At 36.2% G+C, this 72,089-nt stretch overlaps 1 protein-coding gene across 3 annotated transcripts; it reads right to left on the reverse strand.

Annotated features, from left to right (window-relative positions):
- Window positions 1-7,227: 7,227 nt before the first annotated feature.
- On the reverse strand, window positions 7,228-45,547 carry slc20a2.S (solute carrier family 20 (phosphate transporter), member 2 S homeolog). 3 transcript variants are annotated; one of them, XM_041579851.1, is made up of 11 exons: window positions 45,446-45,547; window positions 27,765-28,340; window positions 24,450-24,590; window positions 23,063-23,148; window positions 21,893-21,989; window positions 21,517-21,636; window positions 19,444-19,644; window positions 17,896-18,487; window positions 16,522-16,707; window positions 14,947-15,031; window positions 7,228-11,173 (listed from the first exon to the last, which is right to left on the reverse strand). In XM_041579851.1, exons 2-11 carry the CDS (start codon window positions 28,051-28,053, stop codon window positions 11,009-11,011), a joined length of 1,962 nt encoding a protein of 653 aa, XP_041435785.1. In that variant the 5' UTR covers window positions 28,054-28,340; window positions 45,446-45,547; the 3' UTR covers window positions 7,228-11,008. The 3 variants fall into 3 exon arrangements, with proteins under 3 accessions (XP_041435785.1, XP_018099034.1, XP_041435786.1); XM_018243545.2 differs by lacking the exon at window positions 45,446-45,547 and adding an exon at window positions 31,972-32,114; XM_041579852.1 differs by lacking the exons at window positions 7,228-11,173; window positions 14,947-15,031; window positions 45,446-45,547 and adding exons at window positions 14,106-14,517; window positions 31,972-32,114.
- Window positions 45,548-72,089: the final 26,542 nt, after the last annotated feature.

Raw genomic sequence — 72,089 nt, forward strand, 5'->3', positions numbered from 1 at the left:
GATGGCTTCCTAAAAACTCTGCATATATCTGAGACTATTACTAATGGCCTTTTTATGTGAAGAATTTGTATTTTATATTTTCCTTTAATCAGAAACGCTTCAGCAGTCATAGCAACCTCACCCACTGCTTCCACACAAACATAAAAAAGCCCTTCACATCTTTAGTCATTATTATTTTCAGTACAAACATGACTGTAGGCGATAGACCTGACATGTGATTTACAGTAAAATGAGCTCTACTCCATTTGTTGCCAGATGGGAAAGAATATACAGTATTGTGTGCTGAGACTTCAAAGCAGCTCAGTCTGTGCCGTTGTCATAGATTCTGTAAACATAAGGACAATACGATTTTTCCGGACTCCTACTAGAACACTAGCAATGGGCAGCTCACTTGAACTAAAAAAAAAGATAATGATAAGCTTACTGATATATCATTGCAGTGATGCTGGAGGTAAATATGCATTCATTTTACTTAATAAGTGTATTACAATAATTTCGGAAACAAAAGTTAAAGGACCGCTACTGCTCACCGCATACACTTATCCAGGTGCTCCGTCAAGCAGTGTCCCCACTGCTAACATTCAATAGACTCAAGACAGGCAGACGGCACTTCTGGAAAAGGTTTATTGGGGTTGCTGCTGTGAAACCTAGGTTTCACAGCAGCAACCCCAATAAACCTTTTCCAGAAGTGCCGTCTGCCTGTCTTGAGTCTATTACAATAATTTACCACAATAAACCAATAAATGAATTAATGTTAACCATCAAATAAAATACAATATGAAAGACTTTTTTACAGTTACATAGAGTAATTTAGATATATACATTTATCCTTAATAGCTAGTATATACTGGTTCCTGGTACCCTATGATTTATACTTTTTTTTTCTACATAACGTTGTAGGGAGGATGTAGAAAACCGCACTCCCCTAGAGCTATGCTGCCTGGATAATTGGCTTCAGACAGATGACTAAATGGTAGCCTAGACCATAAAGCTTTAGGGTTATGGCACACAAGGAGATTTTTCTCCCATGGCTAAATCTTTGCTACTGTGGGCACAAATCTCCTAAAAAAGACTTTCCATAGGATAACACTGAGATCATAGCAAGATCTGGCTTAAAGGGGTTGTTCGCCTTTGTGTAAACTTTTTGTATGACGTAGAGCAGGGGTCCCCAACCTTTTTTTACCCGTGAGCCACATTCAAATGTAAAAAGAGTTGGAGAGCAACACAAGCATAAAATAGTCCCTTGGGGTGCCAAATAAGGGCGGTGATTGGCTCTTTGGTTGCCCCTATGTGGACTGGCAGCCTACAAGAGGCTCTACTTGGTACTATACTTGGTAATTATGCAATTAAAACTTGCTTCCAAGCCTGGAATTCAAAAATAAGCTTCTGCTTTGAGGACACTGGGAGCAACATCCAAGGGGTTGGAGAGCAACATGTTGCTCGCGAGCTACTGGTTGGGGATCACTGATGTAGAGAGTGATATTTTGAGACAATTTGCAATTGGTTTTCATTTTTTGCTATTTTTGGTTTGAGCTATTTTAGCTTTTTATTCAACAGCCCTCTGTTTTGCAAATTCAGCCATCTGGTTGCCAGATGGCTGTCAGGTTGACAGACTGGAATATGAATAGGAGAGAGCTTGAATAAAAAGATGAGTAATAAAAAGTAGCAAAAACAATACATTTGTAACATTACAGAGCATTTGTTTTTTAGATGGGGTCAGTGACTACCTTTTGAACTGTATGTCAATGGTGTCTTATGTTATGCAATGGTATTTGTTTTTAATTGATTTTAAATAAAGTGTCCAAATTGCAAAATTATCGTATTACCTTTTGGGATATTAGCTTTTCTATACTATATTTCTATACTATATTGTTATCTTTCTCACTCATTCATCTATTGCAGGTAGCAACATTACCTTCCAGTGCCTCTTAGCCCCTCCCTACCCCCTAACTTGCATGTTATTTAAATAAGTTAGAGAATGGAGGATGCAGGTCTCATTTGGGCCTTGTACATGGCCATAATAACAGGGCTGGCCTGCGCTTGGTGATGCTTAGCTCTGCAACATGCACCAGATGTTTTTTTAACCTGGTGCACCCTGGAAAATGCAGGGCATCCTAATTATATGACACTGAAGGGTAAACAGATAGGGACTGGGTGGTTCAGTGCTATGACTATGCATTGCACTGATGATGATTCACATGGTCATGATGATTCACATGGTGTCCAAAATTTCACTTGCACTATAACTTAGTATGATGAGAAGAACACATGAAATTTTAAGCTGCAGGAAAAAGTAATATGGTGTGATGAGTTGTCTATTTCCTCTATATATATTTGCATGTTTGTTACTGGTTGCTTTACCCATAATATTAATTGTTGTATAGTAATATTTTAACAAATACAATTATACCATGTGTTCTATTGCTGAAAGAGGAATCTGAAATACATCTGAAGTTCAGTTGAAAATTAGTGACCTTTGGCATCTGGAAAGCTAAAAATAAGGGCAAAGTTCATATGGTGTAGAACAGTGTTGGAGAAGGGCCCACCAGAAGACCTGAGATTGCAGACCCTCTCTCACTACAGTTAACTATTTATAGTGATACATTATACAAGTGTTATATCAGCCTATGGTGGAAGAAAGAAAGGCAGGGGCATAACTACAGAGGAAGCAGAACCTGCGACTGCAGGGGGGCCCAGGATGAAAAGGGGGCCCCATGAGGTCCTACTTGTTGAATCATTTTAATATATATTGGTAAAACAAGATGACCTCTGGATATTTTGGGAGCCCTAAAATGATTTTGCTATGGGGCCCAGTAACATATAGTTACACCACTGAAGAAGGGGCTCATTCCAATTGTTCTAGACTGGCCCCACTAGGAGATCCTCAGGTACTCTAGCAGGCCAGAAAGATTCTTAAATTGACTTTTTTTCATTTGTAAAGAAGAGACAATAGGGATCATTTACTATTATGAAGTCAGTGTGCAAAGATCATTGAATGGGCACAGCTCAAAACACACTTTAACACCTACGTTCAGTGCTTTGGAGTGGCAGAGGACGCAAGCTGCAACAGGACCCTGTCCTTGCTGCAGTCCTTTGGCAGGTCATAAGGATAAGGCTGGAGCCTGATTCTCCACTGTCTTTGCAGTTGATTTTTTTACCCATTTATGACATTGCCCCTAGGCAAATGGGCTCTGTACATGAGCACTAAGGGTAGTACTTTTGTGTGCCTTAATGTACTGGAGCCTTTGATTCTTATCAGCACATCAAACCATCAGAAACTTTCCATACTGTAAATCCAAGCAGTTCTTAATCCATGACTTTTTGGAACAGGACAGCTGCAGATATACATTTGTGCTGCTGTTTTCACTTCCTAGGCCACCCTGAGCAGATACTGCTCCATCAAGTCCTGGATCCAGATTCTGCTGTCATTCAGAATGTCCTGCTTCCTTTCCTGCCTACGTACCCAAGGCTAGTGTTACACATTAACACACTCTTTTGACACAAGCATACATTTACAGTTACAAACATGAACACCTTTTCGGTGATCAGAAGGGCTTTGCACACTCAAAGAGCTCACACATGCACGTACCACACTATGTGGGAAGTATGCATACACACATACACAATGTTGTTGTTTTTTTTCTACATTGTGTGTGCTATAAAAAATGTTTTCTTGCAAGAGCAGCACATTCACAAATCACACTGTGAAATACCCTTTGTACGTTTGTGATTATACTGCATTTTAAGTGATTTTGTTGCATTTTTAGTCACTTTGGTGCATTTCCAGTTCTGCATATCTGTTGATCTCTTGTTTGCACCCGTAAAATGTCATTGGCCCCACACAAATATTAAATCTGTGATGTTAACTGCCAATCTCAGTAGTTGAAAAGAAAAAGGATTGTTTTGAATGCATTATTTTCAATGCATTCTGCATTGACCTTAACTATGTGTTTTTGAGTGTGAATATTTTGTGTTCCATTTTTCATTTTGGTGCCCCTACACACGACAGTTTTGTAAATCTATGCAAATTGGACATCACATTGCTCAGTAGACTCCTGGTGTTCATATTTAAGATGGTTTATGTTTTGATTAAAATATAGGCTTTAAGGAAAGTTCTTCAGCTTGGTGTAGAAAGGGTGTTGGGGAATTTGGGGGACTGTGAACTTTTTTGAAAATATATGGTGTTTTTGGGGCAGAATACTTTTTTGCAGTTTTTACATTACATAACATAACATAGGCAACAAGTATTTGAAATATAAGCCACAAATTTAGTATGCAGTAAGTATATTTTGAGTCCATAAATGGAATAGATACAGTACTACAGGACTTTGGTAAAATTCTTACTGTTATGGGTTCTTCTGACATATAACATTAATATAGGTAGCATATGCAATGTTAACCAGCAAGATTTGTATGCATCATTTCCATTTTGGGGCCTCTACATGTCATCTACCTGGATAAACCAATGTACAGGGACATCAAACTGTTCAGTTTGGCCATTGTGGAATGTAACAGTAAGGACATTTTTTGAAAATGTATAAAATCCGGTAACTTTAGGAAAACTTTACAGTTTGCAGTACAAAGGTATTTTCCCATTTTGGATTCAGCATAATGTGTACTTTCTGAAAATACACATTTTCCTGGGGTCAGGACACTTTTATCAGCTTTTACAACACAAATTACAGGCAGCACTTAGTTAAAGTACATACCATGTATTTAGGTAAACTCATATTTGCCTTTGTAGATTTTGAAGTGTGTTTAGGGTCATTGTCTTGTTGGAATATCTAACCCCAGCGTAACTTCAACTTTGATGCTTGAACATTATCCTGAAGAATTTGTTGATATTGGGTTGAATTCATCTGACCCTCAACTTTAACAAGGGCCCCAGCCCCCAAACTAGCCACACAACCCCACAGCATGATGGCACCTCCACATTAGGCAACGGTTCAGAAGGCTCCTGGCTTTCATATTTAGTAAGTTTAATGTTGGTTCCTAATGACATGTAAGAGATACAAATCTGTTGAGTGGAAGTTTTCAGATGATTTTCAGATTTTTTGCAGTCTGGTAGTTTGGAGTACTTTCATTTAGGGATCTGTACATACCACACACTTTGGTAAACCTATGCTATCAATTAGAGAGATTAGTTCATATCAGTTTTAGCCAGGCCACCCATTATTTCAACATGGGACTGAGAGTCATTAAGCACCCACAAGTTCAAAAGAAAATGAATGTTATCCCAATATTCTAAACAATCTCAGTTAAGTAATTATACAGTCATATGAAAAAGTTTGGGAACCCCCCTCAGCCTGCATAAAAATTTACTCCACTTTCAACAAAAAAAGATAACAGTGGTATGTCTTTCATTTCCCAGGAACATCTGAGTACTGGGGGGTTTTCTGAACAAAGATTTTTAGTGAAGCAGTATTCAGTTGTATGTATTAAATCAAATGTGAAAAACTGGCTATGCAAAAATGTGGGTAATTTTGCTAACTTGAATGCATGTAACTGTTTAATACTGATTACTGGCAACACCAAATTGATTGGATTAGCTTTGCTAAACCTTGAACTACATAGCCAGGTGTGTCATGATAAAAAGTATTTAAGGTGACCAATTGCAATTTATGCTTCTGTTTGACTCTCATCTGAAGAATAACAGCATGGGATCCTCAAAGCAACTCTCAAAAGTTCTGAAAACAAAGATTGTTCAGTATCGTGGTTTGGGGAAGGCTACAAAAAGCTATCTCAGAGGTTTAAACTGTCAGTTTCAACTGAAAGGAAATCAGGAAATGGAAGGCCACAGGCACAGTTGCTGTAAAACCAGGTCTGGCAGGCCAAGAAAAATACAGGAGCGGCATATGCGGAGGATTATGAGAAAGGCTACAGACAACCCAAAAGATCACCTCCAAAGACCTGCAAGAGCATCTTGCTGCAGATGGTGTATTTGTACATTGTTCTACAACTCAGCGCAATTTGTACAAAGAACATCTGTATGGCAGGGTGATGAGAAAGAAGCCCTTTCTGCACTCACGCCACAAACAATCGCTTGATCGGCCATCAAATTTAACTGAACTGGAGAGATTTTGTATGGACGAATGGTCAAAAATACCGCCATCCAGAATCCAGACACTCATCAAAGACTATAGGAGGTGTCTAGAGGCATGATTCATTTCCAAAAGGAGGCTCAACAAATATTTTTGTAATATCTTTGTTGGGGTGCCGACATTTATGCACCTGTCTAATCTTGTTATGATGCATATTGCATATTTTCCGTTAATCCAATAAACTTTATGTCACTGCTGAAATACTACTGTTTCCATAAGACATGTTATACATTAAAAGGAAGTTTTAAAAACTCCAAAGAATTAAGAGGGGTTCCCAAACTTTTTCATATGACTGTAGATCTGTAAGTTTGTAGTGGCAAAGTTATTTGAGGGCAGAGATCACGTTCAAAAATATGCTGTGAAGAATGACATCATGCATCAGCATGGCTTTATGTGACACAGATCTTGTTAAATAAACTTACTTGGATGGACTTTGGTGATGAGGTAGATATATTTACTTCTGTTTTGCAGCTTGCCACTTAGACCGTTGCTATTTAATTTAAATAGTATTCATATATTTCTGCCAGAAATTCTCAATGCCTTTTTGCATTGATTTTAGTTAGTTATCTTCCTGTAGATGTTTAGATTGTAATAACGATGGTATCTAATGCCGCTTGAGAATGCAATGATCCATGTTGTTATGAAAAACACCATCTCTCGTTGCCTTAATGTATAGTATTTGGGGCACATGCAACATTTTTTTTTACAGTGATTCTATGCAGCTTCATTCAGCAGTTGTTCAGTACCAAGTACAACTTTGACAGTTTTTATTTATGGGTAATTAATCACTGGTTTTGAGGACTTCTGAATGTATTGAACTTATTCTGTATTTGTAAAGGTCTGTCTAACCTTGATTGGTCCAAATAAGCACAAAGTTGTGTAAAACATTTATTGGTCTTGGCCACAGTCTTGCCACATGGTATATATGAGGTTTGTTAAAAATGTCAGTTCAGTCGTTTCAAGAAACGTTTGATAAATGGCGATAATTTTATGCAGCTGAGAATCCTTCAATATTCCATAGTTCAGATAAATGTCAGCTCTGTTTGGTAAAAGTTATAAAACTTAATTCAAATGCTGCATAGTAGTTTATAGTAGATTTTATAATGGAAATACATTTGAGACAGAGTCTGTTTAAACATTTTATTCTGATGGTTGTATTTTGGAAAAATGTGCTGTATTCATGTTTGCAATTCTTAATGATCTATTCATTTATAAGGGAATACATATTTGATGTCTACCAATGAAATCAATCAATTTATATTCCAGGGGCCACATATCTACAAAGTAATAGCAGTCCTTCTTGTATGCATTTATAACTATATATATATATTTATGACACACTTAAACTGACAAAGGTCAGCAATGCACTGGCTTAAAAATAATCACATGACAAAAAGTACTGGGAATGACAAGACATACAAAAATAGATTCTGTTCAGCAGGGTCCCTGCACTCATGAGCTTCATTTAACTGCCACTTACTACTGTATACACATGGCAAAAGATCCTGTGTAATTAAAACAAAAATATCATCTTATTCATTCCGCTGAAATGGATAGCAAATGTTCCCAAAACACTAGCACTATTATACAGGATTCATTCAAATAGATTAATTCAGCCCCTTAAACCAATAAACAAATCTGCTCCTGTACAATGATGACAAACTAGCTGCAAACGGCTGCACGGATGTACAGCATCTAAATACTACTTTAATGTTGCAGCTGCCACTGTGCATGTATGCTTTCTGAGACAAAAGAAAAAAAATGAGCAGCTGCAGAGCACCACTGCTCAAGGTATAGGCACAAGTGCAAGGTGCCCCAGAGAAGTAATTTGGGACTTAATTTGTGGGACTCTTAGGATCACTCATAGGTTCTGGCCTTGTTACCAAGACAGTGCAGAAAAGCAGTAGTAGTTATACTCATATGTTAAAGAAAAAAAAAAAAAAGTAATTTCAGGAGCATAGATGTGAAAAGTGCTTCACAGCCACATTCTTTTTGGACCATGCAAACAGGGCATTTGGCACTGAGGTGTAGAAATATGCTGTATAGTTTGTTCAGAAGTAGATGCACTCACATGTACACACTGACTATTGTTTGAACTTCTCATTTCTGGCTAATCCAATGCTGTGTAGTATTATAACAACATGTCTTTGTTAAACAGAATATAACATAGAATGAATGTAAAACAAAAAATATCATAAATGCTGACAGAAGATTTTATAATGAAAAAATAGCAGCATTTTAATGGTAACATGATACTAAATCCAAAACCCAAAATGGTAGACAGCCCAATAGTATAACAATGTCTGAACTTAGATTACCATTATTTTTATCTGACCTAGTCTACACTGGAGATTTTGGCTAGATATATTAACAGATTTCATGGGGAATATTTCCCTGTATATATATAAAGCTTTAATGGTCTTTACTACAGCATGACTGAATACAAGATACATGATATGTCCAAGGTTGTGTAAAATTCCCCATTTGAACATTAGACAAGCACAATTAATGATACTTTACGGAACTTGTCAACATGTTTTTGGGGTATAGAACAATATACAATTTCCCTTCCATGCCAAAGCAGCATTTTTGAGAAGCGTTTTTTAATCTGAAAAAGGAAACTTTTGAAGGTGAGGATTAAATCCCACACATATCACATGAATCAAGCAAATGAGTTTATGGCAACTAAATCACCAGTGTAGAGTAGCCCTTACATTTACTGTATGTTGTGCAGATCAGGAGAATTCAACCTGTAATAAACCCCCCCTACTCTGGGTAGACCCCCTCCCTCCAGCCTACCTGCCCCATGGGCAAATGCCCTTAATTTTTTACTCACCCAATGTGCAGTTTTTATTTTAATTACAGGTTGAATTCTCCTTTAAGCATTCGAATCATGAAACCTGTGAAATATGAATTCTATCAGTATAGTTACATACAAATATTGCAAAATGAATAGGAAAACAATTGCAGTAGTATTGCTTTTCAATTTGTAACATGTCGAAGTGTAACAAAACAGTTTTTAATGTATACAGTCCAGAGGTTAGTAACAAATGTAGATGTCTAAAAGCTAAGTACAAAACATAGAAAGCAGAGGTTAAATGCATGATCCCCACTCCCCAAATGGACATTTAAGCCTTCACAAAAGTAGCAGTCAGCACACAACATCCACAACTTGCACACAATTCAGGTTCTCTCTTTTTTAATACTATGGATGTTTATCCTCAGTGAATGCCTTAATAATAGTTTATTTTTCATACTGAGGCAGTAGAGAAAAACAAATTGCTGAGAAAATGTTTGAAATAGTTGTGTCTTCACTTTAATTTTTAAAGGGAAAGAAAAGCAAATTTTGTTCTGTCACATAAAAAAGTCTACAGATTTTTTTTTTTTAAAGTAAGCTTATAAATTTGATATAAGCTTCAAATTTGTGCAAAGCATTGTTTTTTTAAAACAATGCTGGGAGAAAACAAAGATGCTCATTAGGACAGAGACATTTTTCATTTTGTTTCTTTCCCATCCTAGTACTTCAACTGTGATAATCATCATTAGGAATTAAACTGTGATATAATCGAATGATCAACCTTTACTTCATTGTCATAGTTATAAATGATACATACAGAAATTAATAACCTACATTCAACATTATGTTCTAGATCATGGTAGTAAAAGCATGTTATAATAGACTATGTACTACTAGTCTATTAATATTTCATTTGTACATGATTTTTTAGTGTTCCTGATATGAATTGAAAAGGTTTGGATATGAGGTGTAAATGTATTTTGAAGGCCACTGCTTCACTAAAAATTTTGGCACATTGAATAGAGGATTTTAGATTTCAAACTAGTATAGCTCGATTTAGAAACAGCATACCATTGCTGTTTTTCCAGTGATTGCTAGGCCATTTATTTTATATTTGCTAACATGATGTACTCAATACTATTTAAAGCTATCCATTGTTGATAAAAAGAAGGTGCTGGTATATGTGCGTTAATGCAAAAGTTTCTCCACATGTTCTTACTTTGCATCGTTACAGCTCTAACTGGTGCCAGATTAGCCAAACTTGAAACATAAATATAATCAGACTAAATTCTCAAATATTCCCCAACAGGTAAGATATTCAATGATTCACCTATTATTACAAAATTAAATTAAACTGTATATATTTGATGTTACAAATGGCAAATATAAGAATCTTCAGGTTGTACAGTATTGCTTGGAAAATCCTTTGATATGACAAATACAAACTCCTGTCAAGCAAACGACACACTTTCTTTGGTTCATCCTATATTCTTATTCCAACGCATTAATGGGAAATGCACCAAAACATATGCTTATACATATTTACAGTTGAAATTACAGTATAATACATACAAATGTAATTATATGCTGATTTTTCAAAAGGCAATTTGTTTGTTCCAGTATCTCTATTTAGCATTCAGATCATCACAAACTTCAATACAAGTTTACAAAAAATGTATGAATGATATCTTCTGTACCTCGTTTAGAGTAGACTTGAGCTTTTATAATCCACACCATTTTCAAGATTAAAAAAAAAAATAACCCTCACAAAAATATTACATTATGTACAGCTTTTATCTAGGAAAAAAAAAAAAGTCTAGGCACATTACTCCCATCCCAAATTATAATACACTGGTAGTGTTACCTACGATACGAATATATATATTTATTTTAAATAGTAGTAATGAGCCACATCGCACCATGTCACCAATATGACATTATATACAGCAGATAGAATAGTTACACCAAGATGATGCTTTGATGAGTAAATAGGGCTTGTCTGTTCTCATTCCTCATATGCTGGGCTTCAAAGCAGACATCCCAAAGTATTGCTGTAGCGCTAGGTGTTTTACATTATGCACTAAACTTTTGTTTCTACAGTTAATAGATGTCAAACATATGGAAGAATGCCATACTGAAAGATTGCCATGACTCCTGCACTGAATAAACCAGCTACTGGGACAGTGACAAACCAGGCCAAAAAGATGTTACGGAATAAATGCCAATCAACAGCTTTACGCGAGCGAATCCACCCCACAGCAACCACGGATCCAACCTATATAAAGCAACAGTTGGGAGGGGAAAAAAAGAGGAGAAATATTTAGCAATAAACTAACAAAGCTTGTCAGACTGTAATGATTCATCTGTCATAGGAGACCACTTTCCATTTTAATGGGAAAAGGGATGTGGCTACATGTGCCAGATGCTTCAATAGTCTGTTTCATCTGATAATATTACGAGGTTAGCTATATACTTCTAATGAAGCATGGATATTGTTAAATTGTGGGATTGTTTAAATAATACTAAGTCTAAAAATTGTGTTTATTAAAACTATATGATCAGTGCCACCCATTATTATTAGCATGAAAGCTAAAGCAAATACAAATTTTACAGGTACAATTTATTCCTTAGGAGCTATTAGAAATACTGATTAGTTTAAGAAGCACTATAAGCCTGTTAATGTAATAGATGTGATTACAACATAAAAGCATATTAGAAATAATTGATGTAATTTAAGTTTTCTGTAAACTAAAGAATGCATTTTGCCTTCAAATACTACATTTACAGAAGTTAATAAAATTCTGTATGAGAAAAGCAATTATAATACTACACAATACCAGTTCAAAAAAACTAGCCTGGACACACCTTAAAAAGTTTAAATCTGATTTAGTAACTCCTCAGGGAAAAGAAAAAAGGCATAACATTTTGTGAACCTTAAACCCATCCATCATCAGCCACCCCCAAAGTTCTTCTTTCCTAAATTTGTCCTATTAAAGAAGGCTTTTAACATTTAAGGTGCTTGCAGGTGTTTTTTCTGAAGTGGTCAGTATGGTGTAGTTGGCACATAGCATATTGACCTTGATTTCCCCCCCCTTTACGGTTATTAAAGGAAAACTAAAGCTTCAACAAGCATATGGCTAGAAATAATATATTTTATATACTGAATTTACTATACCAGCCCAGAGGTTCAGTAGTCCTAAAACAGTAATTATTCATGCCATCAAAGTTAACGGTCATATCAACGATGATTAGTCTCTAGGTTAATGGAATTGGTAAGGTTTAGTCAGAGAGATCTCTGGGGCCAGAATGCAGCGAGGACACAGATACCACACCCACTGGAAGGATGAGTGTAAGCGAGGGGTTAGATGTAACATATCCACATATGTTGTCATATAAATATCTGTCATATATTGTATGTAGATATAGGGGCCTATTTATCACGATGTGTAAAACATTGGAGAAAAACCATCACTGGCTATGTTGCCCATAGCAACCAATTAGATCTTTGCTTTTGTTTCTAACTATTGTTTGGTTGATATTTTCCCCACTGTTTTACACAGCATGATAGATAATATATAACAAACAAGGGAAAGTTGTGCTCACCACTAATTTTTAAAACCATTAGGCGGGGGTGCAATGAGGCTGTGACCACAAAATACATATAGTCAAATACAAGAGTCCTCTGCACTCAACCCATTTCAATATATTTAAGAGAGAGACACATTTTGTGCATACTGCTACTGAAAAATGCCTTACCCTTTAAACAAAACAGGGATTGTTTCTCCATATATTGCAATATATTTAAGATGGCCATCTACGTCAAAGTCATCCCATATCTGGCCAGTACTATGCTTAATTTTCATCTGATTCATTAAGAATTCTATTGCTTCATTATCCATTTGTACATACGTGTGTGTGTGTGTGTGTGTGTGTGTGTGTATATATTTTCCTTAATGTTTTGTTATTTGTCTGTTATCACTGTAGATGTGTGTCAATACCTTTTGTTTTGCTTGAACTGTCTCTTTTGTTAATGAATCCTCATGACCAGTAATATATATATATATATATATATATATATATATATATATATATATATATATATATCTACATCTACATAAATAAAACCTTGGCAACACCCACATTAGCCAATCTTCTTTTCTGCTGATTTGTCTATCAGTCAATGTCAATTTTGTGCATTCTTCCTCTGAAGCCATTATGACAGGTGATATCACTTTCATTATTTTTGAGAACCCCTAAGCAGCCACGAGGACACCGACAATGTGGGTTGCCACTTGCACATAAAAGACAGCCTAACCAGATCCTAGATTGTGAAATTCAAGTTGACAACTTTGAAGACATGGATTGTTACTGTTAAAGGGCTGCTGAACTTCTGGGCTGGTACAGTAAGTTCAGTATAAAAATACAGCATTTCTAGCCACATCCTTGTTAAAGCTGTTTTCTTTTAAAGGACGTCAACCCAAAAAAAATATTTTTTTGCCTAATAAAAAAAAACACCCTAAAAAACCCTAATTCTAAGCGATTCTAATTCTAAGCAACTTTGCAATATGCATTAATTTCAAATTTTCTAAGGTTTTGATGTTATTTGTATATGTATTTCTATTGAAAGCAGTGTTTGTTTGCCCTTTCTCTTCTCTGCCCTGGTGGCTCTGTTTAACAAGTAACAACCAGGAGTTACAAAAACAGTAACACTAAAAAAATGAAAGTGTTAAAGGGGTAATCTTTATATTTTTTATAGTTTTTTTTAATAATTTGCCTTTTTCTTGTGAATTTTTGAGGCTTTCAAATGGAGATCACTGACCCCATCTGAAAAACAAATGTTCTGTAAGGCTAAAAATGTATTGTTATTGCTACTTTTTATTATTCGCCTTTCTATCCAGGCCTCTCCTGTTTATATTCCAGTCTCTCATTTAAATCAATGAATGGTTGCTAGGGTAATTTGGACCTTAGCAACCAGATGGCCGAAATTGTAAAATGGAGAGATTAAATAACTCAAAAGCCAAACATGATAAACAATTAAACCCAGTTGAAAATTGTCTCAGAATATCACTCTCTACATCATACTAAAAGTTAGCTCAAAGTTGAACAATCCATGTAATGGAATGACAATATAATGTACTGTTGCCCTGTACTGGTAAGGGTCAGGGCACACAGGCAGATTCAGTCAGATTAGTCGCCTGGCGACTTTGGGCCGACTAATCTCCCCGAACTGCTTCCCCTGCTTTCTCGTCGGCTAAAATGCAAATCGCCAGTGGGATGGCACTCTGATCAATTTGTTTTACGAAGTTGCTCGGGGTTTTATAAGGCAAATATTTATTTTGGGGTTGACTTGCCCTTAATAATCACCTTATAAGAAAGAAAAACACCAAAAGGAATGCTTTTGATAAGTATGCATTCAGAGAATTAACAATGAAATACTAATTGAAAGCAACTGCAATAATCATCATTGGGAATATTCGGTCTGCAGTACATCTAATTGTATTTTATTTCTGTGATAGCACTGCAAACCATAATACCTTGCAATGAGTGGAGTTTATGGGTATGCCCACATTAGAGGAAACTAGTACAGTAAGCGCACACATTACTTCAATGCAAAATCCACTGTGAAAGATAAAATACAGAAATAGTTTGAAGAGTGAAAGTCACACAGGAAACCAAGTGCCATGCATGCATCAAGTAAATGGCGGATGGTGAGAGAATGCAGCTTTTCAATGTCTTCAGATCAATGTAGTAGCAAGAATAGGATTAAAGTGAACCCTGCTTTCAGAAAGAAATCAGTTTGCTTTTAAAAAAAACTGCCCAGCATTACTTATAGTTCATATTTTGTATTTACATTTACAAAATAATCTTTGTATAAAAGTTTGTTGCAAAATCGCAGCAAATGATTTAGGGATATTCCTCCTGAGAACAAGATTCTTATCAGTCACTCCAAATTACATACTGCAGCCACTATACATTGATCTGAATTACAGAAAGAGAAAATGGACAGTCCTGACAATTCCGAGCTGCAGCCACATGGCAAACGCATACCTTGCAGTGTGTGGTACTGATAGGGAGTCCAATATTGGAAGCTACCACAACTGTGAACGCTGAAGCCAACTCAATAGTGAATCCACTGCAGGGGGCATAAAAAAACACTTTATAGTCATGTTCTGAATAAAAGTCACCCTGCTTTATCGTGTGTAATGTTCTTACCGTGAAATGATTCACTGATCACTGGGTGACAGGATGCTTCATGAAACAAATGTGAATGGAAAATACCTACAGTACACTGATTAATAACCATACCAAATATTATATTTTTGCATAGGAATGATGAATTTGATCAGGTAAAGCACACAATTGATTTTAAACACTAGGATTCTTATCCTAACATTCAGAAGTGTTTTAACAGACTCATTTACCAATGCATTGTAAAGAAATGCAAGTCTATGGTAGAGACTTTTATTCATTTTTCTGTGAAGTAGTGTGCTAAAAAAAGTTGTCATTCATAACATTTTATCAAAAAAGTAATGGCTCCTCAGAAAAACAGTTTATCATACAGGTATGGGATCCGTTATTCGCATTATGGAGAGGCCGTCTACCATAGACATACATTTTAATCAAATAATCCAAATTTCTAAAAATGATTTCCTTTTTTCCCTGTAATAATTAAACAGTAACTTGCACTTAATCCAGACTAAGATATAATTAATCCTTATTGGACACAAAACCATCTTATTGGGTTAATTTAACTTTTACATGATTTTCATGCTACAAAAACTTATCCCTGAGAGTATTTAGCTTCTGTAGAGAAAGAAAATGAGGTGTTCATTGGACTTAGAAATCGAGGATCAGAAAGACAGGAGGTTTGTTACTGCTTGCTGTTCTGCTATTACAGCATTGTTTACTGAGCAGTCACTGGCTGCTATGTCTATCACAACCTTTGATTGTTAAACAAAAACTTATTTTCACAGAATCGCCTAATTCAGACACTGGTGGTATTTTGACTTTTAGGCTTCAAGTAGCATAATGAAGTCCCAAAATGTATTCTACACTGATTTATAAGAATACAGATACATGAAAAGCTCAATGTTTAAAGCATAGTTCCTATTGAGGTAGCTAAAACATTAATTACAGCTCTCATTCTAATTACCCTACAGGCTGGGCTTCCTGGAGTATGTAAATTCTCCCAAGATTTCTGCCTTAAGGGTTTCTCCCCATGCAGCACTGGATTTTCAAAACCGGGCACCCAGAGGCCACTACTGTCCCCCTCCCTTCCCAGGGATCCCATGCAAGCACATCCTTTTAGTTTACATAGAGAGCACTGGGGACAGGACACGCATACAACAAGTGCTCCCAGTGCTCCATATCTAAGCAAAATTTAGGTGTGACTGGGTGGCATGCCACCCCTAAATTTGTGCCACCTTAGGCCCTGGGCCTTTGTGTCCTAACCAGAAATCTGGGCCTGCCCCCCACGGAGGGGAGCTCTATTAAAAAACCGCTGACTTAGCATAATCAATATTACTCTTTAAGTGATTATGTAGAAGCTGCCAATATCATTTATAGCTAAATTAACATATCACACAAATTAACAGGTCTGAAATCGTAGACAATTATTTTTACCTGGAGGGTGTAATTGGGGTAAGGTCTTTTCCCATGGTCTGAATTACTCTTCGACCCCATACCCAGAGGCCAGCGCAGATGCCAACTCCTCCATATAATAACAACCAGACAGGGGTAGAGGCTTCTTGCATTACTCCTCCTTGTTGATAAATCAGCCACAAAGCAACAAGTGGTCCAATTGCATTGCTGTAATGTTAAATATATTAGTTATTAATAATGCACAAGACTTTACAACTGGAACTTAGATAAGACTTAGATAAAAAGTTAATACATGACAAAATAAAAATTAATAACACGTTTTCAGTTTTAAAGATATTTGTAATTGCAACTGAAGTTAAGTATTTGTTTATAACTTTGGTTGGTTAGGTGTTTCTGTTTTAAGCCCAAATATGCCACTCTTTACTCTTCAATATTGCCACTATGTACCCCATTTCCAGTTAGTAAAAGGCTGATCCGTGCCCTTATCCTATCTTGCCACTTCGCCCAATCAGTCTTTCTTAGACCCTGCTGCCAGGGGCGATCCGCCAATGAGGCAAGCTGAGGCAGTGAGTTTGCAATAGATCTTCAGCATTTAGCTCAGATTCAAAAGCAACAGTTATGACTCATGTCCCCCCTCATGTCACTGATTGGTTACTGCCTGGTAACCAGTCAATGTAAACCAAGAGAGCTACAAAGTAGGAAGTAGTGTTCTGGCTATTATGTTAGACATCCAGTCACTCCAGCCTTTATACATTTTGGCTATTTAACTATATTAGAATTTTTTTTTTACTTTGCACAGCTATCTATTTACCTAGTTTTTGTTTTTACGCTTAACAATTCCTTTAAGACATCAGCCAAAAACATAAAACTTGGTCGCAACTTTGTCTTCAAACATGACAACAATGAAAAGCATACCTTTAAAGTTGTAATAAAATTGCTTAAAGACAATAAATAAAATCACTGGAGTTGCCATCACAAAGCCAATAAATGAATCCCACTGAAAGTATGTTGACTGAATTAAAAAAAAGCTTCTAAAACTTCCAACAATTCTGTCGGGAGGAACAGGCCAACGTTACAACAATATATTGTAAGAAGCTTGCTTAATGCTAGCCTAAGCATTTCACTCAAGTTAAGCAATTAGAAGACAATGCTACTAAATACTAGTTAAGAGCATGTAATCTTTTGACCAACAGGAAATCAGATATGACATATAATAGTTGAAATAAATTGGTCTCTAAGCTGCCATATTTGACTAAAAGCAGTCAATGTATGGTAACATGAGTGATAAAAGTAATGTTAGGTTTATGTAAGTATAGGCGTATGTAAACTTTAGGACTCAATTATCAACACACATACATAGCTTTCATGGTAAATAACATTTTGAGGAACTCATACCTAACATCATTTCCACCATGGGCAAAGGATCCAAAACAAGCTGTCAAAATCTGGAGAAAGTGAAAAAGGAGATGGACTTCTGACTTTTCCTTCTCTTCCTTGTCCTCTTCCAGTGAATCATCTTGAGGTGGATTTGGGTCAGCTAGTTCTGTAGCAAGCTTCATCTCTATACCACCTTCTTCTGCTTCAATTTCTGCTTCAGCAACTGCATTGCAATAACTGGAATAGCTGTCATAGCGTACCCGTTTTTTGGAGTAAGATACTGTATCTCCAACTAGCTTTTCACTATCTTCAGGCATGGCTACATCAGATGACTTAAAAGTTGAATGTACTGGCACACCACAAATAGCAGCAGTGTAACAAGTGTAGCTGTTGTTGCGCCTCAGTACCCGGTAGTTATTGTCAGCAGCAGGGCGGTCAACTTTTACTCTGTCGAGGTGTATATTGTGCAATAAGTCCTTGTACAACCCAGAATCCTTATGCACGGTGTGATACACATGAGCATCACTTTTCACTGTGTGGCCATCAAAATTAAATGTACCATTGGAAATAGGGGATCGAATGGACCCATTTGTCATTGAAGCAGCTCTTCCTAGACAAGCAAAAAATGAAAGAAGGTTTCTAAACACAGCAAGACTAGATTCTGCAACCATTGGAAATATATATATATATATATATATATATATATATATATATATATATATATATATATATATATATATATATATATATATATATATATATATATATATATATATATATATATATATATATATATATATATATATTCAATTGTACTAAAATAAGACAACTGGGAAAAAAGATCAATGTGATATCTACCAAACCCAATTTATTAGGTGCACATTAAACAATATAACATCCAGCAGCATAGCCCTGTAACATTTCTCCTAACCTCTGACTACCCATTATGTTGTCCGGTTGCATTTTTGATACTGGATCATTTGGGCCATATTGTGATTAAGATGCATGCACTTCATAATGGCATCGGAGCAGTCTGGAGGGTAGAATGGGTTTGGGGTCAAACAGTGTGTGAATGGGCAAGTCTGCACCATGCTTTCATTTTCACATAACTAAGTGTATGGAAGAGATGGTTATAATTGGAGCACAAAGAGGCTGGCAGAGAGGCTGTGCAACATAAAACCAGCATACACATTGGTGAAACAATCCTGTACATAACCTTCACCATTATGGCCGGTGCAGCATGCAAGAAACTGCGTTTACCCTCATTTACAGAGCAATGTTCTTTGACCAGAGAATGCCATCTTTCACAATGGAGTGGATTTAGCTTGTATGTACTACTTGAGACTTATCAAAGACTCATTATTTTTTTACTTTCTAAAAGACATTTAGACACCCTCTGTCAGTTCAACAGCCCCAGGGAAAGCATTCCCAAGCAGATCTTTATGGCAGCAGTGTTATAAGTAGAACAGATTGTATCGGTCATGATAACTTATGTTGCACAGATGTTACAATTGCTCAGATATCTAACAACAAAAACACCTCTGACTATAGCAGTAAAGGTCTTACCATATGGCACTCTAGTGTTTCCATTTGATACAGAATCAGAGGCAACAGCTACCTCAGTGGAAGAGCTTGTGAGAGGTAACACACTTTCATCATTTCCCTTTGCACCAGGCAATTCTTTAAATACAGAAGTCTCTTCATCTTGGATTTTATCAAGACTTTCCTCTGATATACCTAACATTGCTCCTTCTTTCTTCAATCGACCTGCGTAAACACCAAAATGCAAAATAAAAGATATGAGGGGAATCTAAAAATGTTACAAAACGGAAATTAAGTAATATTAAGTATGAGAAAACTAATATCATGAATTCTTTTCAACACACGTACAGCAGGGAAATATTGAACACGTCAGCAGTTTTCTCAGTAAATATGTTTCTTATGCTATTGATATGCAATCTAAACTAGATGTTGGCAATAACCCAAGTAGTTCACAAAAATAAAGAACTCAAAATAAACAAGTCCATAAATTAAGTTATGTGTAGTAAAGTGGAATGACACAGGGAATAAGTATTGAACATGTTTACTGAAATGTATTTAATACTTAGTAGAAAAGCCTGTGTTGGTAAAGACAGCTTCAAGACAACTCCTGTATGGAGAAACTAGTTGCATGCATTGCTCAGGTGTGATTTTGGCCCATTCTTCCACACAATCTTCAAATCTTTATTTTATTTCTCTGAAACCAATTGAGAGTTTCCTTGGCTGTGTGTTTGGGATCATTGTCTTGCTGAAATGTCCATCCTCATTTCATACTCAGCATCCTAGTAGATCGCAGCAGTTGCTTATCAAGAATGTTTTGGTCCATTAAGTTATTCATCCTCGCTTCAATTATATGAAGTCTACTAGTACCATATGCTGAAAAACAGCCTCACAACATGATGTTCCCACTGCCAAACTTCACTGTTAGTATAGTGTTTTTGGGATGGTGGGCAGTACCATTTCTAGTCCGAACATGGTGTTTTCAATGACATCCAAAGAGTTCAATTTTGGTCTCATCCGACCAGACTATATTCTTGCAGCATTTCATTGGCTTGTCCAAATGTTGTGCAGCAAAACTTTAATCAAGCTTCAACATGCTTTTAATTAACAGTGGATTCTATTTCCAACAATAAGGTTGCAAAGATCTTTGCATTTAACCATCTGAGATACTTCTTGTGAGATACCTTGGTAATGAGAAACCTTTTTATAGACCATCAATTAGGACTAAACAAACTGATATTAATATGCATTGAGAGAGGGCAGGATTAGTTTCTAAATATTGACAGATTCAGCAGGTGTCTTAGGTTACCAGGCCTTTTTTCACTTCCTTTTATTTATTTGTTCAATACTTATTCCCCGTGTCATTCCACTTTATTACACATAACTTAATTTATGGTCTTTTTTATTTGAGTTCTTTGTGTGTGTGGATCACTTGTTACCGGCATCTGGTGTAAATTTCGTGTCAATAGCCCCATTAGAAATGTTAGCGTGTTCAATACTTATTTTCACTGCTCTATATGATTATTGAATGTGTGATTTACATTCACAATGAACAGTTCATTTCCAAAAGCAATCAATGCAAAAAGCAATAAATATATGAAATAACATCTAATTTTAACATGCAGACATGTTCAAAAGGTTGGGCACCATTGGTAATGGTTTGAAGGCTTAGGTTAACATGCTGCCTTTGCATGAAAAAACATACACATGGAGCATCATTAAATGTGAAAATTCTTTCATTTTTTTTAAACTTGACTAGAAAATGGATAACATTTTGGGTACCCTGTCTATCTCAATTAGAGCAGCCTCAATTTCTTGTACCCAGCTACAACACTTTCCCTTCTTGCTAGAAATTTTTATCCCACTTTTCTTTACAGAACACCCGAAAGTCAAATTTTAATATGTTTTTAGTATGTTATAGAACTGTCATTTCTTAGCAATTCTTCCATGGGTCTTCATTTCTTATAGTTTTTTTTATTATTCACCTTTTTCTTCTGTGTCTTTCACTGACCCCTATCCACAAATAATATATAAGAGATTTTGTCTAGCTTCAACAGAAATCTCAAATCAGCACATAAACATACAATAACATAAACATACTTGCGATTTTCTTTTTCATCCATGGGCAAACCAAGAACCAAACTACTAGTGCAAAGATGATAGCAATGCCTATTGACAGCAGAGCAGTGCCCCACACTGGAAAGGATTGTAGTCCTAACACTATGAAAAAGGAAGGTGGGAAAAAAAGAAATATTAATGGAAAAAAAGAGCTCTGCTAAGAACTTTACAATATAATTTGTATTTAAAGTAAAACTTAATACTGCATATTTCTACATGTACTTTTGGCTACTCCAGTGTCAGTTGTGATACTTACAATGTTTAATCCTCTTGGGGAGGCCAATTAGTCATTTTTTTAAATCTATAATAGGTATGTGAATAAAACAGAATATGTATTTACATTTTAGTTGCTACTTACAAGGGGCCCCAGTAAACAATATAGAAAAAACATTAATTCCTATTGTAGCAGCATAAAACACTGGAAGTGCTTTAAGTCCATTGGGCACCGGATCCTCCTGAAAAATATTAATGCAAAGTATGATTAAAAAGTATCAAGAAATATCTGCATTTCTATAAAACAAAAAAATTACATCAGAATACATATTACTGCAATATAGAATTCCAGTTGATAAGTATTTTATGAATGAAAATACATTTATTATTTGTTTGATTTTTCTTTTTATGTTGTTCTCCAGGTAGATGTGATACAGAAAAAAGAGCAGGATAAACTTTAGATCTGACCGATTTATCTTGGCTACTGATCATAATAAAAGCATTCTTGGCAGCACCTTCAATTTATGTTTAACTTACTCCTCTTGGTTGATATATGGCATACTCTATGTCCTTCGGGGCCTCACAAAACAACATGCTGCTAAATGTATAATTGGCAGGTTTTTTGTACATATTTCATGTAGCATTAAAGGTGCTGAAACATACAAACACATTTGGGTAAATGCTTAGTAATAACTGGAAGCTGAAAATCTTTGTAAAAGGGCAAAAAAAGTTTTATTTTGAAAGCTTAAAAGTAGTTGTTCACCTTCAAACACTTTTTTTAAATTCAGTTGTTTTCAAATAGTTCACCAGAACCAGACTTTTTCCAATCACAGTTTTTCTAATATTAAAGTGTAAAGTTTCATTTTAAACCTTCTAAAGCAGTTCTGGGAGGGGGGTCGCTGACTCTTTAACTGTTCTAAATTGATACATTTAGTTGATACATTTCTTATTTTTAGCCCTGCTGAGCAGAATCCCTAAATTTCATTAAAATTAGCAGTTATAATCGATACAATTGTTGCTAATATTCCACAGATGCTGCTGAGAAATGTATCAACTAAACGTAGCAAATTATACACACGCCTAGATTACTGAACTGCCAGACTGAATTACCACAGACAAGAAAATTAAACTTTAAACTTTAATTTTGGGATAACGGTAAAAAATAAAAGATGGAAAGCAAATGAAAAGACACATTTTGGAAAAACCATACCACTACATGTTTCAGTACACTATTATTAAATACCAAGTAAGAAGTGTTTAAAAACATCTGTTACATTTGCAATATATTTAAATTGATTTTAATAAGTGGATTTACCTTATTCAAGATGAAGAACTTTATCATCAAAAACAGTGCACCAGACATCAGACCCGACAACAGGGGTGAAATGAACCAGGAGGCAACTAGACCACAAAATTTAAAATAGGGTTGTTAGGAACCACACCGTTATGCACGCCAAAGTGTTAGGGAGAAATCACTGCTCATAAATAACTTTTTTTTAAACTTGTACCACCAAGACAAATGTAGATATGGGGAAAATATTCAGATCATGACAGCATTCCCCACTTTTGCCTTTCTCCTGGAATACGTTCTAATCTCACACTTTTGATAAATCTGCGCCTAAATCTATATGAAAATTACAAAAACTGTTGGGAACTGTTAGAGACAGCCACATTGACATTACTTCTTTTGGAAGATATTAATTTGCACTAATTGTAAATATATAAGCAAATAAAATTATTCAAATTACACTAAAAGGAAGAGAAAATCCTTCAATTCTGATGAAAAATGCGTCTTATGTCTTTTCATAAACGCAAAAAGATGTTTGGGTACTAATATTTAGTTGCAAATAAGTACCATGTTGCAATGATGGAGTTGCTAGAAATTTGTATTATGTGGTATACAGACAACTTAAACCAAACTCCTATATTTTAAAAAAAAAACCATTGCAGTAAAAACGGCAAAGCAATAAAGTTACTCAACAGTTACAAAATAAACAAAAATGTGATAGAAATGTGTATAGTATGCAAATTAAAAACTATTTAACAGATCAAAGTTAAAGGAGAAACAAACCCCTTATTAAACAAAACAATACTCCCCACCCCACATAGACCCCCCCTCCTCAGCCCCAAACCTAGCTGCTACCCAGGGCAAATGCCCCTAACATTTTAATTACCCATCGGTGCAGATTAAGGGATTGGAGTTCACGGCAGCCATCTTCCAGGTCTTCAGTAATCTGAGAATGTGACAAGCGGAGCGGCGCATGGACAGTTGGAGCAATTTCCTGGTTTGCGACAACTGCACATGCACTGGAATGGACAGATATTGCCGAAGTGCACTGGAAGAAGACACGAAGACCGGGAAGATGGCTGCCGTGAACTCCGATCCCTGAATCTGCACCAAGGGGTAAGTGAAAGGTTAGGGGCATTTGCCTGGGGTGCAGCTAGGCTGGGGTGAGGAGGGAGGGGGTCTATGTGGGGTAGGGTTTTTTTAATAAGGGGTTTGGTTCTCCTTTAAGCCATGGGCATCATCATTTTAATTATTTTAAAACACTGCTACTACATACAAGTGAATCATAAAGATGCCAGATCAAAAAGTGCATACAAATTAACACTGCTCCCACCCTTATTAAGAACAGTATAGACCATATATTTTTTTTAAACATTTACACATACCCTCACTCATAAAAGATAATGTCAATTACCAATCTTGACAAGCTGCATCCACTGAACACCATGTGTACCAATTGCAACAAGTGAGAAGCCAATAGTTGCACCAACAATGCAGTGAGTGCCAGAGATTGGAAGTTTCAAGAAAGATGCAATCAGCTGCCAAACAGCAGAACCTGGAATAAAAAAAGAATATATACCATGTTTTGTTTAGTCACATTTTGTGAAAAGAGTATTTTGTGCTACCCCTTACCAACCCCCACCCCCATATATTTTTCCCCCCAGAAGTAATGAAAATTTATATATTTCAAAAATAGTACAGGTGTGAGCTAAATCAAGATAAGAAAATAATGAATATCAATTAAAGAATAATATACTAATACAGGTATGGAATCCGTTATCCAGAAATCTGGTTGTCTAGACAGCACAGAACAGGAGATCATCTTCCCATACTGCCTTTTAATCAAATAATTCCAATGTCTCTCTCGCTCTCTATAATAGGAAAACAGTACTTACTTTATTCCAACTAAGATATAACGAATCCTTATTAGAGACAGCACAATCCTATTGGGTTTAATTAATGCTTAAATGATTTTTAGTAGACTTAAGGTATGGTGATCCAAATGGTGGTACGAGCATTCTGGATAACAGGTCCCATATCTATGTAACAATATAGTAGGTTTGTTTTAAGAAAGCATGAAAGAAGTTGGAACAGCAAATAAAATGCAGGAGCATGCAGAAACCATAGTGAACAGAAGGGAAAAAGGACAGAGAGAACATAAAAAGGAAGGCAGGAAGAACAGAATGTGAGAAGATAGGGATAAGACTGAAGGGTGTGAGGAGAAGCCAAAAGAAACAGGGGGGTTATGGGTGAAAAAAAGAAAAATATGGAAAAAAATTGAAGTAGAAACCAGGAAGATCTTCACACAAACAACAAATTTTATGTCGTTAAAGAATTGCTAAGACAAGAAGAGAGTCAATGAAAATTACACCAATGTACTGAGAAAACACACATTTTTCACCAGTCTATCCTAGGAATAAACTGGGGATCAGCATAACGAAGAAACAAAGAAGTGATACTATGATCTTTCTGCTGTCATACGCTCATAATATTACCAAATGATAATGACAGCATCCTAGAGCTGAGATGTGTAAAATGATATCAAATGATATCACATAATAGGCCAGCTATTAGTCATAACCACAACCTGTGTGCTGTGTGTGCCTGTGCTCTAATTCACCAGGGTACCAAAACAGTTGGAGTTTAGTATAACCCAGGGAAGAGGTGCACTAAGGGGCAAAAGTGCATTCCCCTAAGTGCTCATTCATTCGCCAGTTGCCCCAGCAACAGTTCCTATTAGTAAAAAAAGTTAATTGAAGGCAAAAAAAAATCATAGGACTTCATAAAGCCTGAGACTATGATAGAAATGAAATATTACACAAAAAAAACTTCCAGATAATATTCAACACTGTTAGATCAACAAAAGTTGCAGCTTCTGGGGAGCAACGGTCTGCTTTTCATCTGCTGTAGGTCATCACAATGGGTCATAAGTAGGGGAAATGCTAATGAGAACAGGAAGCTATTGAAAGGCACTAGTTATAAATGGCAGCTGTTTTGTACATTGTTGTGTTGATGCATATACAGCTCAGGGACTCATGCAGATAAACATATAAATTAACTGTAACTATAACAAATGCAATACAATATTTTTCAAATAAGAATTTACAGCTTGTGCTTATGTGAAAAAGATGAATATATATGGCTCTGAGGATGTTAAGGAAGGTATTTATTAAACCTCAAATTTTTATGGTTGTGTTTTTAAAGAGGAAAAACTCAAATCTTTAGAGGAAAATTTTTCAAGATTCATTTTGCCCTGAAGCTGCTAAAAATCCAAATACGAAATTACTCCAGCTGTTGAAATCATGTATGTCAATTGCAGGTGGTTCCTTTAACAATTGGAATATGTTTATATGTGTATATGTGAATATGTTTTACCTTCAGGATTCTTAATAGTTTTGGGCTGTTTAAGATGGTTTTCGTTCAATAATCCAATAAATCTGAGTTTTCTGGATGAAAAGTCAATAAGATCAAGGTTTTGAGCAACAATTTAAAAAAGTGACACAAATTTTGTCAAATTGAGAAAAAGACTCAAATTCAGCAGCCAAAACTATTGCTTTGTGATGCTACAATTTTATGGTTATTGTTAACTTTTTATTACTTATCTTTCTATTCAGACTCTCTCCTATTCAAATCTCTCAGTTAAACCACTATATGGTAGCTAATAGTGATGTGCGGGCCAGGGTTTTCCTGACCCGCACCCGACCCGCACCCGCCCTGCTGCAGCCCGCCCGCACCAGCGCTTCTGGGGTCCTTTTATAGACCCACACCGCCCCACTGATGACGTCACAATGACAACACAAAAGGGGACGGGGCGAGCAGACGCGACACTATAAAACTGGAACCTGGCATTTGAAGGTGGAGCAGTACGAGGTCGTCCCGCGGGTATCGGGTCAGCCTGCACATCACTAGTAGCTAAGGTAATTTTCACTCTAGTACTCAATAGCTGCTAAAATTCCACACTGAAGAGCTGCTGAACAATTAAAAAACCACCAATAATAAAAAAAATAAAGACCAATAGAACATTGTCTCAAAACAATACTTTTTACATCATACTAAATATGTATTTAAAGATAAACAGTCCCTTTAAATGAGCTTACATATGCATTGTTGGTATGGTCAACAGATCTATCATATCCAATTTACACTGAAGTTATCTACATCATCTAAGGCTATCCGGATCTGATAACAGATACATTACATACACCCTTTATACAGCAAAGTAAAAAAATGGCCAAGTGATGAACACAGATCAGGTAATGCTTGATAAAGAGAGACACAGAGAGACACAGGGCAGAAGAATGGCAGATTCACAAGGACAAACATAAAAGGGGAAAATAAAGCAATGCAATATGTGCAAGGGAGTGGCAGTGACTGGGAGAAAAGAAAGCAATATTTTGCATGGATGACAATGGCTTAAGACCCCAATACAAGGTTCAAATTTGGTGTAAAACTTAGTAAAATAGGTATTAGTAAGTTAAAATGGTTACAATTGTGTTTCTGGGCTTCCAGTTGTATTAAACCATGATACTTTGAATTCAATTAAAACCATAACACTTTCAATTCAATAGCAATCATATATTGTTGCAAAATATTTTTATTGTTCATAGTTAAGAAATACTAATAGCATAAATTGTCAACAAAATACATTGTCTTTAGTTCTTGGATTAAGTTGCAAACCAAGACACAAAACCCATTTTCATTCCTGGAATGAAAAAAAAAAAACACTTACCAACCATTGCACTAACTTCTCCAGCCATGAGTAGGTCCACTGTGTTGTTGTAGAGGTTTACATCAATAATTCCCTTTCGAATAGTTTCTCCCACTTTAGCTCCAAGTAATACAGAACCAGTTGTTTCAAAAATTGAAGCCAATATGCAGGCCTGTCTTAATGTTACCACACCAGACCCCACAGCTGTGCCAAATGAATTGGCCACATCGTTTGCTCCAACTGAAAAGGCCAAGACAAAAGCAATAATAAAGCCAACAATAACCATCCACAAGTACTCATCCAGAACCATTTTGATGTATTTCTTTGGGTCACAAATAAAAAAAAATAATTATAAGGTAGTAGAAAGAGAAAATTAAATAGACTGGGCTTGACAGCCAAACATGTGCCAGGCAGAGCAGTGGAAACAATGATGAGCTCTATCTGGAAATTGCTGGTTTGTTTTAAGAGAATGAACAAACTGCTAACTGAGGATTTTCAAAGTACTGTCAATAAAGTTCCTTTGGGTATGTTCAGTCAGCTGTAAAAAATATTCCATATTTTTTCGTCCCAATGTGTAAATCTAGTGATCCGTCAGTCCTGTAAAAGAATGGAAATCAAACAAATTATTTCACATGGGAAGTAACAGCATCAAAAAACACAAAACGCAAATCAGCATAATGGATATTTTCATTAGGGTTGAGGCTAGATACTGAATGCAATTTAAGGGAAAATGTTGTAGACATACATATAAAACTGAAATATATATCCTTTTGTACCAGCACTTTTGTACACCAGCACAAAGAAGTGATAGCAGCATAAAGGCACTTATTTTTTATCCTAGGCTTTGTAAACTTGTTTTACAAAAGCCACAAATTATTCACAAATGCCTTTTTGAATCCAGAAACTCACCCATTTGATTTTACTAGAAAATCTATTGAAGTTAATGTGGTCATGCTATAGGAATGGACTTAATGAAGGATAGTCAAAGACAAAAGGGCTTTAATCTCTCTCTGCCATCTCTGATAATGCTGAATCCATGCACAACCGTAACCTATAAAATCTTGAAATATGAGGCAAAAAGGCAAAATGAAGGTATAATCACGGGGGGGGGGCAAAATGTTAGGCACTACCCATTGATTATTATCATCTACCTAATACCCCAGGATGGTGCCTGTGCTTAAAACTGCACCAGCCTGGAGTATTTTTGTAGAAGCTCCTCATCACCATCTGCTTCCACCTTGTCTTCGATCTGGACAGGCGCGTGCACAGTAGAGTCAAAAGCTGAACTGAGACTCAAAAAGCTCACTCTATTATGCGTGCATCAACCCGGGCCCAGAGATAACACAGAAAAGGAAGAAGGTTGTGGTGAACATGCTTCTCAAAAACCTATGCAGTTTTCTGCGAACAGGAGCACTGGCCCAGGGTAAAAAGTAAGCAGTTATAATCACTATTTTAACATTTTGGCACCCCCAGTGATTACACCTATACTTCTACTTAAAGACTTTAATGGTAGTCAATTCCAATATTACCCACATATTATAAAATATATGCCAAAGGATAGATTTAGAAGGAAAAGTGCAGCAGACTGGAGCAGCAGAGTTGCTGGAAATTAATAAAGTATTTTAATGGGACTAAAATTATGTTAGTTTCTATGAACGTTGCCTACACTTAAGTAGTGTTTTATGTTTTTACAGCAGCACTATGCATGTTGGCATGATAAGTGGCAAGGACATTGTTATTCTTCACCACTTTATACCACTGCCTTTAATACATGTGGCCTTAAGGTTAAAGGAAAACTATACCCCAAAATGAATACTTAAAGAGATACTGACACCAGAAATTATGCCTTTTTTTACATCTATCATAAAATTGACTTTGCATGCTACTTATAATTTTGCCATAAAGTATTTGCCCAATGCTTTTCCATTAACTATCTGACTCCCTGTGATCACCTAAGAGGGGGCTGCCATATTTGTGCAGCAGAAATCCTTAGCATTAGAAACGGACAGGCTGAGGTGGGACAGGCAGGTTGGCAAAGCAGTCAGGTTTAGGAACTTGAACTAACAATTACTTACAAAAGCTTGACCAATAGGTAACTTTTAATGTACATTCATATTATAAAAAGTAGTGTTTTAGTGTCAGTATCACTTTAAGCAACAGGTAGTTTATATCAAATTAAGTGGCATATTAAAGAATCTTACCAAACTGGTATATATATTTAAGTAAATATTGCCCTTTTACATCTCTTGCCTTGAGCCACCATTTCTTGATGGTCTTTGTGTTGCCTCAGAGATCACCTGACCAGACATACTACAACTCTAACTGTTACAGGAAGAAGGCGGAAGCAAGAGACAGAACGCTGTCTGTTAATTGGCTCGTGTGACCGAACATGTATGGATTGTTTATGTGCACGGTGAATCCTAGGATCCCAGGGGGCTGCCCTTATTTTTCAAAATGGCAATTTTCTATTTAGGATTACCCAAAGGCCCATACTACTAAAAAAGTATATTATTATGAAAAAGGTTTATTTACATGAAGCAGGGTTTTACATATCAGCTGTTTTATGCAATTTATTTTTAGAGAGACCTACACAGTTTGGGGGGTATAGTTTTCCTTTAATGTCACTCTTGTTATGTTGTCTCCATAACATTTCATTAAACTGCTAAAGTAAAAAAAGGTTGGAGTTTTAATGGATCCCTTCCTAATTTGGTTAATGGCAAATTTCATGGGCCATATTTTGCTCATGCACCATACACAGCAATTTCCAATAACCACAATAGGAAACATGTGTGCTCATTCAAAATAGCCATATCTCACCAATATTAATAATTAATAAATCAGTAAGAGTGCTTTTCTAAGTACTTTTGCAAGTAACATTGTTTAGTCTTTCAGTTTTTTTTAGAACTATTTAAGTTTTCATTAACTGCCAATATAATGAATATTGTCACAACAGCACCACCTGCTGATCCGTTCCTGTAACTGTACAATCAAAGACATATACCTACAGAAGAAAAACAGAGAAGAGTTCTGAAGTTGTCTGCTCAGAAAGGAGAAGGGAAAGGGCATATAAGGCTTCTGATCTCTTCCCTGAGCAGAGCAACATCAGAACACCTCTCTGTTTTCCTTTTGTTTTACTGTACAGTTACAGAAACTGACCAGCAAGTGGCGCTGATACAAAATGTATATTATGTTGAAGAAAAATATAATACTGAAAAAATAAACAATTAATCTAAATTGAAAAAGTGCTTAGAAAAAGGACCATATGCAATTTTACATTATATTTTTTAAGTTGATTTACCATTTAAAGGGGATATACATCCAAACAATATTTATTTTTGTAAAAAAAATATAATCTATTTCCGAGCAAATTAAATTGCTCATAAAAGTGATAGAGATTGTAACTGAAAGCCGTTTGTCTGTTGTTTGTTATTTTTTTAGCATTATGAATTACAGAACATCTATCTCACAGTCAAGATTCCAAGCTTTACTAAGCATTGCATTATTTTTGTTGTAAAAAGCAAACATTCTGCAGCACTATATATAGGTATAGACAGATTTACATACAAAACCCATTTTCCAGAAAGCTCTGAATTACAGGAAGGCCATTTTCCCATGCACTCATTTTAAGCAAATAGTTTTTAAAATGTTTTCCTTTTTCTCTGTAGTAATAAAACAGTGCCTTGTACTTGATGGCAAATATGATACAAGAATCCATATTGGCGGCAAAATGTTATTGGGTTAACTGAATGTTTAAATAGTTTTAGAAGAGGTATGGTAATCAAAATGGAAATTAAATACATTATCTAGAAAACACCAGATAACAGATCCTATACCTGTAGTAACCAGGACAGGAATGTCAGGGAAGGCAATATCAATTTCAATAGCAAATAACTAAAATCACTATTAATATATTAATAGGTATAAACTAAATATACACACTAATATATATATATATATATATATATATATATATATATATATATATATACACACACACATAATTATCTTTGTGTGAACCCCATTTTAAATTTCTCAGACTGCAACGCTTAAATAAATAATTAAAACGTAAAAACAATAAAGATGGCTTGCAACGTTATACGGGAATCACCTAGTGGTGGTGCCTAATATGGGGAGGACATATATACCAGTTGATTTGCATTCATGTAATGTAACATTAAAACAAAGATGTCCACATCAGAAACGTAACTAAAATCATTATTATTCATACCTCCCAAGAGTTGGCACGATTTTCTTAACAAGACCCGCAGTCCCGTGTCTCTGCTTAATCGTCCCACGACGCCTTGCTATCCAGAGCCTTGCTTCTGACTGACAGCTTATCCCGACGTCACAAGTCTCTTCTCGCGAGACAGTAGAGCCACAATATGTATAAAAGCGCATTTACTCGCTCCCCTCCCTTGTGGGAGTGACGAGCAAGGAGGCCGATCTAGCGCAAGTAGAACCTTCTGACAACACGCGGTGGACAAGCGTGTCCATTCACATTTTTTCGTCTCCTTGTAGCTCATACGTTTGTCAGAGAAAAACATTTTTTTCCCAGTTACGCTCTGTGTCACGAGAGCCTTAACTCCTTATATTGCCCAGAATGTAGTAATCCATTGATTTCTCTGCTCACCAGGACGTATACTTGTGCCAGTTAGTAAAAAAGTTTTTTTTTTGTCTCCGAGCAAAGCTGCAACTTGTTGCAGGGAACAAAACAAAATGACATTTTCTTTGTTGCCAACCATCCCTCGCACCTCTTCTCCTAATCTTGACAATAATGGAAGGGTTTAACGAGAACAAGGCGAATGAAGTGATATTTTTCCTGCCTTGAGCTTTTTCACATTTTAGGGACAATTACTTATTTAGCCGAAGACAATTGGTGAAAATGACCAAAGTGATTTTGAGTTTTTTTAGCTCTTTTTTTTCATAGGGCAACATTATTCATGATTTTTCACAATTCAGGGATAGAAAAGGGTCTTATTTAGGAGAAGATTGGGTGTAATTGAACAAAAATAATATTTTACTTCTTATTTACTCTGATCCTAACTCTGAGGTTTCACTGTCAGATGCTCTGTAGAAAATTCTGGTCCCCAAAAGGGCATGTGAAGAAGTTCCGTGGTGAAGTTAGACCACACCTCTGCTTACCCATAAACAGACTTAGTTATTTTGAGTTTTGGGTCAGCTTGTTATGTGAATACTAGGGCAATATTATTCACAATTTAGGGAGAAAATATGGGCTAATATAGGTGAATATAATGGGTGAAATATACCAACAGTAATCTAGGTTTCAGGCTATTTAATTCACAGTGGTGTCAGATAGTGCCAGTATTTTGTCCAAACAAGGGCCCTCACAAAGGGTTTGTTGGATTATTTACTCTGGCATAAGAGGGCCCCAGTGTTTTATGCAAAACCTAGGGCCAGATTTTTTTTTTTTTTACAACATTGTGTGTCCTGTAGAAAACAGCATCTGCTTGGGATACTTCTGTACATTGCTGGAACTAGAGGTAGGCAGAAGAGGCAAGTGCCTAGGGCGCAAAGGTGGAAGGGCGCCAGGCACGGTACCTCTTCTGTTGCCTTCCCCCTAGTTCAGACCCTTGTTTCCCCAATTTCAGCAGCAATCCCTGCTTCTTGGATCCACGCACTCTCCTGTGCTAAAGGCAACCCTATGAAACATTATCCTTATATTAATTCATGTTCTCCCAACTGAATCTCTAATTTCTTTTCAAAACTATTCACCAATTTAACCATTTGGACCCCTTTTCATCCTTATCACGATCCTTAGACCACTCATCGATGCCACACCCTTATTGTATTGCATCTATAGAATTGCATAGTTTGAGATGTGAGAAAAATAAACATCACAGAGGTGCAAATTAGCATGTAAAGGCAAAAAGAAAAGGAAGCAAAGTGAATCTTATACAGGTAGTCAGTTTTTTAGCTGACATTGAAAGGTAGCAGCAATACTACTGAGCACAGAGCAGCACTGTGGGGATATGTTACTAAGAAACCGTAAAAACACAAAATTAAAGTGATACTGACACTAAAAAACTACTTTTTCAAATATGAATGTACATTAAAAGTTACCTATACCTCATGCTGATTTGATTTGTTTTTGTAAGTAATCGTTAATTCCTAAACCTGACTTTTGCCAACCTGACTGTCCGTTTAAGTTTTTAATGCTACCAGCCTACTGCTGCACAAATATGACCGCCCCCTCATACAGGAACATGGGACATCAGACAGATAATGTAAAAGCATCCTGTGAATACTTTATGGCAAAGTATTATTATAATTGTTATAATAAGCATGCAAAGTCAATTTTATCGTAGATGTAAAAAAAGGTTCAATTTCTGGTGTCAGTATCTCTTTAAGGTAATGAAAATATAATTGACTGCTGCCTGGTAAAACTGGTGTGTTTGCTTTAGAAACACAAATATAGTTTATATAAACAAGCTGCTTTGTAGCCATGAAGGCATCCATTCAAATGAGAAAAGAAGAAGAAGGAGAAAAGGCACAGGTTGTTCACCTTCCAAACACCTTTTTCAGTTTGGGTTTTTTCAGATTGTTCCCCAGAAATAAAGACTTTCTTCAATTACATTTTTTACTGTTTTTCCAAAATCTAAGTTTAAAGTTTAATGTCCCTGTCTGGTGTTTCAGTCTGGCAGCTCAGTTATTCAGGCGCAGACTCTGAACTGTTACAATTTTGCAACATTTAGTTGATACATTTCTCAGCAGCATATCTGGAGTATATTAGCAACTATTGTATCAATTCTAACAGCTGCCTTGTAATGAAACCCAGAGATTCTGCTCAGCAGGGACAGAGATAAGAAATGTATCAATTTAAAACAGTTTTGGGGGTTGGCAACCCCCCCTCCCAGAGCTGCTTTAGAAGGTGAAAAACTACACTTTACACTTCAGTATTAGAAAAACAGTGACACATAGAAAATAGAAAGTCATTGGAAACAAGTCGTTATTTCTGGTGATCTATTGAAAAACAACTAGTTGTTTGAAGGTGAACAACCCCTTTAAACAGCAGATAACAGATAAACTCTGTAGTATACAATGGGATTGTTCAGAACTTCTCTGTCATCTACTGTGTATCCTGTGCTTGAATGGCTGCCCCCATGGCTACAAAGCAGATTGTTAATATAAAATATAGTTGTCTGAAGCAAACACACCAGTCTTACCAGTGCCACACAACACTACATTATATCGTCATTCCTTTAAAACACTTTTCGGAATCCAACAAGCCGCCTCAGGTGGCAAAAACTGCAGAAGTGCCCCTGCCAAAGACATAAATACAAAAACAACTTGTGGATATCAATATATTAGTCTAAATAACCCTTGGTTAACAGGTGGTGTTGAAGTACTACAGCAGTGATAATGCTACACATCAGAAATCCACAAAACAACTTATTTCTCTGTATATTATAATTTTGTATAACTTTGGGTAGTCAAGCTGTATAATGCAACTTATAACTCCTGTTCCCAAGAGAAGTAAGCTGCTGTTGCTGCTCATCTAAATTTAGGCAAAAGGTCATTGGTTTAAAGGAGCATCTGAATTACAGTCAGCCTTCTTTTTTTTTTTAACTGTGAAGTGGTGCTTAAACAATGGAACATAACATTAAAGAGGCATGATATGTGATGCATACAATTTAGTAATTTTGGGACAATATCAATATACAGTTAGTTTTAGTCTGTTATTAGGAAGATATGTTGGAGGAAAAGTGCAGTTTATTAACCAGTGAACATTTGTGAGATACAGAGCAAGCACCTCACATAGTCCAAATCTGTGTGTGTGTGTATATACCCACAAATATAAAGTGTCTTGCTGAAGAGCCTTGACAAACGTTGTAATTTCCACAAATAAATCCAACAATTACATTTTGCTCCATATGAAGTACTTTGATATTTGTAGGGCCTCCCTTAGCAGAAATATCAACTTTGGGGGAGGGGGAAGTCTGAATATCACATCTACTTTCTGAAAACCTTTTATCCAGAAACCTAAACTATTGTGTTGCTATTTTAAATATTCATGTTTAAACAAACATTTCTTGTTTGGGGAACCCAGCCAAACAAGGCCAGCTTTTAATGGGGTCTCTGACACTTTTTTTTTTTTCAACAAACTAACTCGTAAAGGGGTAATACACCTTTAAAGGAAAACTATACCCCCCAAACAATGTAGGTCTCTATAAAAAGATATTGCATAAACAGCTCATATGTAAAATCCTTCTTCATGTAAATAAACCATTTTCATAATAATATACTTTTCTAGTAGTATGTGCCATTGGGTAATCATAAATAGAAAATTGCCATTTTAAAAAATAAGGGCCGCCCCCTGGGATCGTAGGATTCACTGTACTCACAAACATACCAACAAACCATACATGTTAGGTCACATGAGCCAATTAACAGACAGAGTTGTGTCTTTTGCTTCCACACTTCTTCCTGTTACAGTTAGAGTTGAAGTATTTCTGGTCAGGTGATCTCTGAGGCAGCACACAGACCATCACGAAATGGTGGCTCAAGGCAAGAGATGTAAAAGGGCAATATTTACTTAAATATATACCGTATATACTCGAGTATAAGCCGAGTTTTTCAGCCCCCAAAATATGCTGAAAAACTCTACCTCGGTTTATACTCGGGTCAAGCGCAAAAACGGTCGCCGGCGCCTAAGAATAGTCGCCGGCGTCCAAGAATAGTCGCCGGCGTCCAAGAATAGTCTCCAAGAATATTCGCCGGCATCCAAAAACAAGAGGCTGCCCCTCCAGGGAGCAGAAACCCTCAATTTTTTGATTGAAACTTACCAGAAGCTGCTGCATTTCTCACCCTAGGCTAATACTCGAGTCAATAAGCTTTCCCAGTTTTTGGAGGTAAAATTAGGTACCTCGGTTTATACTCGGGACGGCTTATACTCGAGTATATACGGTATTCCAATTTGGTAAGATTCTTTAATATGCCACATAATATGATATGAACTATCTGTTGCTTAAGTGTTAGTTTTGGGGGTATAGTTTTCCTTTAAGTTGACTTTTAGTATGTTATAGAAAGGCTAATTCGTAGCAACTATTCAGTTGGTCTTAATTTTCTATAGTTTTTGAATTATTTGCCTTTTTCTTATAACTTAAGCTTTCAAATAGGTGTCACTGACCCCTTCTAAAAAAATGCTCTAGAAGGCTACAAATGTATTATTATTGCTACTTTTTATTACTCGTCTTTTTTAGGCCCTATTATATTCCTATTCTAGTCTCTTATTCAAACCTTGGTTGCTAGAGTAATTTGGACCCCAGCAACCAGATTGCTGAAATTGCAATCTAGAGAGCTTCTGAATAAAAAGCTATATAGCTCAAAAACTACAAATAATAAAATTGGAAACCAATTGAAAATTGTGTCAGAATATCACTCTCTGCATCATACTAAAAGTTAATTTAAAGGTGAACAACCCCTTTAATGCATGCCATGCCAATAGTGTGGGCCATGTAGGTATGTATTTATAAAGCGCTACAAGGATATTTAGCGCTGGACAGTCTTTCTAAAGTAGCACCCAAAAATGGCACAACTCTTCATTCCAATCAAAGAGCAATACAAACATTTAAAGGGAACCCGTCACCCAAAAAATTATTCAAAATCCTATTTTATCACATTAGTCAAGAAAAATTAACTTTAATTACACTATATACATTCTTTGAATCTTGTTTCTTTCAGTCTGGGAATTCCTAATTATAGCAAGCAGGCAGGAGACATTTTGTGGACATTGTTATTAAGGCAAGCCTTGTATCATCTCAGAATCTTGTTTGTGCACCAGAATGGGGGACCCGATGTCCATCCCTGTGCCCGGGCTACACAATTAAATGGTTAACACGGGGGAATGTTGGGAGAGCAGTGACATCTAGGAAGTGTTGAATGGAAAGTGAAAGTAATCGTCTGCGCTGCCTCTATGTCTAAGGCATATTTAAATGAGGTGAACAACAGCTATGCACGCTTTAATAAAAAATAGAAGTTGGATTTCATGTTTAATTTGAAAAGGACTTTTATTATACAGATTTTTTTGTCTGGGTGACAGGTCCACCTTAAGTAAAATTGTGCATTTTCATAAGACCTCATACATTTCCTTTAACACACACAGTGTACTCCAGTGATGTTATTATTTGTATTAAAAAGCTGCTGCTGTGTTCTTCTATCTCTTTTGTTCCTTTGTTCTGCAGAGTGTTCTTGACCTCAATTGCAACTAAAGGCAAGCATCAGTTTGAATGTATTCGTCACTTATAATTGAGAACTCACTCCATAGTTATGATAATCAGTCCACGTTTAGATTTTACCTAACAGGAAAGATTTGTACATTGCTCAAAAGAAATAGTTAATGAGTGATGAACTACTGATTGTCTAAATAAGGTTAGGTCAAACTGAACTGTTATGTTTCATTTCAAATAAACTTCTGCAGGAGTCAACAATGGGGCTGTCAGCAGGAATTAAATAATATCTTGTTTTCAAATATCAAGTTAAGAGAAATGGAATATAAATAGATACAGCCTCAAAGATACATATATAGTATTGTTAGCCTAATTTAGCACTGTAGCATTCTGCATACTTTTTAACACAACCATATTGATTCCATGCAGGTGAGTTTTGTCTTTTGATGTTAGAACAGAGGCTGGATTTGGTTGTGTCTCCAAAATAATAGGCCACATCTCTCCGTCATTCTTAAAGCACAAATTTTGTAATGAGTTTCAAGCAAAAAGGACACTTACTGAATTTACCATCACTTTTTAACTAACATGGTATGTTCTGCACATTCACTATTACAATGTTTACTTGTGCCCTTCTGCCTTAGAGCAGGATATATATTAGATAGAAGGCACCATTTAGTACAATAATATACAGAAACCATACTGCACTCTTCCATTGTATCTTCTTTGTATTCAATACCTTTCCATGTTTTATCATTTTATTCTAGCGTACATTCCCCTTTTTCTTTTTCCTACAGTCTTTTCCATACACTCTTCCCATTCTGCATCCATGTAAGGAAAAAGCTTATATTTTGCAACATAATGGCGTTAAAAATATAAAATAATCAGGCCATGCACTGAAGTAGCATTCCTCATTTTCTGTATAAATATGTTTCACATTTGAGAGAAACGTGGAAAATGCACAAAACAAACTACATACATAAGCTGATAACCACCTATAGGTACTTGCACAAATATTGAACTAACATAGCCAACATTGTCACCAACCTTTTTACAAACCATTTATAAAGGAGGCATGTTAGTAGCGCTAAATAAATAAAGTTTCTGATGGATAATGGTATAAAAATAGTTTTCAATGTACAAGAAAGATCTATCACATAATCTAAAAACAAAAAAATTCCACACAGGTATGTTTCTTGGCCTGCGTATGAGTGTGGGGGTTGGAAAAAAGACACAAAGCACAATGTTTTTTTGCCCAGAATACAATTTGTCTTCTGCTCAACCTGAAAAGACCAGCATGTGAGTTCCCTTAAACACCTTACCTTATCTAAATTGGCTCCAGCAGCACATTGTAAAATCTGTACTTAATGCCTGCCTGAAAAAGGACTTGTTTTAATAACAATTACTTTCCGCTATCACATAAAATCACTGACTAGCAGTTCAGATCAACACCCCAAATACATTTGTGGTCCAAGCAAGTGCTTTTGAATTCAATAGGGATTGAAATAAAATAGGGAACACTTAGGAAGAGATTTTTCAAGGGTCAAATTGAAAATTCGAATTTGGAGTTTAAATTCGATTTGAGTCTTTAAAAGAAGATCGAATTTCAATTTATCATGTACTGAGCAAATTTGAACAAAGAATTATCCGTCAACTTATTCCATAGCTTCAAAAACTTTTTCAACATATTACAAGTGGAAAATCTTTGCCTACTGAAATGAATGACGCCAACATAACAATAATCCTGAAACCAATAGAGATGTCCAAAACCCTAAAAATTATAGGCCAATATCATTACTTAAATTGGATATTAAGATACTAGCCACCATATTAGCAAACAGATTAAATAGAGTCTTAATGACAACTATTCATAAAGATCAGATAGGCTTTATCCCTACTCGACAAGCACCAGATAACATTAGGAAGGCCCTGAATATCTAGCATACGCTAATAAAAATAAAATTCCAACTTTCCTATTAGCGATAGATATTGAAAAAGCCTTCGATACGCTTAGCTGGAATTACCTGTTCTCTCTCATAGAAGAAGTTGGGCTACGAGCTACCCTGATCAACACGTTAAAAGCATACTATCACTTCCCACAAGCGCGTCTGAATCTCCCTTCTACCCAAAATGTAGGTACTATGAAGATACAAAGGGGTACACGTCAGGGCTGCCCACTCTCCCCAGCTCTGTTCGCATTAGCTATGGAACCTTTAGCAAGAGCACTTAGGGATAATACAGATATTAAGGGCCTCTCTATTAGAGGTAAAGAATATAAGCTTTCATTGTTTGCTGATGATTTACTTATGCATGTGACTAACCCTCTTATATGCTTACCCAACTTGATAAATGTTTTGTCAAGTTTTGCAAGATTATCTGGCTTGAAAATTAATCCGGAAAAGTCGGAAATGTTACCCTGCAATTTACCTAAGCCATTGATTAAATTGATTGAACTGAACTTTGGGTTTTCTATTAGAAATTAATATTTACAATACCTTGGAGTAAAAGTAACAGCCTCCCTCTCCACACTATATAAGACTAAGTATCCACCATTAATGCAGCTTTTAGCACAAAAACTCTTAGGGGCCCATTTACTAGGGGTCAAAGCGAATTTTCAAATTCAAAAACCTCGAATTTCGAAATAATTTTTGGGTACTTCGACCATCAAATAGGCCAAAATTCGATTCAAATTGAAAAAACTTCACAAATTCGACCATTCGAAAATCAAAGTACTGTCTCTTTAAAAAACTTTGACTTCAACACTTCGCCACCTTAAACCTGCCGAATTGTTGTCTAGCCTATGCTGGAACCTCCTATAACCCATTTGAGCGATTGGTAATGTTTTAAGAAGGCGAAGGATTTTTTGTAAAATCGTATGATTAAATCGAACATATCGAATGATTCGAAGGATTTCACTGTGCGATTGAACGATTTTAATTTTAAGGAATAAACCTTCAACTTCGATTATCGTACTACACCTATTCGATGGTCGAATTTCGAAGTTTTTTCACTTTGAAATTCGATCCTTGATAAATCTGCACTTAATATGGGACAAACACCGAATCTCATGGATTAGCAGAATACATTGTGTAAAAATCGTGCTACTACCAAAGATTTTGTACTTGTTCAGAACTTTACCTATCTCTATACCAATTTCGGACATCTGTAAGATGCAATCAGCCATCAGCAACTTCATATAGAAAAATAAAAAACCACGGATACCGAATGCAAGTAATGTATTTCCATAAAACAAATGGACGGCTTTCGTGCCCAATTTAGCTAACTACTATAGAGCTGCTAGAATTGGCAAGTGGGCTCCGACACATGCAGCGGCAGAAGCTCCTTTGTTGGTTCAAATTGAAAATGACCTGCTATATCCCTATCTCACTAACCAAGTTCTATGGCTTTCAAAAATTCCCTTACAAAACTTTACAGATTTGTCTCCAATCACAATAGAGATGTTGCATCTTTGGCAAAGAAACCGTAAGAAGTATCAATTGGCCTCGTTCCCTTCTCTCCTAAGCCCAGTGATAAATAACCCAGGGACATCTAAAAGAGCATTCGCCTGGTGACTGGGCAAAGGAGTGAGTACATTGGACACATTGGTTCAGCAGGGCAAACCACTTACTTTACACCATATGGTTCAAAAATTCGAACCTCCACAACAAGAACTCTTTAGAGCTTCGCAACTTATCCACTATATTAACAAACAAGCCAAAAAATGCACCAACAACTCTTTCACGGAATCTATTTGCCGACATGCAGAACTGGCACCTGTTATACTGAGCTTGACCTATAAATTGCTAAATCGCTCACCGTTAGAGAACTTTAAATATAAATATATGCTTCAATGGGAACAAGATCTTCAAACTACACTCAACAAAACAGTGGTCACAATGCAGTCTAACAGCAAATATAGGAAGCACGTGTATCAAACAGAGAAACATCAATCAAACTATTGCATAGAACTTACCTAGTACCATGGAGACTACATAAGATTTTTCCATCTTGTGACCCATACTGTTTTAGAGGTTGCCAAGAGAATGGATCAATGCTTCATACATGGTGGAATTGCAGAAAAGTCTCTAAATTTTGGGATTATGTAAAACAACTAATATCCAAAATATTGCATACTGATTTCCCTAAAGACCCAACTATTATGCTTCTAGGTAAAAAACCTAATAGATTTTCCAACTCAGCTCACAGATTGTCCCAGCATATCTTTACGACCGCAAGACACAACTGGAAAAAGGCTACCATTCCTTTGTCTATGCTTAAAGCAAAAATTATAGATATAGCAGCCAATGAGAAAATGACATATATGCTACAAAGTGATATGGAAGCTCATGACAAAATCTGCTGAATTGCTGTTTTAGCCTATGGGGGGGCATCGTACAATAAATTTGGAGTTGTTTGGTGAACTTTTGAAAATCGATTTTTTTTTGTTGCAAAAGCTCAAATCAAATTCAATCAAATTTTTTTAAATAAATTTCGATTAGTTGTTTTTTACCAAATTTTGAGTTTATGGGATTTTTTAGAAACTCCCATGAACTCAAAATTCAACTCTTGATAAATCTGCCCCTTGGGGATGTTTTGTCAACTGCCATTGAAGCTGTTATGCTTTTAACCTTACAGCTTGGCCTCAGAGTCAAGAGCTTATTTGCCTGTATATGTGGCTTTTGGGAGGTCCTGCTCGATTGATTTCTGGGCAATAATTGGATAAAGATCCACTTGTTTGGAAGCCTCACCAAACAAGGGGATCTTAGCGTGCATGGCCATCTTAAATTACAATGGTTTCTACAGAGATTTTTATCCATCTGGAATCATCCTGCCTGGCACCAAATGCTGGACTTTACACAAATTAAAAACTGAATATCTATGTATTATCTCCTGTCCAACCAGACATACCAGGAGGCACATTTATTAAAGGTCGAATTTCGATTTCATGTCATTTTTTTAACTCTACTAAATTCGAATATATTTGAATATCTAAAACTCGCATAAATTTTACAGACTCGAAAACTTGAATTGAATTCGAATCGAATTTGACTAAACTCGAATCGAGTTTTTTCTCTGAAAAAAACTTGAATGTCAGTAAGGCTAGTAACATGTCCAAATTGATGCCTGCGTATCTCCCATTGACTTATACATGAAATCAGCAGGTTTTAGGTGGCGAATAGTTAAATCTCGAAATTCGAATTAATACTTGGATTGAGTTTGGATAATTCACAATTTGAATGAGAGTTTTGAACATAAAAAAAATTATAATTTTTAATTCGACCCTTAATATATCTGCCACTTAGTCACAATAGACAGCAGCCAAAAGGCTTAGATTAGAAATAATCAGAATAAGTTAGAGCTTTAGAACTATTGGTGACTACAGGTATTGGATCTGGAAACCCATTAACCAGAAAGCTCAGAATTATGAAAAGTCTGTCTCCCATAGATTCCATTTTGTCCAAATTTTTAAAAATGTGTTTTCCCTTTAATAATAAAACAGCACTTTGTACTTGAGCCAAACTAAGATATAATTAATCCTTATTGGAAGCAAAACCAGCCTGTTGAGTTTATTTAATGCTTACATGATTTTTTAGTAGACTTAAAGAATGAAGATCCAAATTACAGAAAGATTTGTTATCCAGAAAGCCCCCAGTTTCTGAGCATTTTGGATAACATATCCCATTCCAGTATTAGTAATTTATGTTTTATCTGAACACTAATTTCATAAATATGATGAGAATGGTATGCTGTGGTACTTGATGTGTGCCACATGAAAATTATACATGAGCCCCTTTCAACTGTAAAATAATTATGAAGGCAACTCCTGGAGGCTATTTTAGTTTCAGCTACTTATAAAGCAAATTAAAAATGCAATGGGAGACGAAAAGAAACATGCTCTCTATGTATATTAGGAATGTTTAAAGGGATACTGTCATGGGAAAAAAGATTTTTTTCAAAATGAATCAGTTAATAGTGCTGCTCCAGCAGAATTCTGCACTGAAATCCATTTCTCAAAAGAGCAAACAGATTTTTTTATATTCAATTTTGAAATCTGACATGGGGCTAGACATTTTGTCAATTTCCCAGCTGCCCCAAGTCATGTGACTTGTGCTCTGATAAACTTCAATCACTCTTTACTGCTGTACTGCAAGTTGGAGTGATATCACCCCCTCCCTTTCCCCCCCAGCAGCCAAACAAAAGATCAATGGGAAGGTAACCAGATAACAGCTCCCTAACACAAGATAACAGCTGCCTGGTAGATCTAAGAACAGCACTCAATAGTAAAAACCCATGTCCCACTGAGACACATTCAGTTACATTGAGAAGGAAAAACAGCAGCCTGCCAGAAAGCATTTCTCTCCTAAAGTGCAGGCACAAGTCACATGACCAGGGGCAGCTGGGAAATTGACAAAATGTCTAGCCCCATGTCAGATTTCAAAATTGAATATAAAAAAATCTGTTTTCTCTTTTGAGAAATGAATTTCAGTGCAGAATTCTGCTGGAGCAGCACTATTAACTGATTCATTTTGAAAAAAATCTTTTTTCCCATGACAGTATCCCTTTAAGCTGGATAAGAGGTGCTTAAGGGAGGATATGATAACTATGCACAAATATAAATAAGGGGAACATAAAATAAACTTTTTGATGCTTTATTCACCAGTAGGTTCTTACAGCTGACTAGAGGGGATACGTAGATGAAAGGAGTTTACATCTTAATATTTAAAAAACATTTTTACAGTTTAAAGCTGTGAAGTTGTGGAATTCCTTTCCGGAAATGGGTGTACTGGCAGATTAATTTGATAGCATCAAAAAAAGGGTTTGATATCCTTTTTGTAAAGTGAGACTATACAGTGTTAATGAGCTTTTAGCACAATGTTAACTAGTTCAATTAGATGGAAAGGTTGAACTCAATGGGTTTCTTTTTTTATCAATCGAAATTGCCATGTTACTGTGTATTTGTATAGCATGTTTAATAAATGTCAGTAAAATACATCTACTCCTATGCCACAAACAGAAGTCATATCTAAATGTATAAAATTGTCTAATGCCGTGCAAACTAAACAATTTCAGCTACAGCTAGAAGTACAACACCCAAAGATCTGCAATGTGCCCATAATAAAAATGTATTCAAAATTGAATTTTAATAGCACGGATGGTCCGTCATTAAGTGGTCTTATTGGATCCAAGGATAGTTGTATCCAAGCTCATGGAAAGGCTTTAAAACTATTATTTGATCTGACATACAAGTTCAGTCTAACTGTCATGTATTTTATCACTTTATTTTAAATGAGTGTTTTATCCACTCATTTATAAGAAGAATTATATATAATCCTTAGAAAAAGTATTTTATTATGCATTTTTACATCCAATGCCAAATGTTCGATTCCCATAATAAAAATAGAAATCCTAAATGCTAAAACGCTAGTCAAACAACTTATATAGTATGAAACATGCGACAATAAAAACTGAAAAAAATATAATAATTTTTCTGTATGAGAAAAATAAAGAGAATGATACCTTCAGAAACTGAAATTGATGATTTGCTTTTTTTATATGAAGATTAGTCCTTCAGCACTCGAAGTCACACATTACTTCTTCAGCTGCTGCACTATTTCCATGCAAAGGCATTCAAGCAGAGTACCATAAATAACATATTCACACGGGGAGGGGGGGAGGGATCCTAAGGAATATCGCTATGACAGCTACCTATCCAAATCTTCTCTCCCCCCCCCCCCCTGGGAGTAGAAAAATAGTTTCTGTTCCACACCCTTTGCTGTCAGTCAAAGTATAATCATTTCTAGAGGCCTTCAAACAGAAAACAGTGGTTAGTTGCTACAACATATAAGATTTGGAATAATCACCAATTATTATGGCTTGGTAACATACTACAGCTATAGGATCTATTATTCAACATCTCGTTATTCAGAAAGCTCAGAATTATGGTAAGGCCAGCTACCATAGAGTCAATTAATTAAAATGTTTAAAATAATTTCCTTTTTTCTGTAGTAATAATCCAGTACCTTGTTAATAATAGATCCTATACATGTAAATATATTTATAAAAGAAACATTTACTGTATGTAAAATAAATGCTTATAACCACCTATTGTCCTCTTTTAACCCATAACCCCATTCAAAAAGATACGTTTATTCTTTTGGCAAAACAAGCCTTACAAAATAATTTTAAAAAATCACACTAATTTCAAAAATGGTTTTTCAACAAATAAAAATTTGCCAAAAAATAACATAATTCTAAGCAACTTACTAATATACATGCATTAGTGGAAAAATTAAAATTTTTAGAGGGGAAAAAAGCCAACAATTTTTCGAGATTTATTATTCTCTAAAAATTTGAATCCGAAAATACGCCAGCTAAAACCTGTCGAAGTCATGTAAAAGTCAATGGGAGATAGTCCCTTTAACAACTGGAATATGTTTTTTGCCTTCATGATTGTCGAAAGTTTCGGTCTGTTTGGTGCTGGTTTTTCATTTGATAATCCAATGAATTTGAGTTTTTCTTTCGTTAACCAGAATAATTAGAGTTTTCGGGAGACAAATTGAAAAAGTTGCATGATTCAAATTGTTGCATGATTTATTCTTAATTTTTCCAGCACAGACAATTTTCTATCCAAATTGTTAGTAAATTAAGCCAGATCATGGATAGGAGTTTGGTCGAATTTTTATTATAAAAATAATGGGGAAAAAATCTAGTTTTTATAAATTGCCTCCTTAAAGTTACAGTAGAACCCCCCCTTTTACATTTTTCAGGGGACCAGAAAAAAATATGTAAAATCTGGGAATATGTAAAATCAAGGAAACTTTTTCTTCAGGTACTAAGATATAACCACAGGAGTTAGTTTTACTTTGAAATGCAATATTTACTGTGTTAATAACAATGGATAAGCATTGTAGTATTAATGTTACATTTTGAGAGACATCAAGGCCTCTCTGTCAGTCACATAAGTGATTGGTGCAGGACTGTATGAGGGCAGATTAATTTGAAGTTACTATTTACAGACAGAACCTGAAACCTCTTTATTTCACTAATAATACAGTCACAGAGGACAAACAGCAACTTTTGGGAACATCAGGACAATATTTTTATGTAAAATTTGGAAAACCATTACTTAAAATTAGGGAAATGCTCCCATTAAAATGCATTATAAATTGGTGGGACCATAAATAAAACATGTAAAATACTGGGAAACTTAAAATCAGGGTATTTAAAAATGAGGTTTCACTGTATTTGTAAAAAAAAACAATTGTTATTTGCAGTTTGAGCCATCAGGGCAGAGAATAGAAAGGAACAAACAAACTCTGTTTCAATAACAATAAACATACAAATAATTTAAACCATAGATGTATATTGCAAAATTGCTTAGAATCATGTTTTCTTTTATTGGGCAAAAAATTTTTTTTTTTTGGTTGACATTGCCTATAACTCTGCACCTATCTGGTAATTGTAAGAGTACCTGGTGGTCTAGTGGGGCAGCGGGAACGCCCGCCGAGTACACATCGGAGGCACCTGCCACCTGATCCATGTCTGCGCCGCTCCTGACTGCACTACTTCCAGTTTCACACAGGCTGGGGTATTCTCGATTCTCGTTGCCCAATGTAAAGGTCCTTCCTGAGTTCCTGGGTGTATTCTAGTTGTATATTCTGGGTTTGATCCTTGCCTGACCCTGACCTGTCTGTCTGTCTGCTGCCTGAAACTGACCCCTGCCTGGTTTTAACTATTCTTTGGATTCCGATCTTGTACCTTGCCACCATTTTGGTTTTGTCCCTGGCCTGTGACCCTGACCTTGCTTCTGCTATCTGACTTTGTACCGCATTGCCCGTCTGGTATTGACCCTGCCTGTTCAAGCCTCGCTGACTGCTCCCATGTCCTATCTGCTTATGTCTGCTTCCTGTGCTTGCCCGGAACTCTCTGCCTGGTTCTCCCACAAAAAGACCTGGCAGCATCTGAGTAGCAGACAGCTCCACCCGAAGCCAAAGGAGGCTGCTATAGGCAGAAGAGTGGACCGTGACGAGAACCTTGGAATTAGTTCTTGGTTTGGGACACCTTACATTACATATGTTATATATGTATATTTATATTACATATATACAAATATCCAATTGAAATGTATAATAATGTATGAAATATGAATAGTTATATTTAGACAGTACTTCTTTACTTTATGTTGCTATTTAAAGTGTTATTAATATTATATGATAGGACTGGACAAGGATTAAATCTGAAATTGCAGTGGGTGACTATTGAGGCATGTGCACTCTGTAACTCTGTGCAGTTGGATTCAGATACTGTTGTTTTGTTTGGAGCCGAGTAGATGTCATACTTGATTTGTCATACAAGAATGATTCAATACAACTTTCCACAAGACAGCGACAATATTGTTTTTATTCGATTTTGAAAGCATTGGAACTTTGTTGCCACTTTACCCCTGAAGATAGAATTATGTGGTAAATAACACATACTTGCAAAAGACTTTGAAAATGGTTATGGGCCATTTAATTTCCTATGTTAAGGAAATGTGGGCTGAAGCTACAGAATGTATCCCTGCATCTGTGAAAGCAACCTTACAGAGGTATGGCACCTTAGCACAACTGGAGGTATTTGGAGGATGTATTGTAGTGTCATTTATTGTTTTATTTTTACCATTCAGTCCACACCTAACACTCTTCACCTTTCAATTCCAGCTGCACAGAAAATGGGACATAATATGTAATGTTGTCTGATATGAATCACCAGCATGGCCCATGGTTATTTTTTCTGATGTGATATCCATAAACTCATGCATAATAAATTATGAAATCTTATTATGCTGAGTTTTATGAATCAAGTAATAAAAAGAAAATATGTTGTAAATATATCGAAGCAATCTACTAAACTAAGAAAACGTATTAAAAACAACATGTGAACATGTGGTTTTCTTATTAAATTAAATTTTCCGAACGTATTCAGGCCTCAAATATAATTATCAAAATGTATTACTCATAAGAATGTTTTGTTTGGCACAAAAGGTCAGGTAAAGGAATACAGATGACTACAGCTCCCTCTATTGCTACTTACAAAAAAGTAAGCTTAAAGTGATACTGACACTAAAAAAATTATTTTCAAAATATTAATGTACATTAAAAGTTACCTATAGGTCATGCTGATCATTTTTCACTTATCATTCTGCTTTTGTAAGTAATTGTTACTTGAAATTCCTAAACCTGACTGTTTTGCCAACCTGACTGTCCCTTCTCAGCCTGTCAGAGTTTCTAATGCTAATGGACTACTGTTGTACAAATATGGCAGCCCCCTCATTCAGGAACATGGGGGTAAGAAAGGTAATGTAAAAGCATCAGGTAAATACTTTTATGGCAAAACTATAAATAACATTCAAAGGCAATGTTATTATAGATATAAAAAAAGATTATTTTCTGGTGTCAGTATCTCTTTAAGAGCATAGAGCACTTGAAATACCCTGATTTAAGTAACATAGAAATGAAGGGTCAGACCAGAACTATCCCTCGCAGACTAAGGCTAGATAACATAGTGTTCTCATGCTCATGATATGCGACAGTTGCCAGAAAAAGAACATGGAGGCTTTTACAGGCAACAATTGTGTAAGGATTTTCACTTGCCATTTTTTTGGTTATTTAAAAGTGATGCAAAGTACCCAAACCAGACCATGAGACACTCTCAAGTAAGGAAGAACTTACTACTGTTTGGTTGTAAAAACTAAGAATGTTTAGTAACTATAATTTTCATGTAAGGGAAATGGCAAAGGCATTAAAGTTAAAGGTTCAGTATAAATTTATATTTAATTTTCTTTTATATTCTTTTCACCATACTGAAGATCCATATAATAATACGGAAAATAACATTTGTTTGGATATGTACAATGTTTAAAATTGAACTTGCTTTGGTTTTTAGTGTCCAATTTGCTAGTTTTTGCTGGTAATGTAATATGTTTTGTTAGCACAAAAAACATTTGCAAAGACCATTGCGAATGTCTGCGACCATGATTGATCAATTACAGACAATGACCTCAATCACTTTTTGGGGTTAGTCTTAGCCTCAGCCGCAATACACTATTCATTTCTTTTCTTTGCCTTCCAGATTTCTGTTTTACAACATTCATTAAATGTTTATTTTCATTAAATGAGCTTCTGTCCCAACAGACTTAGTTTTTAAATGCCCCTTTCTTCTTTCCTAATAATTTCTTTACTACTATTTTAAGCCACACAGGGTGATTCTTAGTGCTTCTACGTTTACTCCTTAATTGAGAACAGTGAGGACAAGGACAAGGAAGTAGCTCCTCTGCACTTAACTCAGTATCTACAGTATGTTTAAAGAAACTTTTAGAGATAGTAGAGTAATAATGAAATACTTTACACTTAGTACATAATAAAAAAGAAAAACTCATTTGTTTCATTAAAAATTTAGGTACATTTTCAGTACAAGAAATAATCATTTTGCCCCGAGCTGAACAAATGTGTACTGTATAGAGGTGCTCATTTAAATATAGCATACCGCAATATAATAGTGTGCTTAATTCAGAAGGTTTAAATAATCTAGTATGCAGTCAATCAAGCTTCAGTAGGGCTGCAGGGCCCACATTTGCACAGATGAACTGTTTAAAATACAACAATTTTCATATAGTAGAGATAAACAAGGGCCCAGAACTCATTCATAGCTCTCTAGCCGTAAACTATAGGCTGAAAGTCTTTCATAAAATGTATTCATATTATTTATTAGTAAGTTTATTTGCAAGTGATGGACAAACAGACAAATATACAATATTTTCAGTCTATGTTATTACTAGCCTTTTAAGAGAAAGCAGATTTGTCCCAGCTGACCTTCCATCTGGGCAAGGTTCCATATTTCAACATCACAGCCAGCAGACTCTAAAAATATTATATGCTTTCTTATATCATTAGCACATGTTCTTCTAGGGGGTCATAGAAGAGTAAGTCTGAGAGGTAGTGTGGAAAATTTCCCTGAGCTCATCTGTCAAACAAGAGGACACCCGCAATGTAGCAAGTGAGTTACCGATGCAGACACATATTTACATCTACATTGGAAAATCACACACAAGTGTCAGCTGGGTAAATGTTTATAAACATTTCGAGGAACCTGTAGGAACAACATGCAAAAAGAATGCTGGAAAAGGGGTTGTTCACCTTTAAATTAAATTTTAGTATGATATAGAGAATTTGCAATTGGTTTTCATTTTTTACTATTTGTGGTTTTTGAAGTATTTATATTTTTATTCATCAATTTGTAGCGTTTTATTTCAGCAATCTGGTTACTAGGGTACAAATTACCCTAGCAACTACGTAGTGAGCAACTATGCACTGATTTGAATAAGAGACTGGAATATGAATAGGTGGAAACTGGAAAGAGTTAGAAGAAGAAGGTAAAAAATAAAGCCCAATTGAAAAGTTGCTTAGAAACAGCCATTCTATAACATACTAAAAGTTAATGTGAAGGTGATCCACCCTTTAAGCAAACTGCAGGACTCCCTTGTGTCAGTGCTCTTTGTTTTTGGCAACTTGTACTTGCTCAAGTCATTTCACTATTTAGTACAGTGCCACCAACTATAGGCTGAAATCCTTTCATAATATTTATTCACTATAGAGATATATATATATATATATATATATATATATATATATATATATATATATATATATATATATATATATATATATATATACATATCTATATACATATATTCAAAAAGGGATCCCTTTTTCAGCCTCAAAACTATAGGCCAGTTATTCAGACGTCAGTGGTAAAATTAGCAATTAGCAGTCTCTCAGCACCATGCCAGACCTCAATCAATCCTGAAAAATTAAGTAAAGAGGTTTGGCAATCACAGAGCTAAGCTCGCTAAGTACCCTGGGTGAATACTATCTGGCCCTTTGTTTATCTTAACATGTTCTAATCTCTTTTGAATTTCTTCATGTGTGAACCATGCATCATTAGTTGTATTACTAGAATTGGGACTATTAATAAGGAAACCTTCATTAGCTGGTTCCTCATTTGTGTAGACAGATGAAAAATAGTTCAGAATCTGAGCTTTTTTTTGTTCTCATAAACCAAATGACACCCTTCTGATAAAAAAGGTCCCACCCCTTCCTGCTTCATTTTTTTTTACCATTAACATATTTAAAAAATAATTTGGGATTCTTTTTACTGCTTGCTGCAATATCCCTTTCCATATAGATCTTAGCTTGCCTGATAGCTTTTTTGCATGATTTATTGGCCTCCTTGTACTTTATAAATGATTCAGCTGTCCCAGCTAACTTGACAGCCATAAAACCACATATTTTCTTACCCACCTCAACACCAACACTTCTATTGAACCAAAAAGTTTTTGCTTTGCAACAACGCTCCTTGCTTACAAGGGAATATACTGACATATATATTTATTAAGCAGCATTTTAAAGACTTCCCATTTTTATTCTGTGTTTAACCCTGTAAAAAGCATTTCCAACTTAATATGTGGGAAAAGTTGTCAAAGTTTGCATGTCTGAAATTTAGGGGCAGATTCATTAAGGGTCGAATTTCGAAGTTAAAAATACTTCGAAATTCGACCCTCGAATTGAAATCCTTCGACTTCGATATTCGAACGATTAAATCCTTCGAATCGAACGATTCGAAGGATTTTAATCCAACGATCGAAGGAAAATCCTTCGATCAAAAAAAGGTTAGCAAACCTATGGGGACCTTCCCCATATGCTAACATTGACTTCGGTAGGTTTTATCTGCCGAAGTAGGGGGTCGAAGTTTTTTTTAAAGGGAAAGTACTTCGACTATCGAATGGTCGAATAGTCGAACGATTTTTCGTTCGATTCGTTCGATTTCGTTCGTATTCGAACGAATTTAACCAATTCGATGGTCGAAGTACCCAAAAAATACTTCGAAATTCGAATTTTTTTCATTCGAATCCTTCACTCGAGCTTAGTGAATCGGCCCCTTAGTGTTTTAGGTACTCCCTTGAAATGCCTCTCCAAGAGAATCTCTGTAAAGGGCTTACCGGTACTCTCGCTGGTGTCCCTTCAGGGCACATGCACACACTGCCGAATCAGTCCCCGCAAACCCAGAAGAAGTGGAGTGGGCAGTGTTGGACTGGGATGCCAGGGGCCCACCAGAAAACCATAGGCTGAGGGCCCACTTTCCATACTATTATTCCTCCTCTCCTCACTTAACCTCCGTATTCTTTTAGTCTCTTTTCTCTACATACTATAATCTATTCTTTCATTATTAAGCCTCTTTTTCCCTTAAAGAAATTGTCAATGACCAGGAAATAGGCCAAATGGTTAGAAGCAAGAGGCCCACTGACACCTGGGCCCAATGGGAGTTTTCCTGGTATCCTGGTGGGCCAGTCCGACACTGGGAGTGGGTATAGGCACAAGGGCCCACAACGTACGTCATGAAGCACATTGATGGGCATGCAGAGGAGCACTATGTAAATCTGCTTTGAAGTGAGTAAGTAAGTTTTACATTTGTGATCTTGGATTTTGGCCCTGCCTGTTTGACATACTCTTCTTGAATTCCTCCCTGTACCTTGCCTATTGATTACTGCTGCCAATCTTTGCCTGTTACTGGACTTTGCTTGTTAAACCCTTGCTATATCTGAACTTGCTGTTGCTGACCTCTACCTGTTACTGAACTTTGCTTGCTAAACCCTTGCTGTATCTGAACCTGCTGTTGCCGACCTCTGCCTGTTACTGGACTTTGCTTTTGCTAAACTCTTGGCTATGTCTGAACCTGCTGTTGCCGACCCCTGCCCGATTCTGGATTCCGTTTGTTCATCCTCCAACTTATTCTGAGCCTGTCGATTGCCATCTGCTGTCTGTTTGGAATACCCTACATCTGTCGTCAATCCAGATTTCTGCCTGGGTACGACTGCTTCTGTGTCAGGTGGATCATCCTGTCGAGACTCAGGCTCTCATACCTTATCTTCACTGGCTCCCTTTTGTTCCAATCCAAAGGGACGTCAGTGGGAAGCTGTAAGAGTAAGTTCAGTATTATTAGTTATTACAAGAACCAAAAAAGAGTCATTCCTAGTAGGTTCTTGAACGAGCTGGAATAAAAAGTCGTCATTCAGCATATTTACAAACCTACCCAGGGCGATTCTACACCCTCACCAGTGCCAGCTATGGTTATTTCTTTAGTGCTTTACATACAAACACACTCCTCCACCCTTTTTAATCCCTCTGCCCCTCCTAAAAAGGATTTAACCATTTAAATTCACAGTCCAGTCACATGTTTCATTCTACCATGTCTCAGTAATACTATATCATGATTTTTAGAGTATGCAATTAATTCTAGGTCTCTTATTTTTTATAAATATATATATATATATATATATATATATATATATATATATGTATATATATATATATATGTATATATATATATATATATATATATATATATATATATATATATATATATATATATATGAGTTTGCTGTGTATACTAATAGCACTACATTACTTTGTAGAAGACAGTTTTATAGATCCATTATTGTGTAAGCGCTATGAATTATGTTGCACTTTATAAATATATATATATATAAAGTATATTATATTTATTATATATAATAAATATATTCTATATTTTTTTGTACTAGATTACAACATACATCCTGTTCTTCCATTCTTTAACCCTTTGCCTGTTAAATACGTACACCACACGTTCTGGCAGGCAAGGGCTCAGACTGCCAAACACGTACTTTGTACATTGTTTGGCACTTCTGGGTTTCTTTTGTGATGTGCGGCTTGCAATCCAGGGAAAAAGCCACAGATCACTTGGCAACCCCCTAGGCAACGAGCGCTGGGTCCTCGGACGCCTGCTGGCCCCACCGATCACCCCCCACATGACCCCAAGCAGCGCCAATGTCAGCTGACACGTGGCTGCTTGTCGGGTATATAATCCTGCCCCCCCCAGCACCGCCCCTTTTTCTCTGCTGGTGCTGATCTGCCTGGGAGCCTTCCTGCTGCGGTTCTCCAGTGGTGCTTGAGAGAGAGAGAGAAACTTTGCCTGTCCCAGGTACAAAATGGGACTGCTTTTTTCAAAATGGGAATGCTTTTTTCACTTTTTCAATCTTTCCCCCACTTACTGTTGTACACCCATATACCCACACATATACACACACATATACACACAGACATAATACAAAAAGGAGAAAAAGAAATGACCCATCTCATTGCACCTTCCCATCCATATGTTGTAAAGACTCGAGTGAAGTGAATCTTAAAACTTAACTTTTAATTGAGCAATAAAAACTATGTCTAGATAGCAATATTAAAACACTGGTTCGATAGGGGGCTGATAGACTGATAAGCCAGGGGTAGGAAGGGTGAAATCACCTGGGAGTGACGGTTGGTTGGAACAAATCAATAAATAATGTCGATTGTTTGACCATTGATCGTACTCCCCCTTCAGGGGTTGGTCATCAGACGATCCGTGGGGTAGAGAATTTGCTACCAATATCTTGATATTTCTGGTTACCTTATAACCGCTTGGATTCTAGGTCTTTATACCACAATTATTCAGCAGGTTAACCGCACACCTGAAGGGAGGGATCCTGAGGTGGGAGAAGGGGTGGCCTGCTGGGGGTTAAAACTTGGCGGACTTTATAGGTATACAGTACGATCAATGGTCAAACAATCGACATTATTTATTGATTTGTTCCAACCAACCGTCACTCCCAGGTGATTTTACCCTTCCTACCCCTGGCTTATCAGTCTATCAGCCCCCTATCGAACCAGTGTTTTAATATTGCTATCTAGACATAGTTTTTATTGCTCAATTAAAAGTTAAGTTTTAAGATTCACTTCACTCGAGTCTTTACAACATATGGATGGGAAGGTGCAATGAGATGGGTCATTTCTTTTTCTCCTTTTTGTATTATTAATCATTATCTGACCCTGCACACCGTCCTTAGCGTCGGATGGATGGTGCTCCCCAACTTCTACTTTATTACACACAGACATACACACACCTTTGCAAGTGTATACACCTGTATAATATTATTTATTTGCTTATGTATCTTTAGTATAGTTTTGCTGTATTTTACTTTGTTTGATGAGAATATGTGCTTTCCAAACATATATGCTTTTCTTTTTTTACAGTTTGGGGGTCTTACGGGACATAACACACAGTCAAGGCTCTTCAGCAACTGAGTTGGCCAGCTTGAGAATTCAAATGCACGTTTTTCATTTGGGGTCCGTACATACAGCATACTTTGGTAAATCTATTCATATTGGGTATCAAACTATTCAGTAGAACTCTGACGTACATATTTAGGGTGATTCTTCTTTGTACGTAAAACATTGTGTGAGAAAAATGCTGTAAACTGCAACATTTTTAGGCGATTATCAGAAATGTTGGAAAAACCTCTATATTTAGAAAAGCTTTGCGGTTTGGTAGTTTGGTGTAGAAAGACGTCATTATCTTTGTTGGATTCATCAGTATGTGTACTTTTCAAAAATATATAGGTTTGGGGGGGTCTTTGTGCTTTTAGGAGGGTCTTGTGGCATATAATACGCAGTCAGGGTCTTTGTTCACAGAAGGCAAATTGGCAGCAGAGAAAATTCATATGCACTATTTTTATTTGGGGTCTGCACATGCACACAGTCAGGGCTCTGCTTTCAGCAAATGAGTTGGCCAGCTTGAGAATTCATATGCACGTTTTTCATTTGGGGTCCGTACATACAGCATACTTTGGTAAATCTATTCATATTGGGTATCAAACTATTCAGTATAACTCTGACGTACATATTTAGGGTGATTTTTCTTTGTACGTAAAACATTGTGTGAGATAAATGCTGTAAACTGCAACATTTTAGGCTATTTTCAGAAATGTTGGAAAAACCTCTATATTTAGAAAAGCTTTGCGGTTTGGTAGTTTGGTGTAGAAAAACGTCATTATCTTTGTTGGATTCATCAGTATGTGTACTTTTCAAAAATATATATAGGTTTGGGGGGTCTTTGTGCTGTTAGGAGGGTCTTGTGGCATATAATACGCAGTCCGGGCCTTTGTTCACAGAAGGCTAATTGGCAGCAGAGAAAATTCATATGCACTATTTTTATTTGGGGGTCTGCACATGCCACCGGCTTTTGTATATCTACAGTATGCATATTTGGCATCAGACTGTTCCGTAGACCCTTGGCATCAATATTTAAGGTGTTTTAGAATTGTATGTAAGAAATTGGGTATATAAATCTGGCAAATTATAATATTTTTAGGTGATTTTCAGAAATGTCATAAAAGCCATTGCCTTTATCGTAGCTTTGCAGTATGGTAGTTTGGAGTAGAAAAACATAATTACCTATTTTGGATTCATCAGAATGTGTAGTTTCCAAAGAAATAGGGTTTTGAGTGGTTAACATAATTTTTTGTACCTTTTATCCCACATAAAACTGACAGTGTTTATAAATTTTGGGGGGTCGTTGTGCTGTTAAGAGGGGCTTGTGGTACATAATACGCAGTTGGGCTCTTTGTTCAAAGAAGGTGAGTTGGCAATGGAGAATATTAATTTGCACTATTTTTATGTGGGGTCCGCACATGCCACGTGCTTTGGTATATCTATGCATATTGGTCATCAAACTGTTCCGTAAACCCTTGGTGTCAATATTTAGGGTGATTTACATTTGTATGTAAGAAATTGGGTGAGATAAATGTGGCCAACTGCAATATTTTTAGGAGATTTTCAGAAATGTCATAAAAACCGATGCAGTATGGTAGTTTGGAATAGAAAAACATAATTACCTATTTTGGATTCGTCAGAATGTGTACTTTCTAAAAAGATATGGTTTTGGGGGTCTTTGTGCTGTTAGGAGGGTCTTGTGGCACATAATATGCAGTTGGGGTCTTTGTTCACAGAAGACGAATCGGCAGCAGAGAAAATTCATAGGCACTATGGGGTCCGCACATGCCATCTGCTTTGGTGTATCTATGCATATTGGGCATCAAACTGTTCCATAGACCCTTGGCTTCAATATTTAGGCTGTTTTAAGCAATTGGGTGAGATAAATGTGGGCAATATTTTCAGATTTTCTGAAATTTCATAAAAACCACTGCCTTTAGCATAGCTTTGCAGTGTGGTAGATTGTAGTAGAAAGACATAATTAACCAATTTGGATTTGTCAGAATGTGTACTTTCCAAACAAATATGGTTTTGAGGGGTTAACATAATTTTTTGTACCTTTTATCCCACATAAAACTGACAGTGTTTATAAATTAGTGTAAACGTAAGCAATCAAATAAGTATACAAAAGGTAGATTCTGGGGTCTTTACATGCCATGTACTTCGATAAACCTATGGACATTGGGCATCAAACTGTTCAGTGGACCCCAGGCATTCATATTTGGGGGGATTCATCATGATACCTAATAGTATGTAGGAAATAAAATGCTGCATGGTGGAAGTTTTGAGATGATTTTTGGAAATGTAATGAAAATCGCCATATTTAGGAAAAGTTTGCGGCTTGGTGCTTTGGAGTAGAAAGACATGCATATCCAATTTGGATTCGGGGGAATGTGTACTTTCTGAAAATATATGGTTTCCTGGGGTGAACATACTTTTTTCTACCTTTACCCCCCCCCCCCCCAAACTATGTAAATGTGTTGATTTTGCAGTACCTGACATGATAGACCATATAGACCATTTTCTTTAAAGATTATAACTTACTGTATATTTACCCATTTCTGATTTGGCAGATTATACTCTTTCTAATAATGAGTAGTTTTCTAGAGAAAACCTACTGTTAGTGGAGTGTTTGGCCTTGAAATCAGATGTATGACATTTTGTGGAGCGGTGCTTTGGAAATTTGGTAGTGTACTACTTAGAGATTTTGATCTATACAAGTGAATAATCTCCATAAAACTATATATATTTGGTTTTTGTTCAAGAGACGTATACGTTTCCAAATCTGCTGTGTTCTCATACATAAAATAAATTATGTTTCTGATATATGTGATTGTACTATGTGAAACATGATTTTTTACAGAAGTGGAATTACACCAACATTCTAGCATATTTTGAAAGCTCAGGTTGTTGCTGAAAAAAACAACATATTGTTTTCCCCCCAGGAAAGGCCCTTAATCTGAAAGAGTACAAAAGTCTAAAAACTGCTTGGCAGTAGATGTTCGCATTTAGGACAAATTGGCTGGCAGGGAAAGGGTTAATAAACTTGACTATATCAGTAAAAAAAACCCTCACTTTTCTAATTTGCAGTCCATCAGTGGGAATTAATATACAGGATAAACATAGTCCTCATATCTCGCGCTGCGGCGTTGACCAGCTGCCATAAACACCATTGTGCCAGTGCTTGGGCCTAATCCACATTCTGGAGTTGACCAGTTACTATAAACGATAAAAAGCCAATATGTGTACACAAAGAAAAAGAGAAAAATTGCCAGCGCACAGTTTGCCTTTAAAAATAATTACTACAAACAATTAGGTGGTAGTACCACACTTTGGTCAAAATACTGTATGTAAGATCACATGCCACGTCAAGGCCCCTCATTCTACGTGAGTCTTACACTCTTACACAATTTAAGAGCATTCTAAGTTTGTAGTGCATTTAAAATCAAGTCCCCCAGCAACCAATGTTGAATAGTAAGACCATTGTGCACTTACCCTTAGCTCAGGAGCTCTAGTGGGAAAGCACATATAGATATATGTTAAATGGCTGGGTCTAAAAAGCTCCTTGCTTTTTCACTATAGCCCCTTAGCCCCTGAGTTAAGTGGAAGTGCACTACAAAGGAAGGTAATAATTCACAGGTGCATTGGCTGGGGCTTGACAGTTCCCTGCTTTCCCACTAGAGCTCCTGAGCTAAGGGTAAGTGAGCAATTGTCTTACTACTCAGTCACAGGGGCCTCGACATGGCATGTGAGCTTACATACAGTATTTTGGCCAAAGTGTGGTACTAAAACCTCATTTTTTGTAATAATTATTTTTAAAGGCAAACCGTGCACTGGCACTTTTTCTCTTTTTCTTTGTGTACTCATATAACATATAACTGTGATAAACAGTGATGAAAAATGTAACAGTTTATATGATCAACAACAGATGGAAATATCCTGTCTGTACAAGAATACAATTTCTTTTTTGTAATTTCCGAGGTGACTCACATGTGTATGAAAAGCTTTAGTATGCCTTGGCTCATAATGATGAATACAGTGTCAAAACAAGATCATACTTGAAGAAAAAACGGAAAAATTTAGATAAAACACATTCTTCTGCATCCACATCCATTATTGTTAACGTGCACAAACACTGAAATACTGTGCAATGACAAAATCTTTAACAAAATAAGTATACTTTATGTCCTGTCCAAAATGTGCATGCCAGCAAAATAGTGCAAGACTATATTCAATGCTCAAGTGAGCAAGTGACACTTTTAAGGATTTCTTACCTTTATGGTGCCCCTCTAACTGCCAGTCCTCACAGTCCTCACAACAAAAGTATACAAAACAAAGCACATGGAAAGGGCATGTAACACTGCAGATAAGGGAGCAAGTTAAGCCTGCATACTCCTGACTGGAAGTGAGTGGTGTGAGACACTCTGGAGAGACAGGGTTAGGATGACCATGTGAGGAAAATGACACCAATACAGTGGAGTCAGTGCTGTTGATTGTTAATACATTCTATTACATTACATTACAACACAAAGGAGTTTGCTCTGCCTGAGTCCCGCTGGGACTAAGCATGGTGACAGAGTACACAATGTTTGGTTGTGTGATACCAAACTATGCACAGCAGGGAACAGAGAAGCAGAGCTCCCTCTTCTTACATTTTAACTCCAAGCCGGGAGCAAAATTTTTATCTAGGTAAAATGCTGTCACATAATCAGTTGGTATAGTGGATTTCATAGAAATGACTGATCAGTACTCTTAACAGTTAACTCTGAAAATATCTTGTGAATATATAAATAAACCTGGGAATTGACTTATTTAAAATAAATGTTCTGAAATAAATGAGTGCTAACCTGTTAAAGTGCACATTGTATTGGGAAGAGTCACAGTTTATCTAGATTACCCTGATTAATTATACATATAAGTTTAGCACGGATCGTGTAAAACTTAATTTTGTTATAAATTTCTGAGTAGGTTTTACCATTGCTCCCATGAAAAAGGAGGTCAGGGATTTATCACACCCGTGGCTTTCCACAGTGCCCTATTTTGCTATTGTCCACCGCTGAATTTTAAGGAAAGCTATATTTATCATTAGGTGTATATTCCTATATATGTGAGGTTTCTGCCAAAGTACTGGTCAATGTATATCTTTTACAACTCTTGCATACCACACATGTACCGTTCCTAGGATTAGCAGCACCAAGACAACAAAGAATCATTCAGCTGTTTTCTTTTTTTTTCAGCTTGTGTATGCCAAGTACTATTTACATACTGCATGGCTCATTAGTATTAACAATGCACTGTAATATTTAATACCCAGCACTCATTATATGTATGAACTCATCAGAAGTGAGTCATGCAGCACAAATTTACACAGTGTTCCTGGTTATTGCTCCTTCTGCTGGTTCTTATACATACAACACCAAAAATACAATTTTGGCCCCATGCTTCTCATGAAAAGTGTATTAAAAAATTACCACCCTTCAGATATGATATGCACAATACAGATGTTCTAGTTTGTGAGTGGATGCTGGTGCCGTCTGTTACAATTCTGGTGCCATCTGTTACAATGCTGGTGCTGTGGCCCTGCCATACATATCAGCCTGTGCACTGAATAAAATTGTTCAGAACTCTAAAACTGTGGAGTGTGTGTGTGTGTAGAAGCATATAGGGGTAAATGTAATAAAATTTGCAAAGAGAGCAAACAAATTTGCATGTTGTAATATGATATTCTTCATTAAGCTTTTATTGCATTGAGAATCTTTATTGCAAACTTTAAAATTCTCAATTGCTTACTTTCACGTGAGGAGCAAAGTGTTCGCAACTGCAACATTTTTCACTTTGCAAACATTTACTCTCATTGCGAATGAATTATTAACAATTTTTGCGTTAGTGACCAATATTACATTTCCCCACTAAAGTCTTGTGTAAAAAGACTTTGGGGTAGGTTTACTAAAGGGCAAAGTGGCTGTTGCTAGCGACAATTCACCAGAAATCCCATCTGCAGGGACATCGCCAATTTACAGTAGTAGAGGACAATGCGCTAGTGAAATAGACCGCCGCTAGCATACGCTTCGCTAATCGGAAATGAACGCTAGCGAAACTTTGCTATGAAATGCTTGCACTGCTGACGTGACGATAGAGAAATTTGCCAATGTTCGGCTGCTGAGACACAACTTTGCATTGAAGTGAATTAGCGTAGTGGTAGCGAATTTGCGCCTGGTGAAGTGTCGCGAAGTGTGGTGAATCAGTTGCTGCCGAAAATTTGCCCTTTAGTGAATTAGCCCCATTATCTATAAAAAATCTGTAAAAAATGTCCCAATGATTTTAATGGGTTACGCCAAGTTTGAGAGGTGAGAACACAAATGGTAGACTGTAAATTATAGTGTCAGTCTGGCAAGCATAAAGTAAATTCAGACAAAAGGGCAACAATGCTTTACAAATATGCCAGGTATTATTATATTACTCTTTTACCCCAATATTTGGTGTAAATTATTTCACAATGCTATGTAAATAAGATGCATAGTGTAACTGCATTTATTCTAAATATTCATTGCCAATGTGATGGTACAGTTGCATTATATGCTTCCTTTTCAATAAATAAAAGTTGTAGATTGTCAGCAGATTCTGAAAACTGCTTTATGTCAATATATAATTGAAATTCTGTGGAAATTCTGTGCTTTGGAAAAAAAAGAAAAACTATTTTTACTGACAGATACTTAAATGAAAACTATACCCCCGTAATCCTAATTAGAAAATTGCCATTTTAAAAAATAAGGGTTCCTATGATTACCAGTGCACACAAACACACCATACATGTTAGGTCATAGCCAATTAATGGTTTCGTTTGGATTCTATACCAACCCAAGGCTATATCAGCCCAAGGCAATCACAGCCCTTTAGCAGTTTAGGTTTGTGCCTCCAAAGATCCTCTTTATTACTCATTCACAATACTGTATATGCTCTGTACTTTTCTGAGTTTAGGGACACACTCACAATTTACTGTATAAATAGAATACAAGTCTAGTTATTAGTAACAAGTTAGCAACACGTATAGATTCCTGACTAGACAGCATTTCAGAAACCGGCAGAATTAGCATCAGAATTTTTGAGTTTCATCTTATACTGTATGACAGACATAACTTATTTTCTGCTTGATAACTACGAACAACACTTGAGCTTAGTTCTTCAACAGCTGCTCAAAGCACACTGAGCATTTGAGTGTCACAGGCTCTTCTAACAAAATCCAAGGTGGTGTGCTTCTGTGAAAACCCTAAAGGCCTGGCATACTGACCCTTTAAATGGGTTTTCCATTTTGAGTTTGATGGTGAGAGTTGCATTCTGAGACAATATGCAATGGTTTTTTTATTATTTGTGGTTTTAAGTTATTTAGCTTTTTATTCAGCAGCTCTCCAGTTTGCACTTTCAGCAATCTGATTGCTAGGGTCCAAATTACCCTAACAACCCTGCAATGGCTTGAATAAGAGACTGAAATGTGAATAAAAGAGTGCATGAATAGAAAGATGAGAAATAAAAATTAGCAATAACAATACATTTATATCCTTACAGAGCATTTGTTTTTAGATAGGGTCAGTGACCCCCACCCCCATCTGAAAGTTGGAAAGAGACAAAAGAAGAAGACAAATAATTTGAAAACTATAAAAAAAAATTAAAAATGAAGACCAATTGAAAAGTTACTGAGAATTGGCCATTCTATAACTAATTAGCTTTAAAGGGGTTGGTCACCTTTGAATTACTTTTAGTATGACGTCACTCTCTACAATTTGCAATTGGTTTTCATTTTTTATTTATGGTTTTTCAGTTATATAGCTTTTTATTCAGCAGCTAACCAGTTCATAGTTTAATCAATCTGGTCCCTGGTGTCCAAATCGCCTAAGCAACCATTTATTGATTTAAATAAGAAACTGGAATATGAATAGGAGAGGGCCTGAATAGAAGATCAGTGATAAAAAGTAGCAATAACATTAAGTTTGTTTTTTTCAGAGACCCCATTTGAAAGCTGGAAAGAGTCAGAAGACGGCAGCAAAAAATTGTAAAAACTATTAAATTATAAATAATATTGAAAATTTGGTCAGAATTAGCCTTTCTATAACATACTAGTTTACATAATTACATAGTTAAATTGGGTTGAAAAAAGACCACAGTCCATCAAGTTCAGCCCCTCCAGCGCCCATACATACTCACTACGTATTCCAATATTTATACTAATTGTTGATTTTACCATCACAATAGCCTATGATATATAAAACCTGTCCAAGAAATCATCCAAGCCCCTCTTAAAAGTATAAGCAAAATCAGCCATGACAACATCATCCGGCAGGGCATTCCATAACCTCACTGTCCTCACTGTGAAGAACCACCTACACTGCTTCAAATAAAAATTATTTTCCTCTAGTCTAAAGGGGTGTCCTCTGGTGCAGTCATCCTTTTTTTGGGAATAATTTATACTGCTATTTCTGTATAATGCCTCTAATGTAATTATAAAGAGCAATCGTATCCCCTCACAAATGTCTTTTTTTCCAGAGAAAACAACCCCAACCATGATAATCTACCCTATTAAAGGGGTTGTTCATCTTCTTTTTCAGTTCTCTTGGTTTCAGAAATACAGACTTTTTTTCCCAACTACTATTTTCTATTTGTGACTGTTTTTCCTAATATTTAGTAATGGTTAATTTTCAAAGGGATACTGTGGCCACCCCCCCTCCCTTCCTCCAAATGAGCCCATCAGCAACCTATAAACAGGACAATGGGAAGGTAGAGATCAAAATGAAGTCACAATTCGCATGTATTTCTGAAAGTTCTCCGTAGACAGAAGCATAGTACCTAAGCAAGAAAAACCTGCTATTGTAGAACCTGGGTCATGTTGAAATACAAAGAGGAGACGAGAAACAATTGCTGCCTCAAAGTAGTTCTGTTGTGCAGAACTGGCACCTTCTCAAAGCTCAGAATCAGGCACAATCACTGAGATGGCTGCCTCCACACCAATATTACAGCTAAAAAAACATTTGTTGATTTAAGAAAAAATTGTATATTCAGTACATTCAATGCCCACACTAGTGTTGTGGGGGGCGGCACAAAACCAGATCAGAGCAATAGGTTTGGGCTGGCAAAGCCAATGGTGGGTTAAAAGTTCTTTTTGGCACCACCCTGCTCCTGACTTTCAACTCCCACTAAATCCCCCCTCCTTCTGTTGGCCTTTGCTTATTTATATACCTTGCTCACCCTGCCCTTCCTGTGATGCCAGAGAGGGGCTGGCACGGATATATAAATAAGGACTGCACACTGGGTCAGCATCCAAAACACCAACATCAGCATTTTTCTTTGTTTGTGCAACAAGTATTAAGTATTCTTAAAATAAGTCTTGTGGGGCTTGTTTCCATCCCATTTCCACTTTTTTTAAATAAACCCTTTAAACCTTTATTGGGTCATTGGTTCAGAATTGGGGGGTTATTTATTGCAACAAACACTCCCAATATACAGTTTAAAAGGTACAACCTGTCCACTTTAAAGACTAAATGGCCTATTTATCAAATATTATTTGATTATTATCAATAAGACACAGATACTTTTTAATTTGATCAAAACACTTAACCATGAGCAAAACAATGAACAATGCCATTTATTGGTTATGTGTATTAACCATTACATTTTGTGCTAGCACATGTGCTATAAAAGTTTTGTTAACATTGGTCATATTTATAAATCATCGTAGTAAAAATGTTTTTGTCTTTAAAAAAAAATATTTTGTGCCTTAATATAATAGCTTTAACTTATAGTGAAAATGTTAAAACATTAGGCAACACCCTATGTGCTTTAAAATAGTTTTAAGCAATTTAATAGGAATGAAGAAGACATAAGACATATAAATACTACAACAACTGCTGTAAAGCAGAATGTAAAAATAGAAAATGAGGAAGTAAGTGCTTCACTTGCAAAAACTGCTGCCAGAAATATAAAATATTTCAAGTGGGTGGAGAGCCTGACTTAATTAAACAATATAAATATTTTGATTGCAGGGGACTCTGAAAAACATAAAAATATTTAATATGTTCTCCTTAATCAGGGGTGTTTCCTTGCACAATTGCATTCTCTGCACTAGAAGCTTTTTGCTGCCCAATGTAACTTTTAGGCTGTTTCTCAACTCGCCTCATGGCAGCAGTGCCCCTGTCCTTAAGGTAGACAACAGAGGAGTCATGAAGAGGATCACTGCACCAGAGGCCACCTCTTCAGGAAAGGTCACCCCTTAGAGGAAAAGAACTTTTATGTGAAGCAACATAGGTGGTTCTTCACAGAGAGGACATTGAGGTTGTGGAATGCACTGCTGGGTGATGTTGTGATGGCTGATTCTGTTAATGCTTTTAAGAGTGGCTTGGATGATTTCTTAGACAGACATAATAGCAAAGGCTATTGTGATACGAAATTCTATAGTTAGTATAGATATGAGTATGCATATATATATATATATATATATATATATATATATATATATATATGTGATGCTTCTGATGAAGTAGCGTTGAAGCTACGAAACGCGTTAAGCATGGACTGCGTTTGATGCACTGTTGGTGATTTACTATCATGTAAAATATTTAATCTTCAATAAAATGGAAATTTTTTAACCTTCGACCTGGTTTGGTGCTCCGTGGATCAAAGACTTTTATATATATGTGAAGGTATGGAGGGGTGTGTGTATGGATGCTGGGTTTCATTTGGAGGGGTTGAACTTGATGGACTTTGTCTTTTTTCAACCCAATTTAACTATGTAACAATGTAACATGGCACAGCTCAAACAAGTTGCCAGATGTTGACACATGATGAGGTACTTAAATGTCCAGGGATCATATTCAAGATTGAAGTAATCAATATGGCTTTATGATATACAGAGTTTTTCCACACAAATGTACTTGGTTTTTATCATGTAAGTAGGAACTTGACAGTGCAGTTGCAGTAACATATATGAGGTTGACAAAAGACATGTCCATAAAATATAACTTTTGTCTAAGGGAAACCTGCCTAATTGTAGTTGATCCAGAGGAAGGGAAAATCTCAGCTAAAGTCTCTCCAACTTACCACTGGAGAGAAACTTCTAACTAATGTAATGTGGTCCAATGACACTATCATTGCAAACTCCAACCTGTGTCTGATATATGTCAGTTATATGGTTTGCTGGGGTGAGCTGTTTGGAGGTCTTACAACACATAAAATGAAGGCAGTGTGTTTGGTTGCAGAGAATAAATGGGCAGGCAATAAAATTTATATGAACAGGCTATTTACTTTGATAAATCTATGCTTATTGGTCATCATACTGTTCATTTGTAGGGTCTGCCCAAGCTGCTAATAGAATAGGACGTGTTCTTGCAAATCTCTGGAATTGGGCCTGAAAAAAACTGAGAAATATTGTGCTACAATAGAATCTTTATCTAAGCTTCTCTACAGCAGTGCGGTTCAACTTATTATATGTAGTTGACTAACATAATTGCAATGGTACATAACCCAAAGAAACATGCAGCCTTCGCGTTACATAGTTAAATCATAGTTAAATCGTGTTGAAAAAAGACAAAGTCCATCAAATTCAACCCCTCCGTTGATATATATATATTTATATTTAGACAGTACTCTTAACAAACTTATGTCAACTTTTGTGTTGGTAGCCTTGGGAAAATGCATCTCACTGAACTTTTCAAACCACTCTAGAAGGAACATGATCTTCATAAAAGACAATTTTCCAACTTGGGCATTTGGAATCACAATAGCCTAACAGATACAAGACCCCCTTGGAGTTAAAATGCTCTAAAGCTCTATCTGCACCCTATGGAATTATTCATTGCTATGCAATACTAGATGTCTTTGGTACCGAGAAGCGCCCAGCCATGCTCAAATGGGAAACAGATTTACAACAAACTTACAGTATTTATTGGAGGAATGTTTGGAAGTTATAAGGTGGTGGAGAGACACTGGTGTTTCACATTGTTTCATAATCACCAAATATAAGTCTTCCTGTTTCTCCAGGCAGAAGACTTGTAGGTATATTCATAGATCTAGGTGATAGAATGATAGAAAAAAACACAGCATGGAAAAAAATATACACACCACCATACTCTCAGCTCATATACAAAATAGCTGCAAAAATAAATCAAGACTTGTCAATGTGGATTTAATTTTATACCAAAACTACCAAGATTTAATCAGCTAATGATCCCCGTGTACAGAGTTGCTACCCCAAGAGAATATTTTTAAGTCATTCCGCTCAAAGTTTGTTTTCTGTTCTGTTATACATGTAAATAATTCAGCTATAGGTTTATTCTACCTGTGTGTGTTACCTGAGGTACAGTAAAGGGACACTGTATGTTGTTTGCTTATGTCTGATCCTCTGTAAACCTCTTACTTTGTATTTCAGAAATATATACGGTTTTCAGAGGTTGACATACTCTTGGCGTAAATCATGCTTAGAGGCAGTTATTTACCATCTGATCGATTGGAGTAGAAAGACGTCACACATAGACAGTGTGCCTCAAGAACACAAACAAACAGAAGTTTCTGAAAGATTTATAATACTATTTTGTAAATCAGTTTCCACTTAAGGTATATGGTAAGATTACTACCACAAATTTCACTATAGTAAAAGGTGCTTCTAGATACTAGCAATCACACGCAACTTAGTGGTAGACAGGTAGAAAGGAAAATCAGAAGGTATAACCACTGGGATCCTAGTGCCTCCAGAGGCACGATACACTCACCAGACGTGAGTCACAACAGGCAGGGTTTAAGGATCCTCCTCCGTTATTCATATATAGAGAGATAAAAACACCAGCATGTGCAGAATTACTTAAAAATGGTTTAATCAAAATTCAAAGTTACACTCACAAACAGTTTCTTTGTAGCCGCATTTAAAACTTTTCTGTGTGCGTCTCAAAAACACTAAGGCTCCTCGGCATCCCTCAGAGTTCCCTTCGCAAATGAAAAGGGTTGCTTCTGCACCGAACACACGTTGTCCTGCTTACGCGTTTCACCTCAATGGCTTCTTCCTGAGCGATGACGTTCCCTTGTTCTCTGCTGCTTTATCTCCCGTGATCTCTCAACCAAACTTTGAAAAAAAACATTTTAAATATATATTCACACATAGAATTTTTAGAGTGTTTTTTAACCATACACAAAAAGGTGTACAGTACTCCTGTACAAAGGTAAAGGAAAACTGTTTGGGATCTCTTTTTAAATTTCTCCTTTTAACACTGCTCATGGGATGCGATTTGCACACACAAAGTGTCACGTGAAAGGTTTGTGTAATAAGGCACAAATGTTGTGAATATCACTAAGGATGAAAATTTTAAGTGTTTAATATACTACACTATATATTTTCTCTGTTATTCCCCTTCCTCAAAATACTTGTCATTTTGAGGAACACAGCGAACCTTGTTTTTTGGAAGATTATTATAAACGGTCAGATGAGAGCCTAAAGATTTCCTGGACTTGTTGGGGGAAACCGTAATTTCCTTGGACTCACATTGATTTTGGGCTTCTAGATACTGCACTCGGGTATCTGTTTATTTATAGATGCTGTTTCGTAACGCTGAAACACTCAAATACAGAGGGGGATTTTTACAGCTTTATATTTTGGAGAAAACAATTAATAATAAAACAAAAAACCAAGACACTATCTTTTAAAAGAAATTACATCCAGATCTGAGTCACTTAAGTAGTGACAAGTAGTAATGCAGTACTTGTGTTTTCAAATATAGTTGTTTTACACACAAAAACAACCTGCAGTAAATATTTTCCTAACATACCCTTTGTTGTTGCAGTCACATGAGTCTTATATAAGCATAATAAATATATATATACATAAATATATATCTAAATACAGACTATCAAACAGTTAACAGATAAGTGTCCCTTTTAAGAGCTTATCTTTTCCCCCTCTAACACATACATCTTACTATGCAGTGGACAATTACAGATTATGCTGCAAAATAAGGTTGAAAGAATATTTTTAAACAACATAGCTATATGGATCTAGTTACAACTGTAGTAAACAGAGTATCATTTAAAGCCAATAAGAACTTTGAGCAGGTTACCAATAACAGTCCCCTACGTACTATTGCACACATGCTTGATACAACGATGATTGATTTATAAAAACAACTGCATTACAGGGGAAACCACATAAGGGAGGAACGTAATGTTCTAAAGAGACTGTATGACAATGTGGACATTATTATTAAACTTGTGGATAAAGGTGGGGGGCTTGGTCATATTAGGCTATAAATATTACAGAATCAGAATTACTGTCCCAATTTCTGATGTTTATTGTTATCGCAAATTGGCCTTTGATCCTACATCTACCGGTACATTTCAGGTGCAACTTAAAATGTTGAATAAGGCATGTAAACATGGATGTATTTTCAAAGGGCTTTGATCCTAATTACAGGATGCTTCAGATTTTTTCAGGTAATTGACAGAATGGACACAAGCAACATGGGATTCTTCTTTGTCACCATGAATGTGCATCGCTTCTATACCTGCGTCCCTTATGAAGCAGGAATACAGGCAGTCAGGGACTTCATCAGTAATAATAGGGCATACAGTGGGCCACCTGCTGAATTTATGCTTTTTTTGTTGAAGTTCATACTATATAATAATTCCTTTTACCTCCAGCTGGTGGGAATCACCATAGCATCCAGTGTAGTGCCCATATACACCAACATTTTTATCTATAATTAGCAGACAAGTAGTCAGCAGAACAATCATTTTCTTCCTTAGGTGCACGTTCTCCAATGGGCACTTTCCACTGTCAGTACTAGTAGAGAAGTTACAACAGGAAACAAGGATTTATCTAAAAATCCACTCACAGGAATTCCTTATTCCATCACTTTAGTAGCCATAAGTGGGAAATGCTTTTCACAGGGTTAAACACAGAACAAAAATGGGAAGTCTTTAAAATGCTGCTTAATAAATATACTTGTCAGTATATTCCACTTGTAAGCAAGGAATGTCGTTGCAAAGCAAAACCTTTTTGATTCAATAGAAGTGTTGGTGTTGAGGTGGGTAAGAAAAGACGTGCTTTTAAAGCTTTCAAGTTAGCTGGGACAGCCGAATCATTAATATAGTACAAGGAGGCCAATAAAGCATGCAAAGAAGCTATAAGGCAAGCTAAAATTGATATAGAAAAGGATATCGCAGCAAGCAGTAGAAAAAATCCAAAATTATTTTTTAAATATGTTAATGGTAAAAAAATGAAGCAGGAAGGGGTGGGTCAGCTGGTTGATGAAAACAAAATAAAAGTGCAGATTCTGAACACATATTTTTCATCTGTCTATACAAATGAGGAACCAGTAAGTGAAGGTTTCCTTCTTAATAGTCCCAATTCTAGTAATACAACTAATGATGCATGGTTCACACATGAGGAAATTCAAAAGAGACTAGAAGACTTAAATTATGAGTAGTGATGGGCGAATTTGCGCCGTTTCGCTCCGCGGAAAAATTCGCGAATTTCGCGCGAAATTCCCGAAACGGCGAAAAATTTGCGAAACAGCGTCTCGTTTTTTGACGCCGGCGCCCGTTTTTTGACGCCGGCGCCCGTTTTTCATTTTTTCGAAAAAGAAAATTTGACACCGGCGAATTTTTGCCGCAAATATTCACGGGCGTTTCGCAAATTTATTCGCTAGCGGCGAATCGCGCAAATTCGCGCCTGGCGAATAAATTCACCCATCACTAATTATGAGGGTAGACTGTCAAGGTTGGGGTTGTTTTCTCTGGAAAAAAGGCGCTTGCGAGGGGACATGATTACACTTTACAAGTACATTAGAGGACATTATAGACAAATAGCAGGGGACCTTTTTACCCATAAAGTGGATCACCATATCAGAGGCCACCCCTTTAGACTAGAAGAAAAGAACTTTAATTTGAAGCAACGTAGGGGGTTCTTCACAGTAAGGACAGCACTGCCGGGTGATGTGTGATGGCTGATTCAGTTAATGCCTTTAAGAATG

Source organism: Xenopus laevis, chromosome 1S, assembly GCF_017654675.1.
Source record: "Xenopus laevis strain J_2021 chromosome 1S, Xenopus_laevis_v10.1, whole genome shotgun sequence".
Taxonomy (NCBI): Eukaryota; Metazoa; Chordata; class Amphibia; order Anura; family Pipidae; genus Xenopus; species Xenopus laevis.

Coding starts and splice junctions, on each gene's coding strand:
- slc20a2.S (XM_041579851.1), bottom strand. CDS start 28,053: ATGGTTCTGGATGAGTACTTGTGGATGGTTATTGTTGGCTTTATTATT. Junction 23,149..24,449: donor GATGCAGCTTGTCAAGATTG/GTAATTGACATT, acceptor TTTGTGGTCTAG/TTGCCTCCTGGTTCATTTCA. Junction 18,488..19,443: donor AAACACTAGAGTGCCATATG/GTAAGACCTTTA, acceptor TTGCTTGTCTAG/GAAGAGCTGCTTCAATGACA.